The sequence below is a fragment of the Diadema setosum genome, chromosome 1, assembly GCF_964275005.1.
Source record: "Diadema setosum chromosome 1, eeDiaSeto1, whole genome shotgun sequence".
Classification (NCBI taxonomy): domain Eukaryota; kingdom Metazoa; phylum Echinodermata; class Echinoidea; order Diadematoida; family Diadematidae; genus Diadema; species Diadema setosum.
In genome coordinates, this window is record NC_092685.1 from 2,069,231 (window position 1) to 2,141,319 (window position 72,089).

General features: G+C 37.8%; 1 protein-coding gene across 1 annotated transcript; it reads right to left on the minus strand.

Annotated features, from left to right (window-relative positions):
• Positions 1-1,589: 1,589 nt before the first annotated feature.
• On the minus strand, positions 1,590-60,296 carry LOC140246258 (protein dispatched homolog 1-like). Its single transcript, XM_072325721.1, has 4 exons — positions 60,070-60,296; positions 38,219-38,342; positions 8,974-9,286; positions 1,590-4,982 (listed from the first exon to the last, which is right to left on the minus strand). The coding sequence occupies exons 1-4, from the start codon at positions 60,180-60,182 to the stop codon at positions 1,813-1,815; spliced, it is 3,720 nt and encodes a 1,239-aa protein (XP_072181822.1). The 5' UTR covers positions 60,183-60,296; the 3' UTR covers positions 1,590-1,812.
• Between the last annotated feature and the right edge of the window lie 11,793 nt (positions 60,297-72,089).

Sequence of the window (72,089 nt, forward strand, 5' to 3'; positions counted from 1 at the left end):
TTACTGTTCAAATTACCCGAAATGCAAGGTAACAAGGCAAGCACATAAATACCGTATGTGTGTGTGAATATTAATGAATTTAGTAAACAATGCTATCCGTTAAAAAATGGCACTTCATAAAACCCAAGTCCACATCTACACAAATTACACATACGCTTATTGCATGTTTTCTATTGGCACAAGATACAATATAAGAGCTTGCAATCTAGCGATCACACAAATAAATACCTTTTGCTTACAAGATGTACACTTAAGAATTATGAGTGTAACGAGCTGCATCTATGTGATAAATTATGTCTTCATTCGCTGACAGTATGTTTCCTCTATATACACGCGCAAATTGGAATGTCTTGTTTTACCACAATAGTTGAACATGTATTCAATGCACATGCAATAGATTTTGATCAATCCCTGGGTCATAGCAGAGATGAAGGAAGTTGGAGGAAAGACAGAGAACGTTCCAGAGCTGATCCTGCAACAGTACAGGATGATCCTAGACTGATGACCCACCTCACAGTATCTTGTAAAATATCTGAATCCGTTCTAAGAAAACATCAGAAATATGACACTTTCTTCTTCAGCCCACAGCAGCCAGAACATGAAGTGCTCAAGGTAAAACAGTCAAGAGTAGAGACTAAATGAATTTGTGTACACTTGGCTGTGTTCAGCTTTCCACACAAAATGATGCCAGGGCATGGCATTGTTTGGATTCACATTTCTCTGATATTTAAGACAAATTGACCACAAATAACATCAGTGTGCACACTTAAAAAGCATATTTAAACATTTGCTTGTCATGAACCCAAACCTATCTTGTCACAAAGACAAAGCCAATAAGAGCCAAAAGGACTTTAACCCCAGACATCAATGGAGTTTAGTTTATGCACATCTAGTCAAAGTACAACATTTTTTTTTTCTCCTAATTGTCATTCCACACATCTGGAGGACGTTTTGGTATTTGATGTACAAAGAGTATGGATTACATTCGATGAGCCAACACTAACAATCCAAACACGATTAATGAAACTTCCACTTAGCGAAAAGTACATTGCAACTTTTGACATTACCTACCTACAGAGTGCATTATACATTGTAGTTAATAATCAATACTGACTTTCATGCAAGCCTGGTCGGAATTGTAAGCATTACTTCAACATCAGCATCTTACAGTTTGGAAGCTCTGTAACATGTAGTACTTGTATCTTAAAGCTGCAGTACTTTCATATTTCATTTTTTTAATATGTCAAAGGATAAAACAGCTTTTGTGATAAAGAAATGCAATAGTCTAATGGGAAACAATTTTTTTTTTCCCATAGCAGAAATGCAAATAAAACACCAGACAACACCCCTGCGTCACGATGTGAAAATCATAGCATTTGATTTACTTCTTTTTGCATAAGAGCTGCTTTTCATCACGTATGACTAGCTGACTTAAACAAAAATAAACTTAACTTTTTTGTTTTTTGTTTCTAAGGTTGATACATCATGGCACAATGCACTACCTCTTATAAATTGGCATTCACTCTTGTCATGTTTGGGATATGAACCAAGAAAAAAATCCACAAGATATATAGGAAAAAACACTCACAAAAAGCATACCCATCCGCTTTCCAGCCTAGAAGGGGAACTAGCATAACGTTAGATCAGTCATACAACTAATGGGAATGAGGTTACCATGAAAGTAAAAACAAATCATTGGCATACATGATGGTTTCTATGTCTGGTTATAAACACAATTTTTTGTTTCATTTGAGGCTGGCAATTGGATAAGAGCTGCAAACAAAAAGTGCAGAGGGATTACTAAGACTGTCATCACCTTGGCAACCACACATCTTCCACCTGTGAACTCCTGTTGGGAATGATGGCATCCTCTGGTTCCAGGATCTCATCACTGGGGGAGGGGAAGACTCTGGTGACAACCTGTGAACCTTCAAACACCACTTGGGTGGGCATTGGAGGTGGGGCAGACTTGGAGGGAGAGAGGGGAGGTTTCCTGGCTTGGCTTGGGGTTTTTACTACCTGAGAGAATCCGTTGCTCGCTCTCTGCGGTGTGGGGTGCGTTTTGTGAAAGGTACAGGTACCAGTCCTGACTGGACTGTAGGGAGAACGTCCACCAAGGTTAGCGTGTGGTTCCCGTCTGGGACTAAAGTCTGGTCTGACAAATGATGAGCCACGGTTTGTACTCATGTGTGAACAGTATCCTGACTCAATGCCTGTGGAGCTGTTCTCTGAGATGACCCCATTCAGGGGCTCCAGTTCATGCGACTCGCCGCTCTGTAGAGTCGAGGAGTGAAACGACATGCTGACCTCCGACTCCTCCCCAGTGTGGTGACAGGAGCTGGAGTATCTGAAGTGTGTCCTGAAGCAGCAGCAACAGCTACAGCAGCAGCAACAACACACACGCTCCAAGCAGTGGCACAGGCAAGAAGGCACAGGCAGCTGACCAACGTTTCCCTCCGGGCCGATGACACGACACATGGACTGGAAAAAGAGGGTGGAGTAGAGCCAGCTGATGGTCATGATGAGCATCAAGAAGGTACCCATCTGGGTGTAGGAGAGGATGCTAGCTGGCATCATCAGCGCTCCTGCTACAAAGGTGGTTAGTGCTGCCATGGTGATCGCTGACCCCATGTGGGCCAGCGAGTAGACCACCCGGGACTCACGGTCTGGTTCTGGTGCAAGACGGTATGCCACTCCGTAGTGAACTGTGAAGTCTATTGAAAGCCCAACAGAGACTGAGAGGATGACCGACTCTAGGATGTTGAGTTGCCAGCCAAGGAGGACGAGAGCTCCAATAGTGACACAGATGGTGCCCGATATGGACAGGATGGCAAAGAGACTGATGACAAAGTTTCGTGTGGTCAAGAACATGACTACCATAGCAATGATGATGGATAGACCAAGTGATAGAGGGGTGCCTCGAGCAAGGTTGTCCTGAAGATTGTAGAAGTCAAGGTAGCTGATGAACCAGCCCTCCCCTAACGTCTGGGGTGCTGTCTTTAGAACAGGCTTCAGCCAGCTCTCAAGTTTGGTCCAGAACTGCTTCATTTCTTCATAGGAGTGGGAGAAAGCGTACGAACTGTCAAATTCAATGATGACAGCTTTAACGGCACTATTGTTGCCACCAAACCTTGGTCCCGGTTTCCACTTGTCGAAATACGATGGAGAGTACTGATATAATTCTGCTACTGCTTGTGTTAGGCACTGATTGAATGTTCCTCTGGAGTATGGAAAGCGAGATCCTCTGCAGCATGGAGTATTACTCAACCCTGTGTTCACATCGCTACAACTTCTGCTTTCCATCCATCCCTTGAATGTCTCTATAAAGCAATTTTCAATTCTCAAACTTGGTGTTTGGGAGAAAAATGTTTGGTTTCTCAAAAGCTGGCAGAATCTCAAAAGCCAGCGCTGTGATTTTGGAGATGCCATATCAAAGTCTGGATTCAAGACCAATTCTCCAACATCATTTGGATCCAGAGGATTTCCACTATCAACAGCTTCTACTCCCCACACAACAGTGATTGGTAAATGGGCATAGAGGGAGCCGTGGTTCACCTTCTCAAACCAAAATAGGTCTTTGTATACAAAGTCATAGCGTTCAAATGGATGCATGGATCTGAAGAGCTGAAATTCTGGAAGCGTTGGCAGCTGAAGGCGGGGATCCAAGAAAATAAGGCAGAACCCACCAAGCATCACAATACCTAGCAACAGTAGCCATAGCAACCGTGGTTTGATAACAATACATGGAAGGATCTTTTGGAAAAATATACGTGACCAATCACTAATCCATTCTGTGCATCTGTTCCAAATATCTGCTAAATGGCTGCAAAAGCCTTTCTGCGATTTGTATTTCTTGTCATGCTTCTGAGAACTGCAGTCCTTTAAATCTTTAAAGTATTTGTCCTCTATTATGACCGCTGCTGGCAGCCACGTTATTGTCAGCACAAAGTTCAACAAGATGGCGGTCCCAGCAAAGAGTCCGAAGCACTTAATGGCCGTGATGTTGCTGATGGTGTTGGCATAGAATGCCGAGGCCGTGGTCAGACTGGTGACAAACATGGACATAGCAGCGTGCCGGAGTGTCTCCATGACGATAATGACGCGGGGAGCATTGGGGCGATCCTGTCTCGATTGCTTCCAGATATCGCAGAAGACAAATGCATCGTCTGCTCCAATTCCCACAAGCAGGATGACGCTGGTGAGGTTCATGAAAGGGAAGAAGGGGATTCTAAAAACAGCCATGTAGACAAAGTAGGCAGAGATGAGAGACATCGCCATACTGAGCACAGTCATGATGGTGACGAAGAGCGAGCCGATGTACATCCACATCAAGAGGATCACAAACACTACTCCAAGGCAGGGATAGATAGCATCCGTTGTCAGGTACTCGCTGAATAAATCTTGCTTAATCCCAAAGTACAATCCTGAAATTTTTGTCGTTTCATCGTGAATGTCACCTGCCTTGAATTCATCATCGTAAATAGCTCTGATGTCATTGCCTGCATAGATAGGGAGGACTGTGAGGGCGTAGGTGACACGTTCATTGTTCGGCCTCTCCACACACATGAAGTCGACGTCCACAAGGTAGTGGAGTATGTGGTATACCGCGTCAAATTTCGTACAGCGCTTGGGCACATTGGCACAGCTGCTACTGAGGGACAGGCCAGGGTTTGAGCAGTCGTGCCTCAACTCACGAGTCCGGTAGAAGTGTGAACAATCCCTCAACAAGTGCAGCGTTGCCTCTACGTCTTTCCTGGTGATGTTCAGACAGCTGCTTCTGTTGTTGAGGAGGGCCACATAATTGGGCAGCGACCAGCTGGGGCAGCAGGCATGGGTCACGTTGCTGGTGTAGCACGCCCTGAGGAACTGAATATGTGATCGGACTGTCTGCTGCTCCAAACGACACATGGAGTGCAGGGCCTCGGTGGACAGGAGGTTGTTGTCGTGGGTTGAGGCAAACACCATGCGGGCATAGATTTTATCTGGAAAGACAATTGGAATAAAGAATATCACTTATATCATGCAATTTAAATCAAAGTCCTGTTTGATACACAAAATCACTCTGTAAATAGAGAGCAAAATCCAAGCTAACACAAGGTTCAATATGAATAACAACCATCAAGAATTGTTGAAATGCTCTGATAATTATTCCATATCAACATCTATCAGTAATACCTGAACTAAAATTGTTGTAAGTGTATGAATGTTTGAAATGTGTGTAGTTAATTCTTGGAGTGATAACTTTGTGTAACTAAAGAAGAGAGAGAGAGAGAGAGAGAGGAAAGAAAATCTGGAATTTTCTGGCTCTCCTACAATAAATTTTTCCCTGTATGCATCAATTAAGATTATAATTTTATAAAAATAAAATTTGCTTATGAAAAAAAATTCCCAACAAAGAGTATCACTGAAGTAGCTACCCCAATGCCCAACAAAATGAAATACACCGTAACAGCAGTTTATAGTTGGGCCTACACAGCAGATGCACATCATCCATAGAGAATGATGTTCTCATTTAATAAATTGAGATCAGCCCTTAACTGGATTAGGCATGCCTCGGAGCTTATCAGGTCAAACAGTTGACTAGCTGCTCAGAACTTGTGATAAACACGGCTTTAATGAGATTATCAATTGCAAGGGTTATCATGAATGTGGATGCCGTTGCCTTTGGCATTGGCATATCTTTATTTTTGTGCTCCCTACTCTCTCTTTCTGTGCAAACCACAAATTAAGAAGATACCCAAAGAGGGAGGTGTGCCACTATCTGTTGTCATGGCAACATGCTTGCTGCCAGGGAATTTGACCTAGTTTCAGGTGATTCTGACCTACATCAACATCACATGGAAAGAATGGCATAGATGCTTTTTATCATATACAGTATGAAGATAAATCCCAGGACGAAATGCTTTTTGTCAATCTCCATGCTTATATCAAATTCTGTCAAATTAGCAAAACGAGTACAAATTATATGTGTACTACACATACATATAAAACATGTCAATTTACAAAAAAACAACAACTACACTACATACAATAAAAAACAAATGCATGCTCTTCTAAAGAAAATAACACTGTAACTGATTTTATCCTGGTATATTAAAGGTATTAATCATGCAATTAATCATCTCAAACAACTGAGGCAGCACAATGTACAAGGGTATTCAGACTTCATAAAATAATTACCTATGAAGGGAGCTAGGACTCATTCTAATGATGAATTATATTTCCTAGCATACATAGTGTACACATCACTGCAATTTTCTTGTAACCCTGACCTTTCAGTGCAAACATAATCATAGGAGACAAAAAATTCTGCAATTTAAAAAGGTCTTCTGGGCTCATGTATCCTTTTATACAGCATTAGATTGTGTAAAGGATTCCGCCAATATGACCATCGAGGTACCCAATGAACCTAATTATCTTGCCTTAAAGTTGCACACAATACAAAACAAATGTGCCATTTTTCATTTGTTTTCTTTTTGTCTTGGCCAATGTGAATCATTTCATTTTTCACAAATAAAAAAAGATGGCTGCATCAAGAAGAAAACAAAATGAATCCTCCACTGCTGGAAATTCTCATTTTCTGGAAAACAAACCCAAACAGCTGCATTCATACTGGCACAAAAATGTTTGCTACAAGGTTTGATAACAATAAAATTCACATATTTCCTGTAAAATAACATAAAATGTGACCAACAATTTCATCTTTACTTCAGTAGGATCAGTACTGTTTGCAAAGCATGTGTCCTTATTCAGGAAGGAATCTCTTGAGAATGATCCCACTTATCAGCTTTTTGTACAGAATATCAGACATTCCAATTCCAGTTCTATGTCATCAATAATTTAAGCAAAAGCCTCTAATGAAGATTACACAACTGAATTTTGCCAGAACCCAAGGTGAAAAGAGTTTGTGTGCATATGTGGGTGAACAGTGACATATGATGGAATAATGACCTCGATTTGAAGATGTGCCAAGCAAAAGGTGGCAAATCTGCCTCCAAATTTAAAGACATATCCAGGAGCAACAATACGTTGAGAAGTCTCATCTCTCAGTAAGCCTTTGGGTGAATTTGGTCAAAATGAACATGAAAAATAGTGCCCACCTGTCGACATAGCAGTCATTAATATACACCACAGGATAACATCAGCTTAATTTGCTATAAGCATTGCACATGATTCTCGATCCCTCTATATTTTCTGCCATTTTTTTTTTTTAATTGCATGCCTAGTCACTGTACTAATGGGGAAACGGTCACTGCACTCAAATGTGTGATTAAAAAGCAAATGCTAATGTGCTCATTATCCTGCAAATTACGGTAAATTACTGTAAAACGAGGAATGTGTGCATTTTAATTTTGCAAGAGCCAAGAAATGCAAAATTAAAATGCACACAAAAGTTCTTGTCTACACTATATGCATTGAATGTTAGAGGCAAACTCGCGAAGATTTCATGCCAGGAAAATATTGTGTTTTGTAAGTTCATTCCTTTGTCTGAATGTAAATGAACGTTTGAATTGATCTGCTGAAAAACATTCTATAGAATGGAGTCCATATTATGTTAATTTCCACCAGTTTACATACAAATATTTTTCTGTTTACCCCACATGATGACAAATGAGTCTGGAGCAATTACCTCAGTGCTTTCTCCAGTTCTCCAAAATAAATACTTTTGACATTTCCAACTATGAAAACAAAGGAAGATTGTTTCAATGTGCCAGAGTTCCACAAGTCCATGAGAAGAGGACTAAACTATCCAGAACCCAGAGACGGGAAGACAAATAATGAGCAGGGGGGAAAGGTGAAGAAAAAGTAGAATAAAAAGAAGGAAAATAAGGGAGATGTTGAGGGGAAAAGAAAGAAGATAGCAGATGCTGAAGGAAAAGAAAAAGAAAAAACAAAAAGAAGAAGAAAAGTGTTAGACTGTATTTGGTAATGAGAAGGAGACCTCACAAGTGTAATGGATCCATGTCACTCCCTGTGGGAATAGAACTTGAGCCCTTTCTGTATTCATCTCCTTTGGCAACTTTCTTTGGGTGAGAGAAGTTGTGTTGGTAAATATGCCAGAGAAAATTGGCCGCAAATATCGGGTGCTGAGGCTCACAGGAGAAGACTTGTGATGCAACCTGTCCTAGCCAGAGAGCAATAGCACTCACGTTGCCAGATAATCAGAATTTCAATTTCATTGTGCCCACTACAGCAAGACACCGGATACTTGTTGCCCAGTCCGTGGTGTAGACTCTTGTGACACTCTATCAGGATTTTACCCCTTTGCCCTGAATACGCCTTTAAGTTTACTATGTTCATTCTTATCTGGGAGTGCTCTCTCTCCTGCTCTCAATAAAGTCTATAAGTTTGATGGGGGCAGGTGATGTCTCCATGGCAACCAAAGGTAGTAGAATTAGACACCCCCACACACTCCCACTCCCACCAGGGGAGCCCACAGCACCAGGAGGCAAGCTTGAGATAGACCAAACAACCAGGGGTGTATCGATTCAAAGCCCTCCACTGAGAATGAGGCCTCCTCGCCTGTCTGTCTCTAGTCTTCTCGCTGTGCAGCCATCAAATATCCAGCAATAGCTTTGCTTCTAACAATACAGTAATTCATTTCTTATTTGTGCCTATCACCTTCTGTATTTCTTACTCATGATTATCATTAAAGAATGTTACCTCTCATACATTTTCACTGACATTAGTATTAAGAAAATTACATTTAGTCTGTGAACATATTACCAGACCATAACTGTGTGTTAAAATGTAAGATTTTTACCACTGCACAATGCATTCTACAACAAATGTTAATCCAACTTTTGGGAAGGTAATAGCACATCTCATGTTTATCAGTGTTTGTACACTGTGCATCATAATAACCACAATAAATCATGTGATACATTTTGAAGTTACGTAGGAAGGTGAGTGAGGAATCACCAGCAGTCAGAGTACAACTAGGCAGCATGTTGCCATGACAACAAAACTTACCAGGAGGTCCACAGAGTGGTCCAAGAGTTGCCGTGGATGATGGTCTGATGCTTTCATCATATCTTGGCACTTCTTGCTCTTCATCCTCCTCCTCATCCTCCACCTCAGAAGAAGACTTGTTCTGTTCACTGGTGTGAAATAAGATAGGTGAGGCTGTCTGGGATACTATTGGTTGTTGACTGCCAACCCGAAGGGCGCCCCCATCTTCCCGCACCGGGTGGGTGGAAAGGGGAAGACCTGCTCCCGTTGCATTCATCATGTTACTCCAAGATATTGACCTTTGGCTGATGGTAGTACCTCGAGGTTCAAAGCCCTGCAGAGATAAGGCAAACAAGCACCTTGCTAGCAATGTTTCTCCAACTTACAAACAGTGCAGTTTGGGGAGAATCTTATTTGCACATGATAATCAAATTTGGATCTGAGCAACATGCAAATCCTCTTGTTTCCTGAACGCTGTTTGGGCAATGAGATAGGCAAATTCTATTTCATTGACTTTTCAGGACAGAAATCTCTTTCTACCCACTTTGTTGTCTGTCAAAATAAGATTTAAAAAAGACATCTAATAGATGTTGCTCTAATCAACATTTTTTTTATGTTTTAAATGAATATCATTCCTTGAAAACATTTTTAAAATGTTTTAAATGAATAGCATTCCTTGACCATCCTACATCAATGAAATTGGCATGGCATTACAAATTGATATCACTGTGATCAACATCATCCATTAAAAAATATAAAATGAACAGTTGCTGTTTAAGTTTGAACTACGATGAGTATGCTCCTGCAGAACACGAAAACATGCAGTAAGAAACTAATACCATGTACCACCATTATCTTGTGGCTTAGAAGTGATTATTTTGAGCACAGCTCTCTAGCCAAATGAAATGCCAGGAGAAAATCATCTTTATAGAATTTGCCACAACACTAGGGGAATTAAGAATGAGATGACGACTGAGGAGGCTGGGTTAGACATGATCAAAACAACATCCTATGAAGCCCAGGAGTTACCCATCTACTGTTATGGATTGCGAAAGAAGGCCAGCAAGTCAGAATCCCCTGACCTGTTTGTGCTAACTAAAGGAAAAAAATGTAATTGACTCTTCTTCTTATGTGCGTGGGTGGAGTCAGAGTTGGGATGTTTTCACGTTTGTTACAACAGGCGAGGCATCAGAGTACTTCACTTCTTGGACAATACATTTACTTCGTTTCCCGTTGCTGTATCCTCTTACAGGAGTCTGATCACACCAAATGATGTAAGTGTTGGCAGAACTAGAGAGAAATGGGGGGGGGGGAGGGAGGGAGGGAGACAGGGAATGAGGGATGTCCACAGCTCCTGAGTTGATGGCTGTATACTTCACAAAAATGGCTGGAACGTGGAGATGTAATTTTTCTTGACGAGCTGTGGGTTGATGTTTTTGTTTTAATTATTTCACCCGAGTGTCCACATTTGCCCTGAATATTGAATAATCTGACACGCATAAAGAATCAGTCTTGGTGTAAACAAGCACTTGCTGCAGCGTCATTTCTGTACAATCACAAGCTCAGGAGTTCACAAACAAAAAGCTACATGTGAAAAACAGACCAAGGAGAGGTTTCATAAGCAGCAGTTTCCCTGAATGTGCTATGAACTGTTCTCTCCCAGGTATGAGCATCCTACCTCAAAACACGGGATGACAATAAATGCAGACTTCCTGGCATACTAACGAGCATGATAATGAGGACAGGATAAAAGCAGATATTCAATATATTTGCCGTGAAAGCAAACATAAGTGTGGAAACATATCGACAGGTAACTAGGAGAACAACCTTGGTTCAGAGAAACTGTCTCAGATGTCCTTTCATTGGACAGGTAGAAGGGCGTTCCCATGGGAACCTAGATCTGACTGTTAGCTGTTAGCCATCCAAAGCAAATATTTCACATTTCTAATTCTTGAATCACCAGTAAGGGACATTTCTAATGACAAACAGGTATACCCTGATATAATGGACGTGACTCAAGATGTAATGATCGTATCGATTCTCCATTGTCCAGTGGCAGGCACCGCCAATGTACGCATGAGATGAGTGTGAAGTGTGGTATCCAAGGTTTCCTCACAGATATCTCACTTATACCCGCTGGCCAGATAACTGACCAGTGCTGGCCGGGAAGGAAATCTAACAAAATATCAGCACAAGATAAGAACACACAAATATCCTCTGATGTTTACATATTTCAACCAGAGCTAGTGCATGTGTGCGAGTCTGTGTGTCTGCAGGCCCTATTTGCTTGCTGTGAGATTGAAATAACTAGTCTGAAATCTGCTTCATACAAAATCTTGTATATTTATTTAAAAAAAAAGAAATACAGAAATATTTCTCACAAGCTCACAAAGTCCATCAAAAATTTTGTTAAACTGACTTCACTTTCTACCATTCACAAAGCAGAGCTAGTCATGTTACTGATATGAGATGGGGCGTGATAACTTTTTGTGATGCTTGACACATTCACCATTTCTCATAAGGAGCAAAACAATAGAAAGTTCCTTACATCATTGTGCTAGATAAATGCTTCAGATTTGTATCATATCACAAAGATATAAAACACACGATCATTTCCTAAATATATTTCATGTATTGGATGGGTATGAGGCGACTGATCTTCTTAGATTATAAGGCTGCCAAAACATCACAACTGAGAAAGTTGTGTAGGTTCATATATGAACCTACTATTATTCTCTATACAGTGGACTCCCATTAAAACGAAGTCCTCGCGACTGGCAGTTTTCTTTCCTTATATCGAAATGTCATTACAACCAAACAAATAAACAATAAAAAACATAGAAGGGGTAATGTTGTGGTCATAATTTTCACTTCGTTGTAACTGGAATTTCGTTATAACCATGTTCGTTATAACAAGAGTGCACTGTAGTGTTGTTTAAAGGATTTCTGATTTGTGATAAATGTTTGCAATACAAATGACAATTTTAAATGGAACTAACACTGAAAGTTCTGTGGTAGTTTTGCTACAATGTACCTAAGACCTAAATAAATCTGGAACTTGAGAGAGGGAGAGAGAGTGAGAGAAGGAGAGAGAGAGAGAGAAAAAAAAATGAATGCAATTAACCAATTTGATCTTTACCTCTTTACATTACTTCTGGAACACATAGCACCCAATTAGCTCCGTCATTTGATCTGGTCCTCTAATTCATCAGGATTTCATCAAAGATTAATGACTCATTTCCCCCACTTTCCTTCTAACACCAATGGCCAGCTCCACTTGGGTGATAGGGAAGCTAAAGAGGTGCTTTGGGTCACAACTAATTAGGAGTTTTCTTTCCATGAATATAGCAGGCTCATCATCACACCATACTAACACTACACATCTTATCGCTACATCATGTTCTTTGTTTTTGTTTTTGTTTTTTTCTGAGCAACATCACTTGAGTTATCTGGTGTAGTGTGGGTCTAATCTATCCCTTTATCTTTGAATTATGAAGAATTCACCTCAAATAGCAATTTGTTAAAAAATAGTAGCAGTGACATAAAACAACAAATTTGAAATATTGTAAAAGTGGAAATTTTCGCGGTGTTGAAATTTTCACACATTTCGCACAACCAGAAATTACCGCAAAAATAAAAGCATGCAAATATTTTTACTTGCCATATATCCCAGTGGTTGATGTCTGAATCTGCAGAATTAAAAACACGCGAAACTCATCTTACGCGGTTGAGCGTGAAAAATTAGTCACGCGAAAATATCCACTTTTACAGTACAAGAGCAATGTGATGGTTATTTGAATTACATTTCAAAAACAGCCCGTCGATTCATCATTGGCAGAGTACGATAAGCAAAGTACAACTTCTGCTCTTTCTTTTGGTAAGCACTGTTTTGATGTCAATTCTCAGCAAAACTAAGCAATACAAAACTGATAAAATTAGGCAATATCTGTGATTACAAACCATTATAGGCCTACCCCTTGATGTCAATGTTCCTCTTATGCTCATTTATATTTTCATTGTAACACAAACACTCACTGAGGTTGCAAAACATGCAAAATAGAATGCTTCTTACATAAAAGTGTGTGAATGATAAAAGTCAGTGTATTTTTGTCGTTTTTACTTGTTTCATAGGAAAAGTGCAAAGCAATATCGTATTCCATGTTGTGTATAATGCTTGCCAACTAGATGAAAAAGACAAGAGTTGTTATGGCCTACAATGGGAAACATCAACTATCAAGACATGATGTGTGAAAAATGACATGAAATGACAATAGATATATACATCCACAATAGACAGAGGCTATTTGTGTGAGGGAATTCTGTGACGTCTGCAGTAAGCTGACCTGTACATGACCCTAGCCGGATCAGTGAAGGTTCATATGTCAGAATACTCTGTCTATCTCTATTTGCATTGACAGCTGTCAAGTTTATATCCAACATTGAAATAGGTTTACCGGTACAAATTAGGAAGCAAACAGTTCAATGTCTGGAGGCAATACTTCAAATGACTAGCATATATTTTTTTTTTTTTAGCCCAGAGTTTTCGCGCCTGTGTGTGTGTCATGTGAATAACAATATATTCACGCAGCAACTGCAGTTTTTTGTTTCATTTCACATGTACATCTGTAGATTATAAATTTTGATCGATTGTTCATTTGTGTTCTTTTTTTTTTTATATATTACCTGGTTACCATCTGTGATACTCAGGAAAAGGAAAACAATGAATTGATGTGAATTCAACCTCTGTACAAAAGTTCAATATGTTTCCTAATGGACAAGATATATGAGGCACCAGAAATTTAGGAGAGGAACAAATACCATATAAAAATAATAGGAATTAGAAGCATGCTTAAGTGAGAGTGCAATAAAGTGAGGGGTATCGTTTGAATAGACAATTGTATTCAGCCTACCAGCAGACTTTCCTTATTTCCATTACGCTGAGCAGCTACAATGCAACAGAAACAAAAAAAGACAATACAGTTTGCAAGGACTTTAGAGGTTTTAAACTGCATAAATACCATTCGCCTGAAATCAGCAGCCACAGTATATGAAAATCAACCATTCATCTTCATCAATTGCTGGCTGGATAAAGCAACACAAAACTTATTTGAATTGTAAAGAATGTCCATTAAAATGCCACAATGGTCATTGGAGTCCTTCAATGGACAGCTAAATTAAAATTGCACGGCTAAGAGAGGGCTTTGAGCCGATATGAATTATGGATGTAATTTTCCTCAGACTGGTATTCACAAAGGGAGATAAACTACATGAAAACTCTGTCACGGGATTAAATTTCACAGCTGGGAGAGGATGCATTGTGGCGAGAAATGATGCTTGAATTACTTCTGCCGCCATCATTGAGGAAAAGGCTAATGGAAATTTTGCAAGACTTTTATACTGCTTCAAAAAAGTTTATTGAATATAGTCAGGCCATTTTCTTCCGTACAATTGTAGGTGGATGAGATGATGGTAATGTTGTGATCATTTAAATGATTAAATTGGATACATAGTGTCATGACATTATTTTGATGAGCTTACATTAATCTCATTCAGTCATCAAACTTGAGTAGCTTAGGTGATGGCAGTCAAAAGATATGTGAATGTAACAATGACAATCACCTAATCTTTTATTTTGTGATCAAACGTTTCCACTCTATGCTGAAATTGTCTCCAACTATAACTTTTGGCAAAGACAGCCTTTTGAAATTGGTCTTTCCATTTGATTTATTGCTTGACATGTTGTCCACTTGTAACTTTTGGCAAAGACAGCCTTTTGTATCAATGCATGTTATTTTCTGTCACTGTACTGCAAGCAAAATTAAAAAACATTAGCATCAAGACAGAGCTGAAACCCTCAACTTGCAAGCAAGTATACTTTGTACTTTCAATCCAAAGATTTTATCAAGCTGCATTATCAAGGGGCAAAGATTTTGCATAAAAATCTCTATCACACCAAAACAATATATCACATACTAAATATTCAAAGGGCAATCTACATCATGTTCAATTTGGTTTCAATAAACAGAAAAACTCTGACAAACAAAATGTTGAGGGTCTCATCAAAACGGGACCTGCAGTAAGGGAGTCATGGAATTTTGATGTTTCCCATGTTATCAAAATTCAGTGATCAGTTGCTACCACAAATTCAACTTGGCAAAAGTGATGACATCATCTCTTCTAAAGTCTCCCATTTCAGTGCACGCAAATCTGGACCAAATTTTCTCTATTTTTTTTTTTTTTAATGTATCAACAGCATCAAACTATTGTGACTGACCAAAGATGACTCGGAGGGAAAGAAGAACAACAAAAAGGAAAATATGACATTAAAAATACTATAGTGCACACACCAAAGGGAGAGTTGTAAGGTGGTGACATCAGCACTTCTTCCAATATGGTCTTTTCATTGGGTGGAAATTTCTGCACATTTTGAATGGCAAAAGCTGGTGTGAAAAAAAAAAAGTATGTGAATTTTTTGCTTGATATATGTAATATCATTTCCACATCCTTGATTTCAAGGTAGGGTATAACTGCCAGGTTATTTGTAGGTTTTCCATGCCTGCTAGTTCTGTATCAAGAGTAAATTTGCTGTTGCAATGCCAACCAGTTACCTTTTACCCCTTAGCCGTTGTAGCAGCGGTGAAGGGTTTGAAGTGCTTGCTTAATTGTTGTGGCTGTTCATGAAATTAAAAAGACATACAATTCATCTTTCTTGGCAGATGACTAAAAATGATTGAAAAAAAAAATGCACTTTTATAGTATGCATGTATTCAGTGAAAACATATAAACCTTTAAAATTCCACTGACAGTTTTCTTGTTTCAAGAGAGATTTTGATACCACTTCTATCATTTTGTGTGATGGAGGTTACTCTATTTATCAAGGTCAACATCAACATGGTGGGTGATTGCACTTTAAGTACTATGAAATTATTAGTTGCTATGGAAACATCTCTTGAAACTTTCTATGTGATGTCACTCTAGCAGGAAAACTAAACCATCACGGACCTGGATGAGGAATGGTTTGGACACAATATGGCAGGTAAAACGATCCTCAAGGACCTAATGTGTGTCACATCTCCCAGATGTCTCGCCAGCTAATGTTAATTGACGGCCAAAGGCACCATATCCAGCGAGGGCGGTCTCCACACCACTGATAATTACATTTCCCTCCATCACTTATACTTAATTATTCATTATGCCTCTGAGCGTGAGATAATGACTGAAAAGTGCAAATTGAACTTTCCATTTGATTTATTGCTTGACGTGTCGTCCACGCTTGCTTTGCAGTCGGTTATTTATCAAGTAGGACAGAGGTATGGTCTTTGGGGAGAAATGCGAAACAAAAAGGGATTGGTGGCATGATGAAATAAACCATGACAGAATGGCCGGATGACACCTTGCTCATCTGGTACCCATCAAAAAATGAGACAAATTATGTAATGGTATTGACTCATTCATTTAATGCCTCGCAGCCTGGAAAACTTCTCATCATTCAAAACGGCAGGGATGCTATGTGCTCAGCAGCAAATAAAATTACAGGCATACATCATCCGGTACCACACCTGTGTGGTGAGCAGCTGCAACGGCGTGGGAGACTAAAATTCTCAGAGCGTGTCGATCCAGGGCAATTCGTCTCCACTAGAATTTCATCAATACTCAACAATATTCTGCATTTTCACTCCAGAGTCATAACAACATCCCTACACTCATTTCATATCTACAGAAGTCATCACAGATCACTCATTCTCATTTCAAAGTTCACTTACCTGACAAGAAATGTCTTCAAATAAAATGACAGCATTCAGAAGATCAGAATTACACCTTGCTGACCAAGTGATAGATTAACAAATTTTCCAGAAGTACTCCAAATTTGCTCCAGAGTAACAACCAATGCCAAAATGGAGTCACACAGGTGGTACATCACAGTAACACTGTGACATCATATAGAGATCTCAGACATAAACACACACACACACAAATACACACAAAATGCTTCAACCAGTTTCTCCAGGTAACTGGGCATATTCCATTATTTGTTTCTCACAAAAAAAAATAATAATAATTAAAAATCATTTAAAAAAAAATGTTTACATTCAACTAAGTAAATGACCAGGCGTCATGGAGTGTATAGGTGTAAACACAACAATTGAGGATATTTGTACAAATTGTTCAATTTTCCCATTTGAAAAGTGTAAAACTAATCACCTACATTAAGGTTCTAAAGATGCAGAATGGGCAGGTGCATCATATACCCCTAAATTACCCCTAGGGCCCAAAGAAGGTGCTTTTTCACTTGTTTTAAATACTCTGTAATAGATGGGTATATGACCGGTGTGAAAAATATCCCAGGCTGCCAGGAGTGGAACACTACAACATCCCTGATTGAAGCCGTTTATGACCACACACAGACACATATACACACACACACACACACACACACACAAACACCACAGTGATGTAGGGACCAGAGTCTTGCATCTCAAAGTGCCGTTATTGGTCTTTCCTCCCACATCTTGTGATGTTGACATTTTGAGGCATCCATCAGGAACGAGATGCCCTTTCCTCTATATTTCATAACAAAGTGCCAAGAGCGTTTCACTAGCTTTTCAAAGCTTTTTCATCTTACGCTGAACTTCAGTCTTGTGGCATGACTTTCAGTGTACTTTGCTGTTTGTAGTCTAGGAGATTTGTCCCATGCTACATTGAATATCCTGTGGAAATCTTAGAAAATAAGCTTTAAAACCATGCTATGAGCACTGTTGAGAGTGAAGTGTAAGGTAGATAGAAAGGCAGACAGACAATGAAATGTAAGTGGATCATCCATGCTTTACTTCTTCCTGCAGGCAGCTGCTTAGACTTGCACAGGATTACCATATTTATGCAGGGGCAACCAAGGCTCTTGAGCACAGGGCTTGTGATAATGTACATAATATCAGAAAGATGGATGCAGTCACAGCTATGGCCTGGAAGTGAGTTACTCTCATTTGAATAACACTGCACAAGTCTCCAGAGCTAACTTCTTCTCTTTTTTTCCTTCTAAGCAGAAACCAAATATGCCAATAGAGATACAATACAAACATTGAGAAAAATCATAACTTCTGAGCAAAATATATGAACTACACACTAAACTAACATGGGCAGATAGGTATACTTAGACATTTTAATTGCTATCATCACAGAAACAGCCACATGGGGACAATTTTTCTTGGTTTGACAGATATATTCCTAGTCTGGGGACATCAAAATGGCACAACGTCCATAACAAAGTACAGGGGATACATCCATACCAAATTATCATCCAGTGTGACTGAAAGTAACTTCAGCACAACCAACACTTTACATTCTGGCTTTTTGGACACAAATACACTCGAATTCTGCAATGTATCCTATTAAAAACAAACAAACAAACAAAAAACATGAGTTTACTGATTCATGCCCTGCTGGGTGGACAGTGACCCACTAATAAATATGTCAACAATCCCCATCAAAAAACAACAAAGGATAACAATACAATCATGATATTAACTCTTAAATTGGATAGGGAAATATTGACCCCATCACTGTGGTGAGGGCATATATCCACACTTGTCTCACACTTATGCCATAAATCCATTCATATATTCTCTGAAACACACGATACAAGTGTTTGGTTTAACTGTGCTGATGTTTCAAAATTGAAACTATTTTCTTTTCTTTTTTTTTTAGAAGTCAATTTTGCTATCTATCTTGTTCAAAGATTTTATAACAGGCAACAGCCATGAATCATTTAGGTATTCCTGGAAACTGATACCATGAAGCTGAAGAGAGTAGAACTGATTGCTAATTTCAAGATAAACGAACTTTGAAGGCTCTTTTCCGGCCTAAGCGGCATCCTGAAAGCCAGTCTTGGGGTTTCGTTTTCAGCAGTACACTCGCCTCACCAACCATCAAATCCTCCATGAAAATTGCCCCCGCATCAAGTATGCCAAATATGCATGATGAGGGTATATTTGGCTGCTACAGTCCTGTTGTGATGATAAACGTGTGTTCAGCGAGTGGCAACTGATGAGTCAATGCAGTGAGAAATGAGTGCATCAAACATTTGTGGACAGGAAACATCACTTTCCACTGTAACTTGCCTAATAAATGAAGAACTTTATGCTGCTACAAGGGTAAAAGGGAACCACAAACCTTTACATCCAGCTATGTCATGACACTGTAAAGTTAGGGCTATTCCGATAAATCTTGGACTTTGAGCAGAAGCCTCCGCCCTGTGACAGATGTTTGTGCTGCTCCATGAGTGAGTTCTGGATCTGAATATGTGTGATTTATTTTCACATGAGATTGAGACCAATTTTGACCACAAGCATGTAGAACCAGCTTCTTTTTTTTCTCTCTCTCTCTCTCTCTCTCTCTCTTTCTGTATCTTTCTCTCTCATGTATCAATAACATGTCCTATCAGTTCTGATACTCAACTCTCTAAATTTCTTGGAGCTGTGTTAACAATCCAATTTGTCTGAAATCACATCAAGGCATAAAGTTATGGATTGCACAAATTTTCTGGGGCCCTTTGGCTTTCCTTGGAGCCAATCCCATCACATGGAATTTATTTCATGTTCAAAATGGCCCTGTCCACTAACAAAAAACAAAAACAACGGCATGGCACAGAGAGAAAAGCAAACAAATGCACAAAATGTAGAAATGTAGAAAAACATTTTTCCAGCACATCTAAAAGCATAAATTTCAGATGCCTTAACAGAGTTTAAATTTGGTTATCAAACAACATCCCATCCCCAGGCCATAACAAGAAAAGCAAAAATACATTTGTGTCCCCATTCCTGTCACACCTATTTGTACAGACTTTGCAAAACCACCTATATGGAAGCATAGTTTTCGATGCACATGTCTTACTCATTGTTTACACTACAATTGCTGATATGGCCTTGTTTTTGTAACATTACAGGTCCTTCAATTTATGTGCATGATGATCAAAGAAGAATACATGAGGCAACAACATTCCTCATCTTGGCTATCTAATAAGCAGATAACTGGCCATGCCATGTTGTCGTCTTGGGGTATGAAGGAAAAAAAAACCCACAAAAAACCCTCTTCGAGATGAAGCTATCGTGAATGCATCTAAAGTAAAGATGTGAACACTCCTAAGGTGATAGAACTTAAGAAGTAACACTGTGATAATACTGGGCCAAAGTTTGCATCACTTGATATCTTTAAAAAAAAACCAAAATCCCAAAGCAAAATAGAACACTTTTTGGATACATTCCTTTTCCTTTGTTTTTTTTTTTTCCTTCTCACAAAAGATGATTCATTGAGCTGTCCTAAGATGAGAGACTGTGTTAATAAACACAAACACACAAGCTGGAAGACACAAGTTTGTACTGGTAACATTTGATTGGAAGAAAACAAACCATTGGCCACCACAGCCATCTCTCCTCGTCTGACACTTTCGCTCCTCCGAGAGAGGTGGCTAAAGATAACACCGGACAGTGCCAAACAAACAAATCATTTTCTTGCCATCCAAAAACTGACATGGCATGCAAGACTTTCCATCCTTGGACCCACTGGTGAGAGATGATGCAAACTGACGACAAAACTCCCGGGGAAACATCCTCCGTAGAGCCTCCTCGTCTCTTTACTTCCGGTTCTAGCCTGCATACCCACCTGGCTCGGTGAGAAAGGTTAGTGATACATCAATCCACTTCCAACCCACATCACCAAATACCCTGCCATCAATCCCGAGGGGCTTGGGTGCTGTCTAACCCAAGCATGCAAACACAAACTGGGACCGGTCTTACTGCTTGTTTAGAGAGAAAAAAGCCAAGGGGTACACAATTATGAGTCACTTTTGGGAGTTTCTCCCACATTTATTCAGACTTCCATGTTTCATTAAGAGGGGACAGAGAAAAGGATACATTCTACATGATATGTATGTCTGTAAACATTGTTATGATGTACTTTTGGAAATAATGTTTGCTGTCTGATCTAGGGATTAACATAACTGTATAATATGAGTTTGCACTCTATAACCCTTCAAGTTTGCACTCTGTTTAGAATGACGAATTGATGCCACCAATAAGGATGAAAAAAAAAAAAACTACCTTAGTCTTGAGAGATTTCTCTGCAATTTTGCTTTGATGATAACAGAAATGATGTGAGACTATCACGTCATGTGTAAATGCAGTTGTGGTTTCCTTCTTGCTGGAGAGACAATGTTCATCACAGTTTGTTAAAGGATGATAAGAATCTTTTTGAGGATCTTAAAACTCCATGGTATGCCCATATCAAGGCTAGCTCTAGCCCATAACACATCCGGCCTTGCAGGGTGAAGCCAATCCTACATCATAAGCAATGAAACAATGTTTAGCAATGATTCCTGGGAGCTAGGTGTCACTGTACATGCCAAGAAGGACAATCATTAAATCACTGACCAGACTGTGGGCAGCAATGATTACCTTTTCCTCCTTCTAACATAACTAAGAAAGAATTAATGGTCAGCAAGCTGGCCATGCAGCAGGTGAAGTGTCATAAATCAAAAGATGACCATCACTTTATCTGTGTGCTCTCGGTATAATAAGGGAGGGGTACTGCTGGATGTATCAAACAGGAGACCTTTATTCACATACCAGTAACGTATCCTATTCGTAAGATGCTTTCAACTTCACATCCAGAGAACTTTTTTTTTTTTGTCTTTTCATCATCAACCCATAAAAATTACATGTTAACTGACACTGATAGACATGTTGAAAGACTAAAGTTCAAATCTGACATATGAAAACTTGCACAATTTGAGCACTGAAGAAAATGCCAACATGTTTTCATTCAACTTTGTCTGGTTTATTTTTTTTCTTCCCAATTAAGATATAGTCTTGTTGAATTCTTCGGTATGTTAGAAGATGGAATGGTTGGTGGAAGTTAATCTGCAAATATCCTCACTGACAAGAACTTACTAATGTTATTGAAGAAATGGTTTAAAACCTTTTCTGTGCCAGGGACCTTCCGTAATGTGTAAAGCGCTACAAGGTTTTCTGTGTCAATCTGTACTCAAAGCACACAGAGGATTGGAATAAATTGATTCAAGTGCAATTCCTCAACATGTTTATGTTGAATTTGATATAAATAGAAAAATAAGATGAACAGCATGACACTATTTTCATCAAAATCAGATATAACACAAGAAGGGTATGGAATTCCACAGTTTTACATTTTAACCACATATGAACAAATTGGAAACCTCACAACATTTACTCTCTAATTCATTTGAACACAGAATATTCTTGCATTCATACTTTTGGTTAATGATTCAGCAGCTACAGCCGCTTTCTCCCTAAAAGTCATTGTTGCCAGCTTATCACAAGATCATAAAAACTTGAAGGAAATATCTTATTCTTATAGATTTTATGTCAAACCTGAAATTCAGTGAAGATTTGTGTAGAGTTTAGTGGGAGACTGGTGAATTGCCGACATTGTTATCTCTGCTTGTTCAAGTATGATGTGACAAATATCACAATTAGTGAAAACATGGGAAACATTCAAGCTTCACATTGTTAGTCTATCTGATTACAAAATGTTTACCGCTTTCGTCTATATTTACTCATTAAAGCTAACTTGAAACATGATGTGGAAATGAACCATAAGTGTAATCGATACACATCTAATCAAGATATGAAGGTAGTGCACCAAGCAATACTTCTCCACACACTGTGAATATGTGGGTGAAACCCTGTGTTTTCAAATTCATTGATTTCTGCTGCTTGTCCTGGAAACTAGATATCCTGAGTTTGACAGGAAATGAAGAAGGCTACATCCCTATAAATGTCACGTTTCATGAAAGCCGAAAAATCTCGCAATCACCCTACCGTCAACAGGGTGGCATGTCAGATAGAACGGTCGCTGAGGTTGTCATGACAACACACAGGATTTGCAAGGAAAATTACCCTCTACAATACAAAGTCCTACTCAGAGAGGTGTAATATCTCAGCCAGTGCGTGCATTCTGTGTGGCTCTCTGATTCCACTTTTTCTGTTTTCTTCCAACCTGACAGCGACAGGAGTAATGGCAGATTGAGAATAACCTTAGGCATTCATTAGAAATGTGAATATAGATGAACTTATTACTAGAGTCAAGTCAGGCATCCCCTTTAGTTGTGTGCTAATGTAATCATGGCCAAACAGTGTTTATGACAACACCATCATGATTTATTGCAAAATAGACACAACAACCATGAATGAATATGCAGTCTTTCAGAATGGTAGAAAATATGATACTCTACTGAAGTCAAAGCCTGAATGGCATAGAAAAAGTTTTCAATACTCAAATTACATGCTCTGCCCACATCTCCGTGATAGGAAAAAAAGAATCAAACAGAGGTCAATGGAGAAAGGCTTTCACTGGACAAGAAGAGAGATTCTTCCTTTTAGATCCTATGGATTAAATTTCACTATACATTGATTCTCTCTGCTGCTAGAGAACTTAAATTCCAATGTCCTTGCTGCTCATAACCTTGCGGTTGTTTTGTAGCAAAGAGGATGATGTGATCAGAGGTGTAGAATTCATGTGACTGTGGTGGGCCTCTTGAGATAAATTCTGATGCTTTTCTGACATTGTGAGATTAATGCAACTTAATGTACCACAAACCAGTTGGGAATGGTATTACGTTCAACAGTAATGGATGTTACCTAGTCATTAACAATAGCACAGCAGCACTAGGTGCAGAGAAGCTACACTGTAACTACACCCACATCAAATTCAGACATGTGCAGATAACATCACTTTGTATGATTTCAAACCTACACAGTTGTGGCCTCTTTATTCACAAGTAGAAGTTGTTTTGAGCAAAGTCCATGTTATTTTTTTATTACATGTACATTTTTGTGTTATTTGTTTGTTTGTTGATGAAATTATTTTTATCTTGACAATCCCTAAACTGGCAATGCAGGGATGTGAAATGGGAATAGAATAATCATTCATTGATGACAGATGTCTTTAACTTTTTTTTCCCCCTCAGACACAAATGGGATAACGATTCTCAACGATTGAAAAATTTATGACAGAACGAATTTGCAGGAATTGGATATCAACTTTAATTATATTTGTCACAAACTATTACCTTCATCATATATATATATATATATGTATATATTATATATATATATTATACATATATATAAAACAACTTCTGGTGTATCAGTTGGCAAATTGAGATTGAAAAAGACAAAATGGCCGATGGTTAGTCATTCAGTTCCTTCTTCTTTACAAGGAACTTACATATTATCAATGAGGGCCTTGAAAAACAGATTTTATGTGAATAAAAACAAAACTACACTCTGACTAAATACTGTTCAACTGTGCACATAACAGGTTTAAAGTACAATGAAGATGACACATGTAAATATTTTGAAATGTATGATACTGATTTCTAGTTTGTCTCATGATTTCACATCTACTGTAGAAAGACAAACGGAACTTCAATGATACCTTGATTTTTCATCAAAATGAATTGAAAATAATTCTTTTAAAGAACATCCTTAAAATATATAATATTCACTGCAAGGACAAAGTCCTCAAAATGTTGTGATTGCTTCAGACATTTTTTTTTCTATACATTTTAATAAGAGCAAGAAATATTCATTACCAAAATAAAAAAATGCATCTCTCTTGGAGCCTCATCTCGCAAATTTCATTAGTAATAAATATCCTCGGGGAGATTTCTACTCCCTGCAGCAAGAGGCGACCAAGTTCAGGCGGCAAGCAGCGTCTCCATGCCAACAAACTTATCAGCCATCAGGAGGTACAGACATCCGGCCCACAGTGGTCTCATTTTTTGCATGATCCCTTTAAGGGCCCAATGGTATCTTGATGGTGATGCTCCCAAATCAGAGTCGGCGACATCACAGCTGGCCCTGCCCACACACGGCCAGACAATAGTCCGCGGAGTCCCATCACGCTCCTACTGGGTTCTGATTGACGTCAGCATACAGGCCTTGCGCCATAATCAGTTTAGGGCTTGGGCTAGATTGATCCTACATCTCATTAGGTGTAATAAGAAGAGATAATCTTGGCCTCTTTCAAAGACTACCTCCCAAAGTTATCCGGCTACATCCAGTGGGCGGGGGATTGATGGAGGAGGGAGAGGGAGGAGGGATGAGGTGCAAGGGTGTCTCACTATGGTAACACTAGATTCATCCTGGGAGTGGGAGGGATGTACGGATACAGAGAATGATGATGAGCAGCAGGGGAATGTTACCAACTCTCATGAGATAGAGGGCTTATATTATATTCATATTGGAAGATATTGTCTCCATCTTGCTATGAAGTGTCAATTACACCAAAGACTGTCTATTCTCGGGAGAATGGGCAAATAAAATACAGTTCAACACTAAAAGAACTTGTAGAAATCCACATGTCCTGTACCTCCACACTACTCAATCCACCCCAGTATTGTAAAGCATAAAACTGCATACTTTTGCAATCATGAAAGATATAATATTATATTCTTGTTACTGTTTGTGAAAAAAAGAAGACTTGTTTACCATTCTACTATATTTATAAAGTATTTATTACATGATATTTCAACTGAATACAGATCAAAGAGGAAACACTATGTTTTACAATGGATCAGGTAAGAGCAATTGAAAACTTCAGAGAATTAATAAACTACATGCATTGCATCCTACTACACTAGACATATTGTATGCCCATGTGAATTTGACCACTGATCAGGCCTATTCCTTCCATCCAACCCACCCATCAAACTTATCTAATGCTTTTTAATGACCCCCAGTCAAGTTTTGCTATAAATTGAAAAGAGCAAAAGAGAAATCTTTTTATGTGATTACGTTTTTTACATTAAATGCTGTGCCAAATTAAGAAAACTTTAAGATAATCCTTAATGACTTATGAGATGTTTGCAACATGCCTAATTATAAACTCTACAATAAGCCTCAAAGTAATATTACACAGGATCTTTACCTTATGCAAAGCCTGTACCAGTGGACAGAGATATTTGATTTTGGTTAAAGAGGTGACTGAAGTACTGAAGTACTATAGATCATTTTATTTTATTACAAAAATTATATTATTATGGTATACGTGGCCCCCCACTCAAATTTTTAAGTAGTTATCTTAAAGATCGTCAACAGTTAACTGTGATTAATGGAATTGAATCTGATATCAGAACAATTAATTGTGGTGTACCACAAGGATCGATTTTAGGCCCTCTTCTTTTTCTAATATATATAAATGATTTACCTTTGTCAACTCAGCATTTAAGTTATGTTTTATTTGCTGATGATACCAGTGTATTTTGTAAAGGCTCAGATCCAAGTAAACTGTTTGATATTGTTAATAGACAATTGCATAATATTAGTGATTGGATGAAAGCCAATAAGTTGATTTTAATATAGCTAAAACTCATTATATTTCATTTGGTATGCGAATTATAACAGACCACAATTTGCAATTGTATTTTAAGAATATGAAAATAGATAGAGTTGTAAGTATAAAGTTTTTAGGAGTAATTATAGATGAAAGATTATCTTGGAATTATCATATTGATCATATAGCTAGTATTATATCAAGAAACATAGGGGTTTTGTATAAATTACAGTATCTTCCTAGGAATGTTCTTAAAATGTTATATCATGCTTTGATTTCACCACATATTCAATACTGCAATATTGTATGGGGTTTCACTTTTAATAAGAATATTGATCGCATACATAAATTACAAAAACGGGGAATACGTTTAATAACCAATTCAACTTATGCTTTCCCCAGTTTACCTCTGTTTTTAGAAACACAGATATTACCTATTCGAGATTTGATTTCATTAGAGTCTGCAATATTCATGTATAAACTTAATAATAGTCTTCTTCCTGATGTATTCCATGATTATTTTACCCTGAATAGTTCAATTCATGATTATGATACCAGAAATGCTCAGAATATCCATCTCCCATTAAATCGCACATCGTGTACGCAGTCATCAATATTTTATAAAGGTACTATTTTATGGAATAATATGAATACACTTTTCAGGATCAGTAAGACCGTAAGACAATTTAAAAGATTATATAAACAACATCTTTTTGATGCAATCAAGCTACAAGTTGATGAATAGTTTAACATGGAGTTTTCTTCTTTTCTTTCATATCTACACGTACATGTATCCGTTTTTTTTTTAAATTGATTTCAAGTTGTGAAACTTATCGCATTATGTTTGTTTCAACTCAATTACAAATGATTATAAATGATTACACATATTTACATCATGATATTTCTTAAGGGATCATTTTCAATAAGCCTACTTTGTGCTTCTCATGATTCCGCCACTATCATTATTTGACACTATGTATTTTTGTTTGTTTGTTTGTTTGTCTGTCTGTTTGTTTTTAATGCAATGTTTGTAAACCAATGATGAAAGTGGAAATAAATGAAATGAAATGAAATGAAATGATAGCAACAGCAAAATACTTAATTGCCTATCTAGGGGTGATCTCATACAGACCATATTGTGTGTGTATGTATGTGTGTGTGTGTGTGTGTGTGCTTGTCTGTGAATGATTAATGGCAGGAAAAGACATGAAATTCAATATATTGAATATGCCATATATTTAACAATTCTAATATTTCACGAATCAGCACGGCACAACAATTTCGAGAGTGGTTAAATTTGCAATCATGAAGAACAGTCATGAATGGAGAAATGTACACATACATGTTGCATTCATGTCAGAACCAGAACCAATAATTTTGCATGCTGTTAAATTCATGAATAGCATCTGACTTACAAAATTTGTGAAAATAACAATCCCGCGAAATATATGCTCTATATAGTAAGAAAAGACAACAAATCAAAGAAAGGACAAGAGAGAAGTATGAGTGTCTCGGAGTGAGATCCTCAGAAATGATGTGGGCGTCGACTGATCAGTTAAGGGATAGAAGTGGTCAAACTGAAATACTCTCAAAGCTCTGAGAGGAATGTACAGGATTGAAAGATAATTCCAAAGGTAAAATCTTAGGGAAGAGAACCGATATCATTTGACTAGAAGTCTTGAAGCAAGCTTGAGTGTTCTTTTCCTAATAGATGCAGCCAAGGGCCATATTGAGTGACCTTCTTCATATCAGAGGAAAACATCTTGATGAAAACATCTTGATGCAAAAGTTTCAGCAGTAAGCAAATGGGTTAGATGACGGTCAATCTAGGATGCATGATAAAGAAAGGAAAGTCACAATTAAGCACATAGTGCAGTAGTAGTAATCTCTCCTCGTCTCTTCACTCTTTTTCACTCCATAAATCTATCTCTCTATCTATTTTTTTTTTTAATCTGCCTCTTTCTTCATGGACCTACTCTCTACTTCTCAACGCCTTCCACTTTCCACAAAATCAGAGAAATAATGTCTTCATTCACTTGTCATATTGATAATTGAATTTTCCTTTTAAATAATTTAATAATGCACCGTCTACCAATTCAAATGAAACGTCTGAAATATATCATGTCAACTGGTTGCCTGACATTGCCTTTACTAGCTACCTGGCTGTAGGGCTACCTGTAAGAGTAGACTTTCATAGGGCTACTTGCCCTACATATTGTCTTGGTTGATATTCATTGAGCAATACCTCAATTAATCTTTTCTTCTGCTTTGATACAGGATTAAAATGAAATAATGATACTTGTGTTATCTACACAATCACCTTTATATGAATTATCAAACATCATTGTTATACAACTGTTTATCTTAGATTTTTTGTGAGCGATACTTTTACTCCAGTAGATACCTATATTGATATGAGAACCTGTAACTGAGGAACCTGATTTCTTGAGAAATTTGTGCCATTCTTTGTTGGTTTGTATATTTAAAAACAACAACAACAACAACTAATATAACAATAAAAAAAAGAAGTCAGGATTATATGATGAGATCTCCATTCAAATTCACTTAAGGTGAATTATCAACATTTAAACTCTTGTAGCCTTCATGAAGCTTGTTTGATTTCCTCACTCACTTGTAAAATGAATATCAAAGTAACAAAAAGACATTCAAATTAACTAGTCAGACTTAATCAGTGCAATATTCCTTGTGATCAAAACATGGACACCACTTTCCCTGTGTGGAAAGAACATAAAATTAATCTGATTTAAGTTTAAGGACAAAATGTCTCTAATTGTAGTACTACATCATCAACACACACATACAAACAAACACAAACACATTCATGTCATACATCTAAGTGCATTTCCACACATTTCCAAGAGATAATCATAGACCATTAAGTAAGAATATCTTTTTCATGTAGGTGATGATCACAATAGAAGACAAAGCTCTCACGAGTTATATAGTAATAAGTCACAGATCCTATAAACTACATCCATATAATTATTCACTTTGTACTTGGCTAAACTCTAAATGCTCATGTAGCACCACACACGAGCAATATTACAAGAGTTCACAAGGAAAGTACAGTCTATTGCGAAAAAGTATATGAGAAATGTTTCACAAATGAATGATGACAATCAATAGTGATTCCTTCCAATTTTGTCTCTCTCCATTAAGATGCGACATCACATTGGATTTGGTTTGGCATGATTGAAGAATCTATGTCTACAAGGTAGAAACAAAGCAAACAAACAAACTGCAGTACAGCATGATCAGTGACATGTAGATACAGGGAATGCAACCTCATACATGTTAGGATCTGGTTCATAATTTTGCTCCAACTTGATTCAAGGATGAAACGATTTCTCCCCTACAAATACGTCTCTGATACCAGTCCCTCAGCTCAAGATGTAATCCTCTGCCATGGCGGCCCACCAAGTGATACCGAGCTTCCGGTGAGACTGGTGCATGGGCGGAGATGGTGTAGCCAACCTAGCAGGAGGCCAATTTGGAATCAGATGCCCCAAATACCTCCCTCCAAATCAGCTCCTTCTATCGTATTTCAGATTCAGTCGGGCAATTGAGTCCGTAATTCAAATCCATAGATTTATTGGTTCCACTCACAGATTAATTAGCACTGAAGGAACAACCTTCCATAGGTTTGCACACTCAGGGCTCACAGTAACAAGATACATGATATCTGGATACAGCTAGTTTCTTAGAAATACAGTATAGTCTCCACATAATGTAAGTTCTTGAAGCATAGTTTGCTTGGATTGAATGTGGTTTAATGAGATTTTGTTAATCAAAATGTCTCAAAATATTGTTGAACAAAAAGAGGTACAAAATAAGCCTAATGAATTAAATAACATTACTCACGCAAAGTGTTAAATGAGAGTTTGATCTGCTTCAAAATTTGTAGTTCATATCCAAACAGGCATCCTGATCATGTGTTGAATCCTTAGTGTGATGTTTCCAGAACTGTATCATATGTTTCTCTGAAACATTCACTTCAATTTCAAAGAAGTATAAAACCGAACTGAATTATTATGAATGTTACTGGAAAATTCATGAGACTCTTGATCAAGATTTTATTGTTATTTCAGTATTCCACCAAACAAGTGACAAATTCTTCTTATCCAACAACTCATGCTCTCAATCTTTTGCTAATATTTTCATGACAGCTGATACAAAAGAAGCACACAGGTCCAAGAAATTACTTGGAAGGAAGTTAGCCCTGTCTCTTTGGCATCAGAACTCACAAGCAAAGTAAAGCATCTGAATATATCAACCTGGATTCAGGCCACTATGTCGGATGTTCCAATGCATCAATCTACCATAGCTACTTCCTCTCCATCCCCCCCCCCCCCCCATCTCTCACCATTTCACTTTCTGTCTATATATAGTGGTGTTTTTTTTTTCTCCTTCCTCCCCTACTCTTCTAGCTGGATTTTTCTTCTTTCTTTTCTTTCTTTTCACTACCTATCTATGTCTCTCCTTACTGCACTACCAATGCAATGGTGCTACTGCATGGTGAAAATATGATAATCCATCTAACTTTGCTTTTAGCTTGATCTCATCCCAGGATTGTCAAAACCATTCAATCATAGTTTCCACTATGCAATGTAGCTTTGATGGTTCCTCTTGTTTTGTTTTGTTTTGTTTTTTGTCTTGATCTCAGACATAGGCCAATAAATTTCTTACAGATAGGCCTAGCTGCACTTTACCTGGTATATTACACACACTATGGATTGCTATTCTGTGTAAGTTGTAGCAAGGGAGGGATGAAATTAGATTAAATGAAAAAGGTCAATGTCAGATGTTGGGCAGACCTGCAAATGGGCAGTTCATTGGAGTGTATTTGATGTCTTGATTTAAGTGCAGCTAACAGATCTCGCAGCCAATCATCAGGCCTTCACATGAAATGGGAAAGAAAACAGCGAGTGTCCACTCCTCTGCATTCCTCTGACCTGGAACAAACAGGTCTATGGAGTGGCAATCGAGAGTGTAGTCCACTTAATGAGGAAGGGAGCGGAAATGAAGACAGACAGATTATGAAATGGAGAGGGAACCAATCAGATGGGTAGAGTGAGAAGGAAGGAAGGAAGGAAGGAAGAAGAGAAAGAAGGAGGGAAGGAAAGAAGGAAGGAAAGGAAGGAAGGAGAGAAAGAAGGAAGGAAAGAAGGAAGGAAAGAAGGAAGTAAAGAGGGAAGGAAGGAGAGAAGGAAAGAAAGAAGGAAGGAAGGAAGGAGAGAAAGAAGGAAGTAAAGAGGGAAGGAAGGAAGGAAAGAAGGGAGGAGAGAAGGAAAGAAGGAAGGAAAGAAGGAAGGAAGGAAGGAAAGAAGGAAGGAAAGAAGGAAGGAATGAAAGAAGGAAGGAAAGAAGGAAGGAAGGAAGGAAAGAAGGAAGGAAGGAAGGAAAGAAGGAGAGAAAGAAGGAAGGAAAGAAGTAAAGAGGGAAGGAAGAAGAGAAGGAAAGAAAGAAGGAAGGAGAGAAAGAAGGAAGGAAAGAAGGAAGTAAAGAGGGAAGGAAGGAAGGAAGTAAAGAGGGAAGGGAGAGCAGAAAAGAAAGAAAGAAGGAAAGAAGGAAAGAAAGAAGGAAGGAAGGAAAGAAGGAAGAAAATCTCAGCTGGTCATTTTCCCTTGGGAGGACAGCATCACTGTTTTGATTTCTTATTTGCTATAGACTTCATTCTTGCTTTATTAGTATTCATTGTTCTTCAAATTGGGGATATCTTGTGGGCATGGTGTACAAATATTCAGAGAGACATATACATGTAAAGATGTTAGTAATGTAATAGTATTGCAGGTGATGGGGCTGAACATATGATTTTTATGAATGTAAAATAAAATTACATGTGCACTTTTCAGTGAATTAATATTGAAAGCTAATCTGTGGCACATAAATCAGATGCATTGAAATAGTCACTGTCACCACATCAACTGATATATAGTGTAACCACTGCATAATGCATATTATGTCACATTTCACCAAGGTAATACATATTCATGCCAGACTGATCTTACTATTTTACATAATTGACAAGAGATTTCCCATGTGATAAACTGCACATGGATAACTTTGATGATCTAGTCTACTTAATGTATTTTATGCCATGGTCTAATGCATTGGCTTTAAAATGTCATCATTTGAACATATCATCTTATTATCAACATTAAGCACTCTATGCAAAAATCTAATAAGTTTGTTGTCCTGTCTCGTCCCATCATTGTATCACCATGTATTATGTTGTACAAACAATGCATAAACTTCATGCTTCATCTGAACAATGCAAGTTTGAAAGGTAATCTGACCTGTGACCCTGAATTGCAGTACTTTTCTCTCAGAATCTTGTAAGATACTATCCTTCCTCATTACATTGCAGCACAGAGTTTTGATGATCTAACAATTGTATGAAGTAATGACAGCATGAGCAAGTATGCACAGTGAAACATGGTGCTACTGTGAAAAATAAGCAACTCACACTTAAAACTGAATTACTGAGAAAATCTTAGAAAATATCACTTTTTAATGAAAAAGGGACCTTTTTTGGCCTTTCACGGTTGGATGTTCAGGTGAAGGAAAATTCATCATCAGAGGAAGGATATGAAAATCATACTGAATAGAAATAAAAAGTAAGAGAATTGGTTGAGTCTGGATGCGGAGATGGAAAATCCATCTGAGCATGGCCTGAAGTTAGGAAGAGATTGATTTCCATGCAGTGGCATCTAGGCTGTATACATACAATAAGCAGGTGATTTCTAGTGTTGACCTGACAGGTTAATCAACTGTGGAACTTCCAGGACACCTCCAGGCATTGCCTGGGCAGTGGTGCCTGGCTACTGACCTCTAAGGCAGTCAGCTGGTCAAGCAGTCACTCGGGAAAGATACTGCATGTCAAGTTTGCCACTGACTTTTACGCATCTGTGCAAATTGAGACTCCATCTTTGATTGTGCAGTGATAAACGTGAAGCCATGATTCAGCTTGGAGGGAGAGAAGACAACCGGTGTGCCCCTTCACTGTCACTAACACAGTTTGTGATAGCAATGATACCTTCCTGTGACACATCTCTACCCATATTCAATGAAATTCCTACCCAGAAACTGGTTAAATGCAGTGATGTTACTGTACAACATTTGGTTCTTTGATTTCTCTTTGATTTTCCATATTTGTTTCCTTTTATTTTTTTTCCTTCACACAATAAGCTCTCCCTGTAAGTAGATAACATTGCAAAAGTGCACGAAGTCGTAAGTCTGACAGTTTGGGTTTTTCATGTTGAGTGCAGGTGGGAGTGTGTGTGTGTGCATCTGTGTGTGTGTGTGTGTGTGTTTCACGGCCAATACACTTAAAAGATCACGCTAGGCTCTTTGCTGAAAGCAAGACAAAATCCCAGCAACAGTAAAAGATAACCACACACATTGAGGAAAACAGGTGAGAAATTTTAACTTCTTGAAATCCAGTCAAAACAGATGGCATGTGATTTCTACTGGTATCAACCAGGCTCTAAGTGAAGGAAAAAAAAAATAAAGAAATAGAGACAGCAAAAAAAAAAGCAACTGAAAGCTTCTATAGATTCCACCATATCTGTTTCCCTGTCTTTTTTTGAGATTGCACTATCCATTTCAATTTCCAACGGTGCAGAGCTCAGCGTATGTGCTAATATGTTTGCCTGAATGCAACATGCCATGTTTGTTGGGCAAACATCCTGCTAGTAGGAATGTGCCTCTCTGCTCATGTGTCGGCTCTGCATAAAAACATTCAGCAGCAAGCTGCTTAACAAGAACCGTGACACATTTTGTATGCCAATGAACCTGTTCTACATAGAATGCAGACTGGTGCACAATCACACTAACATATTGCCTTCCACACTTAGGGATGAGCTGAACAACTTCAAATCTTCACAAGATAGCAGAGAGTGGTGCCACAGTCTGTGACATCTCATGTCCAGTGCATCACTTGCTTTGGAGAATATACTTGAGCATTTCCAGGGCATTTTGTGAATATTGATAAAAAGTTAAACACATATATATGTAAAGACATTAAATTAACTGGCCTAATTGAATTAATATCACTTGACTCAGGGAGCTACGATCTTACATTACAACTCACCCGGGGCAACCTAAACTCATTCTTGGGTAAATAAAACAAATGGACACTTGTCAATTAAATGGTAAGGTACTCTTGACCCACTGCCCATTTGGGAAGTTAGAAAATATTTTCCTAACACCTCAGAACTGGTGTCTAGAGAATGAGTTATGGTGGTATGCTGCCTTCTTAGTTACATGACCCATCAAATGTCTGTTGAAACTTTACGGTTGGGTGGTGTCTCAATAAACATGATACAGGCAGTGAAATCTTTATCACCTAAAAATGTAGGACATGCGTTATTAACCACAGTGCTTGCGCAGACACATACTTCAATCTGTTACATTTTCACTGTAAACACGACATGATGTGTCCCATCATAACTGAATCCTCACCGACAATAAATCTTGTGAGAGGCCGTACAAGCGCCCTTTTTGCACTCCACTATCCTGCCCATGACGGGTGTGTACAGGAACCATCAGAATTCAAACTATGGTAAACACTGCCCCAGCTCTGGGGCCCCCAACACACTTACCAAGGTAAGAGAGATGAGAGAGGGGAAAAAAAAAAGGTTCTGACTCTAGCTTATCAACCCCAAATGTTAAGAAAATACCTGCAATTAGAAATGCAAACGGGAACCTTGGTATTTAATCAGAATAATTTCAGGCATGCCAGGATTAATAAACAGTGTCACACGCTAGCTGTGTACAAATTTAATTGCGCAATAGTGAGATCTCACCCTGAGTGACAAAGAATGACCAACAAGATGGCGAGAGAATCTAGGCCAATGTAAAGATACATGTACTAAGGGCTGTTCTCTTCAAACCTTATTCACTATTCCACTACAAACTGCAAATATGTAGAGCTCATAAAGAATTTAATCAAATACTAATAAAAGAAGTACACACAGATACAGACAGATTGACTTTCTCTTACTTCCTATCTATGGCAATCTTGGGCACTTTGATATCTGCAGATATTTTAACAGATAAACTTGGTGATTTGCCTGGGAAGTTTCTAAGAAAGCAGTATATTTTCACATCAATCAAGCTTCATGCAAAAAAAAAAAAGAAGGTACAAGTGGTGTATCTGTTTCTTCAAAGGTGAAACATAGTTTCCATATGCATGAAGAAAGTGTCAAATTTGCTCTAAGATGGACACATATAAGATGCATTAGACGTATGAAATAATGTGATAATTCAGATTCAGTTGGGTTATGATGAAAATGTGAAACATTAGCTAAAAAAGGTATACATGCCAACAGTATTGCAATCTGAGAGTATATCAGATCATAGTTGTTGGGTAATTTTTTATAATCGTTTACAAATTGGGCCACAACAGCAGCCACAGGTATCATGCAGTGAAAGTGAATTGCTTGCAGCTTACAGGGAAATACTACAGCTAGGGCATGATTGGTCATCACATAATGTTTTATCTACCCATTACCTGAACAGGGAGGGTGCTTCAGGAATAAGAGTTGTGTATTATGATCAAAATTATTTTACACTCTTGATCTCAAAATACTCCAAAACAACTCATTATCCCGACAAATCATGTCATCCAGACAAGTTTCTTGGTAGACTCTTCCAATATCTTGCAAGCAAACTCCAAATGGTAGAAGATGAATTTTAGCCCTTCTGAGAAATATGTTTTACTTTTTCACAATTGATATCAATGAAATAGTAGAGAAAGGCCTGTTATTAACAACTTGGTTTTTTAGAAATGTAAAGGTAAAATAATTGCACTTTGCTAAAAGCAAACTTTACCATGTCATCAAGACTGTATTTATCCAGTCAAAATATTCCAATTCTGTAGGATTACAGAATTGGAATATTTTGACTGGATAAATACATTTCCATTATTAGATAGTTTGGGAGGCTTCATTCGCATTCTGATGAACTTTATCTGGTTATTTCAATGCAGGAGGTAATAAGTGCAGATGGAATCATGTGTATCTATTTCACACACATAGAAACACAATGAATTCACATGCAGACAGCTCTTACTTGCAAAGTGCACATCCTAAGGATCTATATTTCTAATGCACTCAGATAACTTGATAGCACAAACCTGTAAATACTGCTTTTCACTATCTGAGGAATACTGCTCCCATATTTGTAAGATTTTACACCAGTGAAGCACAACATGACATCATTGCACTTTACATGCATCTATTTTAGTTGACAGGTTCATTCTATCTCACCCATTTCCCTAAAGTGAGCATTGAACGTGCCTCGAACTCGGCGAGAAAACTTCTAATGAATAACCTTACGACATTAACCCTGACTGACACGCCTCACCCTACACACACGCCCCCTTCGACAGGCATCTCACAGAAGCTCTGATGGAGGTGGACTTACTGTTGACATCTTTTAGAGCACTTTAGTTCGCAGACTCTAAAGATGGAGGGTCACGCCTGGAGGGCATCCCCACTTGTTTTCCATCATGATGCAGAGAGAGAGACAGAGGAGTATTACTCCGGTATTAAATTCCTGGCAGAGAGAGAGGGTCCTAGTGATCAATGACCATCTCCTCCATACCCTACCCACCTCCTAATGCGACATTCTCTCTTTCCGACAGCCGATGCCGCTACATTTACTGGGCTCTTGATGGATTTTCATTTCCTGACAAGGATTTCTTTTCCCTGACGCAAAGCTGACATTTGATAGCATTTTTTTTTTCTGGCTAATTTTTTCTCTCTATAGGTAGAAATGAAGCTCTCAAGGCTAGGTATTTGTAATGCATTTTTGGCTACCAACCAGGTGTACCTGCTGTGACAAATAGATGTAGCAGGCATCCTACTGTAAAACAGCAGCTTCATCAACTCAGCATGTGATGTGAACAGAATATGAATCTAGTCGAGCTAAGATTTACGACAATCTGAAGCAGACCGAATCAAAGTGTCATGGTAACCAGGGATTGTATCTCAGACGTGTGGTCCATTTCTCTTGAAGTCAGATGCTGTCACATGTCCCCTCAAATAAAATGAATTGTGATTTTTTTTTTTCATGTCAAGAGCCAACAGACAGTTTATTTAAGTTTGAAATGTAAAATATTGATTAAACATGTTACATTATTCAGTCTAAATGCACAAAATAACATTTTTCATGATTTGCTTACAGTAGTTTAACATAATAGGATTTATCCAAGAAATCCTAATAGAAAAAAAAATGAAATCAGGGAGGAAGATACCTGAAATACAACAACAAAAAAGTCAAAAAGTCTTTCAAATCTCCTTTCAGATCTAATTCCCTAAACCCCAACACGTCATCATAATACCGGTGGATAGAGTAGGATTCAAACATTCAAAGGATAATGATTCAGCTCCATGATTCAGGCTTCCTTGGAAAAGAGGAATCACATCACCAGAAAGTCTTGAGTGACCTGTCTACATCTACAAAACTCTTCCAAGAACTCTCATTTGTTTTATCTAGCATGGTCTGGAGTACTGCTGTTATTAGTGGTCAATGCCATAAAAAATTCAGCCTGTCTAGCTCCACTGAGCCTCATCACTCATTTCCTGTGACGTCTTTCCAAATACCAACACACTTTTATCATGTCTGAAATTGAAGCCGGGCCAGTGAGTGGTAAGGCCAAGGTAGGGTGCCAGCTGGCGATCTTGTACACCAGCCGTCCCAGATCCATCCGTGCTGGACTCCCTCCAACTGCGTCAAAGCTACGATTCTGCGAAAAGGAGGGGGATGGGTATAAGGGGGAGGGAGCGCAATCCACCAAGGAGTAAAATGTATGAGAGAAGTTTAGACTACTCCTAGAATTCTGACATTTCCCTCCCAAAATTCCTCTACCTACCGCAATTGGGTCAGAGAAGTCTGGAGTCTCAAAGAAGAGAACCGCCACGACACCACATGCTGAAACCATGGCGATGATGAGGAGGATGATGATGACAGAATAGCGATTCAGGAGCATGGCATACCTGCATGGGTAGAGATGGAGAGAAGAGATAAGATGCTGAGAGACAATGTCAAAATTTAGACACTGACATATTGCTAACCATGTAGCTATGATAGAGTAAGAGCTCTATGGATCAATATACATACAAGGCATAATTTGATAAAAAGATCAAAGAAAAGATTGATAATTGAATAAATATTCATAAAGATTTGACAAGCTTTTGGCCCATACAATAAAAATTGATGGTCATTGCCCTACAGACAGATAGGGAGAGAAGTCTTCAGCACAGTGAGAAAAAGTGAAAGGAGAACAGATGAATTAAAAAATGGAGTAGAGTTGACAGATTAATAATGGATGTGGACAACAGATGAAGTTTGGGTCAATAATACATTCAGAGGTACATGCTGAAGAATAATTTCAAGCCTCACTTTGGGTGTGAATCTAATTTGTGTTGGAGATTGAATGAGTAGAATTGATGGTGATGGAGATGGCTGTAATGGTCTCACCTTCGCTGGGCAAGAACATGGACAGAATTCATTAGGTACAGACTCTAATTATACCCATCTCTATGCTGGTCATGATCAGTCACTAACTACGGTGAGTAACAATCACAGAGGAAGCCTAGCCAATGAATGACAAGTTTGACATCAGCAAGCTTTCAGCTTCAAGCATTTAAACAGATTAAGCATCATTGAGGAACTTGTCCACAAAATGTTTCCTTTTTTTTCACTTCTGAGGAGCAAACTCTTAAAGCACATTTTAGCAACTATAATTCAATAATGATCAACTGCCCATCTTCCTCCTGAAGAGTACAGTCAAAATTAGTCACTAAGATGCCAACTGCTTATTTAAATTCTCTTGTGAATATCAAAGAGGATTATATCAGAAGAACTTTATAATATGAAAAAAGAAGTCATAACTTTTTTTTTTAATCAAAATGCCTTGAAAATGTAAAACAATACAGTTAGTAGATTGGTTTCATTCTCTTCTATCTTGATTTAAACTGATCATATCATATTTTTTCTGGGTATGACAACAGTGTGCTCCTCCTATAGATCTAGCAGAGCATAAAATATACATAATGGAAGTCTTTCTGTTTTCTATCAACATTCACAGTTTGACAGTCCTTTCACACAAGGATGTGCTCTGATTTAAGAATGTGACATGTACAAACAAGACACATTTTTCTTTGTATCCACTTACAACTCCAAATACATGATTATACAAAGTGGAAAATCATCATTTATTGAATATTCCGCACCAATGCATGAGTACTTTTTTTTTCTATCATCACTTCAAGCATTTGCTTGTGGTAGACTCAACCTCTGTATTAATTAAAATCTTTTCTCTCTTGAATATCAAACAAGGTTTTGAATTGCATATATCTGTGTACACTGTATCATCCATCTATTGCCTGGTTACTTCCTCATATCTCATTTATTGTTTATCATCACTGATTATGAAACAAAAGCAGAAAAGTTTCTGCACACACACACACACACAAAAGTATGGGTGTATAGATGATGACCCATTCACAATAGTAACCAGGAAGATCGTCACAAACTTCTTGTGAACTCGGAAGAGAGAAGTCGGTAAGGCTGGACGTTAGACCATCAGGAATTTGAAAGAGCCAAAAATAGGTATCACCCTTCAATCCCTTCGAGTCTTTGCAACTGTCCCTTAACTCTCTCTCTCTCTCTTTCTTTTTCTTTCTCACTGTATGGGAACATGGGGTAGGGGCAGACAGCTTTGAGAAATATGAAGGGGGAATTAAAAACTGACGGACAACTACCGGCCAGGTCAAAAAAAAAAAAAAAAAAATGCCTGCTGCCATTTCATCCCAAGTCTGTCATTCTCAAAGAAGCATTCTAGGTCAGATTGATTTGTGCCACTCCTGCACAACCGTTTGTGCCATTTTTCTTCTGATGTAAATCCTCCTCTATGCATCCATTACACTTTTGTTCCCAATGTCTGATGTCATCTAAGGTAAGGTTAAGTTTGACTCTATTGAAATATGCACAGTATTTGTAGCATTCTGCATTTTCTTTGTATGGCACTCAGATTTCAAAAATTTGCATTTGTGCACAAATACAATATGCATGGAGGTTACAGTTATGACAATATTCACTGCTCTGATGAACAAATTGTCAAGAGAAAGAACTCAAAATGTTGTGTGTAGCAACTAAGCTGAAGATCATGGCATTCTCAATTTGCAGCAAAATTCATAACAGCAAATTGCCTAATATTATACAAAAGTATATGTCATAAAAACTTAATGTTGCCTAGAGCATGGATGAACAACATTTAGTGACAGCATTTACTGGGAAATTGGAGGATGTCTCTTTCCTCATCTTTTGCTTGCAATTGTTTCACATTCAAGAGCAAAAATAAAAACTTAAAAAAAAAAAGATATTTTAAGACAAGGACAATAACTTAATACAGCTCAATTCGAGCCTGGAACCTGAATGTGATGTGATGTATTTTCACACTTTAACTTCCTGTGGAGTATGGTATAAATTTGCCTTTGTGTCTCACATTTACCATCACATTTTCCCTTAAAGAGAACATTGCTTTACCATATGTTCACACAAACACCATGTGGCGCCATGCAAGTGGGAAGGGAACTACAGGCATCTGAGCGTTCACAATAAATTGAATTTCAATTACCCCAGGCGGAAGTTTTAATCACCGTGATTTCATGGTTCACTACCTCTTGTGAGAAACATTCACCTCACTCCCATACTGGTATCATCAGAACATGCCCATATATGCCCTGTTTGTGGAAAGGAATGTAAAACAAGCCGTTGGCACACAGCACACATATGAAGATCAATTCCAAGTGGCAGTTTGTTTGTCTTTCAACATTCGATGAATAAAATTTAATTAGTTTGGTGTAACCCGAACCACTTCCAGAACACTTTATTGATGACATGGAGAAATGGGGGGGGGGGGGGAAGGGGTATCAAGAATGTTTGAAAGATATAGAAAGTGGGCGAGAGAGAGAGAGAGAGAAGGGAGTGACAATCGGTGACAGCCACTGGATAACTAATGGATGGAGGGAGGTTAGGAAGAAAAGCGGGACAGAAAGATAAGAGAAATAGATCTTTGGGAATAAGTCAGAGACTGAACAGGTGATGGAGGAAAGAAAACTCCACCCTCGTCAATCTAAGGAAACACACCACGGACCTCTCACAATCACAGTAGGATGGGGCAAACTAATAGATAATTCAGAAGCAGGATGGCACTTTCAAATCAAATTGCAACCAAACTTGACATGAAATCTTACGCACATCGGGTTTTGGAGGTTTCTTGATGTCTGTAACTTGTGTCTTCTTTATTTTCACTTTGCTACTAATTAAAATCTATCAACAGAAAATTTTGACCTTAAATATAACAAAATTATAACAGTAGTTTTGATATGTAAAAATATCCCTTGTAAATATTTATTGTTGAACGTTTTCCCCCTCCAAATTCAAATTCGTCGTTCGAGTACATACGGATCGTGCAGTGCATGCACGTGAATATGTGCTGCTGTACGGTTACAACTAATGTGCATGCGCATGCATATTGTACGTTGCGCTATAGCGGGACTATTTTCAATGCCAAACCAGTAGCAATCGCAACCGCACAGCACTGCCATACGAAATACATGTACTTTCAAAGATAGCAATCGTGAATAGGTAGGCCTACATGTACATTCATTTTCAATTGGCTTTGAAAAACTGATGTTTCTTTGAAGTGTATTATTGCATTTGTCAAATATTTGAACTGCAATAGTATTTACATACTGGTTGTTTTGAAGAGTTCTCGTTCACATGCATTCACTGATTCTACATTCATGTACATGCGTTGATCGACGCGTCCACGGTATACGGTACCGGTCCTATGCGTACGTGCGTATATACAACGCACGTTCGGTGCTGAAAGTAGTGCCATCAGTGGACTAAATTGGACGCACATCGGGACCCACCCAGTAAAGAGACTGACATTGCCCCACCATAACATCTCTGGCGCGACTCACCAAAGGTGTCCTTGACGGTGCCCTGAGTCCATAATTTTGGCACAAGTACTACTCACCCATGACGCACTTCTCCCGGGGGTCACATAGTGGGTCTTACAATTGACAGGCCTGTGCATAACTACATTCCAATTAACCTTCCAACAGATTATTTTCCCTTTGTACAAATATCTGCAACGATGCCCTTGATAGAATTTTCTGTTTGTTTGTTTGTTTGTTTGTTTGTTTGTGTATGTGTGATACAGCACGTATTGCTATAACATCATAGGTATATGATCACAATACTGTAAAACCAGAAACATTTGTGGCATGAAACTTTTGCCATTTGGAGCCGACTGCCTTTTTCGAAGCATGAAACTTTTGCAAATTACTTTCACACTTTACCTTGCTCCTTGCGAAATTTGTGAAAGCTTCATGCATGCCAAAATTTCCAGTTTTACAGTAGTCACCTGAGGTGAGAACAGGAAACCTTCAGATCATCTATACACCAGCATACAAATAATCACTCCAAGACAAATTTTACCCAAGAAATGAAATTGCCTAAGAGCACCACTTTCATTACAAACAACATTGTTGTTAGGCGACTTGCCCTTTAAGACTGATTATGATGCAAGCCTAGAGATAAAGCAATCTGGATGGAGTGATGTAAGATCCAGGGTAGCCCAAAATTCACAGGGTAATAAAAAGGTGTCACAGTAAGTGGAGATTAGAGGGTAAGAATATTGCAGAGTGCAGAATATAAAAGGCAGTAGGGAGATAAAAGCTACGTGGGCACAGAAGCCAGGAGAATTAACTATCCCCCTGAGGAATGGTGTGAGAAAAAGTTGAGAACTTGTCTTGACAGACGAAGTGATGGTTATCACACAAAAATATGAGTAATGTTGAATTCATCATGACTCAAAATGTAAAAAATATGCAAGGAAAGAATGCAGATTCCTTCTACCCATTCCCGTGAACTCTATAATGACTTGGCATAATTCAGAGATTTCCCAACATATGTATCACCTCCTTGTTTTTAAACCATTCATTAGTTCACAGAAATTGATGCGGAACCTACTAAAAAACAAACAAACATGTTTTGAGGAATGAATTGATCACTTTCTTTCTCTGCATGCTGCATGAGAGGCATGATCATCTACCTTTGTGGTTTGCAAAGCATGATAGTTTCAGGACATTGTATCACAGCCTTCATAACATTTAGCATGTTCATTACCAGCTGATCTATGCATCAATGACTCGCAAAGTCTGCTGATTGTGGGAAGTGAACTCTACAGTTTTATTGACAATTCCATGAGATGCTTAGACTGGAATTCTTTTGAGATATTCTGAAATTTAAAGATATAATTGCACAAAAACTTGACTCATCATCTGTCTCCTCTCGTTAATACAATACTCTTACTGCAGTGTCCCTCCTTTGATCCATACAATAACAAACACATGTGTTAACAACTGGTGACATGCATTAAAGAAGACAGGAAGATAGCTTACATGTCGCTGGCTTTGATGGGGAAGACGTGTCTCTTCCTACATCCATGCGTTCCCAGAAACGAAGATTAGATTGGGCAAGGTTTCTTGTAACTGACATATCACATTCTGACATCAATACCATCCAAGTAATGGCACATCAAGGTCTGTGTGTCTGATAAGTGGGATTAATATTCTAAAAATAAATGCTCCTCTCAATTACATGTATCATATTTTCTCTTCGATGTGATGGCAGAGTAGTACAAATGTTACGAGACTGATGCAGCGAGGAGAGAGGAATAGACTGGACGTTATGTACCTGGACAGACATTATCATCTTTTGCTGCCATGAAAAGACTGACAAGATTATCAAACAAGGTCATAATCTTTTTTTTTTTCAGTTCTCCTCTTTTTTTTTTTTTCTTGAGGAGGGAGAACGACAACATCCGATGTTTCCATGAGATGAATGAAGAGATGAAATGACTTAGGATCCAAACTCAATGAAGATGCAATGGCTGCATGCTTCTTTCCCAACTCACTCTCAGTAATTCTGTGAACTGTAATGTTGCTTTCTCTCTCTCTCTCTCTCTCTCTTTCTCTTCCATTTTATCTTTGTATCATCCCAACAGAGTTCTTTGCTGCAGTCACTTGCCCCTCACAGGATTCTACATTAAAGAAGATGCTAAACTCAAATGAAATCAAGAACATTTGGTCCTTTAAAGGAACTGTACAGTACTGGTTGAGGTGAGGATTCAGCTTGTAATATTTTTGAAAGATATTTAGAAACCACCCCATGAAATGTTAAAGAGCATACAATTCTAAGGGGAATCAAAAGTTAATTTGAAGAAAATTGGTTTTGAAATGACTGAGATATCTAAAAACAAGGTAAAACAAAGAGATCCTAATAAAAGTTGTGGCCTGTCAATTTTATTAGGATCACTTTTTTGGATATCTCAGCCATTTCAAGGCCAATTTTCATCATATAAATCTTGAATCCTTCTTAAAATTGCGTGCTCTTTCATATTTCATAAGAAGTTTCTCATTATCTCACCAAAAGATGTTATAAACCTGAATCCTCACCTCAACCAGTACTGTACAGTCCCTTTAGGCAGGGCTTGACATTATCAGTGGCCTAGTGCCACTGAAAATTGATGTTGAGGAATCAAACTCCAAAAAACAAAATGTTATATTTTGGTGGCATGATTGGGTAATTCAGATTAAAAATGGATTGCTTCATTTCCTTTTATTTGGGGCTACTACATTTCATTTTTAGGCTACCAAAATTTCAGATTTTAAGATTTCAGTGTTAGACTGAATCCGCCACCAAAGAAAACAGTTAGCATGGAGCCCTGCTTTAGGCAACTTTCTTTGCAAGGAAACACTATGTTGTGAATTCTGATGTATTAAAAAAAAAAAGAGTTAACAACATTTCTGTAGTGAAAGCACAATAATGCATATCAGGCCTGAGAAGCACGTATGCTTATTAATCATCACTGCTAATAATATTGTAAACATTTAGCAAAAATTGTGAATAAAAATATACATAATAAGCAAACAAAAATAAATCATGGTACACATACACGTTGTGCACCTACATGTTGTACTTAGTTGGAATTTAAAGACTGTTTCCACAAGAAAAAAAAAAAGCTGTGAATACCCATTTTAATTTCCTACATGTGAATTCCTGAATAATACACAAAGACCCCGTTTACAGTGCGAGGCTCGGCCGCGGCTCGGCCGCGGCCGAGTCCACCTTCATTTCAGTGTACGCACAAAAGGCCAAATGCGAGGCCAAAATTGGCCTCGCATTTGGCCTCGCTCTGGAGGTGGTCTCGGCCCCGGCCGAGCCGCGGCCGAGCCGGCCTTTATTCAGTGTAAACGCAAACTGGGCCAAATGCGCGGCCAATTTTAGTCTGGCTTCCAAACCCTCTGCCTGTATATTTCGCTATTCAGGATGTTAACCCCCTCAATGTCGAAAACTAGTATAGTTTAAGGTGGTTTTGTCCTGCAAAGGATTTTTGTCCTTCGGCAAAGGCCTTTGCCCGAACGGCGACTTCGTCGCTACGGAATTCAGTTGGCAAAGGGTCTGAAAACCAGACAATACCAAATTGCGTTTGTTTACAAGCAGAGCGCCACTACGACAAAATATTAAAAGGTTTGAATTAAAAGCGCGGCCGAGCCCAGCAGTGTAAACGGACAAAATTGCGAGGCTCGGCTGCGCAATTGAGGTCGGGCTCGGCCGCGGCCGAGCCGCGGCCGATCCCGGCCCCGCACTGCAAACGGGGTCTTAGAAGTAGTCTGGTTGAATACACAAAATCCACAACAATTTCTATACAACTAAAATCTTGAATTGAACATCTTTGATGAGTCATAAATCAAGCCCTTGGGTAACTTTTCAAAGCTCTTTCACATAAAATAGACAAACTCCTCCCAGCACTGATTCAAACAAAAGTTTGTTCTGCCCATCTCTATAAACTGGAGCAAAGATAGAAAACAGTCTGCCGCGTCATCTCCACATTGCAGGCATACTCTCACAGGATGTCCTTTCAACAAAGCTGTGGATATGGATCAAAAAGTCCCAATCCTTCACCAAGACAGCTATCTGAAACAACTATCGCTTCATCAGAACTGCTTTGTTTGGCCGCCCTTATCTCCATTCAGTGAAGATATGACGTAGATGAGTTGTGAATGGATGCAGTTAGCCTTCGCTGTCCTACATCTCATGGTATACATTGTTTCTGATACTTCAGTTCCTTGCATGTAGCTGAGTGAGATTGCAGCTTTTTCTCTCCCTTTTCAAATCTAAATGAAGACTTGATTTGACATTTATCTTACGCACACATACAAAGTTATGGAGAATGCTTGGGATATGATAGATTCCACAGCAAATGTGTCCACAGTTCTTCTATGCTAAGTCATATATATCTTTAAAAAATATATACATATATCTAAAAAAAAAAAAAAACATATCTAAAAAATTGAATTTTTGAAAACATATAGCCTTAGCATCATTTTGCTTACATAAATGAAAACAAATTTCAAGAGGAAGTTGCTACCTGATTTTGCCAAAAATTTGTTCTGAATAATTGATAATATTTGACTAAAATCTTTGTCTACTTTATGATTAGGTTACAAGATGGAAGTAGGATTGCCATGTATGCAATATACAGTAATCATCTGCGTGGAAAATTCTATGTGAAGCACAAATCAGATTGTTCTTGGTTCACACGTTTTCAAGCCCTGAGTTTAATTTCAGTGGTGTTTTGGGTCTGTTAACTATCATAAGAAACCTAACATAAGAATGCACTAAATGTCTAGTATTCTTACTTACAAAGTTTCAAAACTAAAAGTTTCTCATCTTCTTCATATCGTAAATTGGCCAAAAAAATTAAGATTGTCATTGATGAAGGAATCCTATGATTCTGATATGATGATAGATCATGGTAGACTGTCAAATTCAGCTGTATCATAAAAACCTAGTTTTCATCCTTCTGGTAAGTGCTGAATTATCTGAGGAGTGGCCAATGCCCTTTGTGGTATACATAGGAGGCTTGCAGAAAGCAAATCCTTTCCTCAAGAGATGGGTATCACAAAGATACCCTATCGTTCCGAGTGCAGAACAAGCCTCACTCTTTAATCAGTGCTGATGAGACAAACTGGCATTAAATGTCACTGCCCTGCTGCCCTCTTCCCCTAATGACGCAGACAGACCCCTCTTGGAAAAAAACTCCGTCCATGACCTATAGTGGGTTTTACTTTTCTGTCTGTCTGTCTGTCTATCTCTCTCTCTCTCTCTTTCTCTCTTTGAATCATCATCAGATTTACCATCCATGCTCAAATCGAAGAATTTCAGTGGCAGAAAGAAAAAAATCTACATCAAGAAATAACCTTTGGAACTGTGATACAAACACAGACAAATGCCTGATAATTTGCATTCTAGCACAGGGTTTCATACCTGTGTAAATACGGAGGGTATGGTCTCACAAACATTATCAATCACACTGACAAATTACCGACAGAAAGAGTGACAACATACTTCAATCTTCCACCGACATAAAGACATTAACTACACTACATGTTAAACAGGCTTGACTGTTAAAAAACACATATCCTTTTGCCAGAAAGGAAGAAAAAAAAAAACTGGAAAGAAATTAGAGCTAACCTAGTAACCTGATGCATAGCTGCTCCACAAAATTAATGCAGTATTCTCCTTTTTTGAGCATTTACCCTGAGTTGGAAACAGAGAAAAAAAAAACACCAAGAAAGCTGATACTGACAGAAAAGAAGTAAACACACACACACCTGCTCCAGTTTCTGCTATTGATTGTCACAGAATATGTTAATTGAGGGGAGGGAAAGGCAATATGTTTTCTTCCTATGTACCAAGTGAAACAGAAGTCGTTTTCTATCCACCTGCAATAGAAATCCAATGAGAACAGACATGTTGCTATGTAAGGACTACAATGATAATTCAAGGGACTGAAATACTCCAAGATTTTGTACAATGTTTCACAATCATATATCTCTCAAAATTTGATCACACATCGTGGAATTCGATGGTACAAAACCAATTCTTTATGTGGATTGAATGCATACAGCAACATTAGTAGAACACACCAGTGAAAATTTGAGAAAATCAGAGAATCTGTTCAAAAGTTATGGATTTTGGTGCAGCCATCACTGAATGAGAAGACTACTACAGTTTGTGATGACACATATAAGGGATGATATAAGGAAAATATAGAGAAAATTCATCAATCCACCATTCCCCTTTAACAAAGAAATTGAAATGTATGAGGAATTACAACATTTCTTCTCCATGCTTCTGGTATTTTCCATGTCAAACTATTCACTGTGTCCCTAATCGAGTAAAAGTGAAGTATGGCTGTAAGTCAATTGTTGTTAACTTCCTAACAAGAAGTAATTGTGGTTAACTTCCTAACAAGAAGTAACTTTTGTTTTGCAAACAACGGTGAATTTTGAGACATCTACAAATACTGGACAGTACTAAAAGATTATCCATACTTGTTAAAATGATCCTTCCATCCAATTTGCATATAAAACTGAGAAGCATAAAATCATAGCAATTCAATGATTACGAAGGGGTAGATCACTGGAATGATATAAGAGAAATGCCAGTTTTGAGATCTATTAATGACATAATACTGGCACAAATCAGCTTTGAAATGTAATACTGAAATATTAATTTCCATATATCAGACTATGAAAAATAATCTTCTTTCCATTAGCATAAAAAGATCCTGATCAATTTTGTTCACGGTCTCGAAAAGGGCATGAGACCTTTTTCCACCCACTTTAACTGTTCATGACTTGCCATAGAGGGAAGGGTTTAATCCAAGCTCATCTGGTTAGGAGTAAGTAATATGGGATAAGAATCTAACCCATAAAGTGTGAGTTAATGCACTCGTGGAATATTCCTTTCATCATATCCTTCCCAGGTACTGCTTTCTTTACTCCCTACCCCACTTCCATCATATTGCTTCAGTTTCTGGAGTTGCATTTCATCGCCAGAGGCATTTACTTAACTTATTTTTCATGAGCGCAAATATGAGTTGCAGTCCTCTCCTGTCAAAGTCACTGGTGGCCACTAAAGTTGTTCTATGAAATACAAAGAAAAAATTCTCCCCAAATAGGAAAACCTATTTAATTGAAAAAAGGGGAAATTGAATGCAAATTTAGCTGGCATGTTGTCAAGTTACCTTCATCATAAAAAAGACTCAGTCTGTGTCAGATCAAATAGGACCCACTAATGGGAGAGAAAATTGATACTGCAGTATTTAAAGACTTAAAGAGAAGGAAAGAGGGCAACAACCTTCTCTTCCTCCATTGAACATCTGAATTCAGGACAGACCTATCTATCACAGCCATTACTATCACTAGTCTCGGCACAGTCTCTCAAATTGCCTCTAAAATCTTCCCACAAATGCAAATGATACACAGAAAAAAAAAGTCTGATGCACAAACATCATACATGAGAACTAGTAACATATTTGACACAGAAACCATGAATCTTACATGAAAGCAACATCTGACTCTTGGCCAGAATGAAATATCATTCACAGTAGCATGTTTGAAGAGAAAATGGGTTGACTGAGCAAGGCTAAAAACATGAGTAGAAGGGAAAACACTTGCAGATATTCAGAGAGGAGACTTTCCCTGGGAAGAAAAATTGATCACAGATTGCCTGGAAGGATTTCCTGTTTCTGGAAGATGTTTACAGCCCGATGTGAAGCAATCATTGCCAGCTAGGAATGACCGGTATGAGGGAAGAGACAACACTAATGGGGCTAAAGTTAGCCAAGCAGCCCTTGTTAGAAAGCACTGCTCTAGATGAAGAATTGACTCTTGATGAAAACATTCCACTTGCTCACTGGAGTATACCATAAAATCAATTTTATTCATTCATTATCATTGAATGCTTCACATAGGTGACAAGTGCAGCATTCAGTAAAACAAAGATGTTCTGATCATTCCTGTGAACAACTGTGAGACTTTGAAGTATTTTTACAATGATCTGAACATTAAGGGATGATACAGTATTGGTCAGGGTGAGGATTTAGCTCTTAACTTTTTGTGAGATAATTAGAAACCACTCCATAAAATGTTAAAGAGCACACAATTCTTAAAGGAATTGAAAGTTTATTTGATGAAAATTGATTTTGAAATGGCTGAAATATCCAGAAACAAAGTAAAAAGAGCAATCCTAATAAAAAGTGGGTCCCACCTTTTACAACGATTGCCTTGTTTCTGATATCTCAGCCATTTCAAAATAAATTTTCATCAAATAAATTTTCAATTCGTCCTAGAATTACATGCTCTTTCATATTTCGTAAGAGGTTTCTCATTATCTCACAATAAAAGTTGGAAACCTGAAGCCCCATCTAAACCAAACCCAGGGCCTAAACCTAAACCTAAGCCTGCAATGTCCTGTGACTGTTTTCCCTCAAAGACAAGGAAATAGAATAATGAAACTGACCGCTGTTTCACACAAAGTCTGGCTACTCTCCAACAAGCCCATCACAATGAACAGAAATTAATAACATACAGAAAGTAATACTTCAGGCAGAATGGTCACAGAAAGTATTTGTTTTTTAAGAACATGGACACTACAATGACAAAGATTCATTGAAAGGAGAAAAATGGTACCCTGATTTCATGATATGAAATGGTTAATTTGTAAGGTGGCCTCCACAACTGATTTAAAGTTCACTTCCTCATCCACATGCTGATTAGCTCCACATATTATGCAAAGTTATGAATATACTACTCACTGGATGGAGATGTGTAGAATGAAAACAGGAAAACAAAGCCCACAAATTGCTAAATACCTGAGCTTAACGGGGCAAATGACACTATTCAAGCCATTTGAATATCTACTAGTAATTCCACAAATCTGGTATTCCATTGGTAGCTTATGGAAATAGGAAGTGGGGTGTTTCAAATATCATTAGTCTTCATGCCAGGCTGATAAGAAAGTTCATCAAAACTTACAAGTGTTAACTGACATCACGTTTTTAGATTGATTATATTGTAAATGGCAAGGAAAAATATAAAATTCAGTACAAATAAGATAAGAACTATACCCTAGACATCATATGTATCAAAGTACCAAGACAGATCAACTAAAAAGAACTATATCCTAGACATCACTTACAAAGACTTAAAAGATTGAGGTGTGAACTTTCTTTAATTTGTCTCACTCTACAAATTAAATTTGTAAGATCGCAACTGCTGATCTGTAATATTCTCTTGCTTACTTAAAAGGTTGTATTAATGTATCAGAGAGCAAGTAGGATGCTGTGTAACAGATAATGTACTAGAATTTAGGAAATCATAGTTTTCTTCATATTCATCCAACCGAGCTCAAATTTCATTGATATTTGGTGTAATTCTCCTGCTTTTGCTGATTTTAAATCATTTACCCCAATCTTCAGATGTCAGCAACTGAATGTAGGTTGCTACAAAGCCACTTGCACATTTGCCTTGTGCAAATAAATCAAATCTGCCAGGCATGTTTTATGTGTATTTGCAAATTCAGATCATGGAGCCCTTACTTTGCACAAGTTGGAAAAAAAAATACATGTAGTGTAATGCTCTGGATGGGGTGACTAATAATTCTAATATTGACTGTGAGTCTGTGCATGATGATGTGACTTAAAAATTCAAGCTTATTGGCTCATCATAAAATGAATATTTTACCACAATTACTGTATTAATTCCATCACCTTAGCCTTGAAATAATGTAATCACAATGATATCGGGGGAGAAAGGACTTGTAGTTGATAAATCATTGACTGAAAAATATGATTTCTAGCATATTTTTGTGTACAAAACAATGGGAGGTATGTGAAATTATTATATTTCACCTTTTGTAATTTGTATGTGGGAGTGATCAACATGTCACATTCATTGAAACATGAAAGGACATGGCATTCCATAGCTTTTTGTCTTATGTTCCATTCATTCCAAATCATTTGAGAAATTTAACTTGAATACAGAGGAAGACTACAAGGTTTCCACATGGTTGGACAGAAATCAGTTGAAAAAAAAAATAACAGTGTCTGGGATAAAGGCTATGATTACTATCAGAGAAGTTTCTTTACTGTCTGATGTAGTAGAGAATTTTATTAATGTGACTAAGAAGTGCAAAATCTTCTTGGATCAGAAAGCTATCAGATATCAGTAAGAGGTTTATGAAGAAATCCTGCTGAGCTTATTTTCCTCTTACCTTTCTCCCCTCTCATAGTGTTTTCTTTTTTGCTTTCATTCCACGTGCTCAATACACCAAAAACCTTGTTAAGTTTATACTGCTGACAGATGGAACAAAACCTCAACATTATATGTTGATACAGTGCTCTGATGCAGAGGAGAGAGAATGAAAGTCAAAGCATTGGAGATTACAGAGTTTGAGTTGACAATATTCATTTCATTCTGAAAAAAAAAAAAAAAATCTGCCTTGGGCTAGTATCTGAAGGAGATGATTTCTGGAGATTCTTCTACACGCAAGAACTCTTCAATGCATCCTATTCTCTTATCATGCACTTATCACCTACTTGTAGGCTATTGAGCTTGTGATGGGATTGTATTGTTCAGGTGTTTGCATGATTAGAACGCTTCGCTTAGGACCTTTTCCTCTCCAGTTTCTTTTAACCCATCAAATCCTGACAGGTTTTGCTGCAAAACTTATTATTTCATCATTAGCTGCATTCAAACACACACACACACTTGCACAGCAAGTTTTGCAAAATGATGCGGACACTGTTCATTCTTTTGTGTAGACACACAAATTTTAAAAAAAAAAAGTTACCTCTTGCGATGTGTGCATCATGATGGGAAAAAAAAAAATCAGTTCTGCATGATTTTCTTTTTAAAACCCTGACAATAATTTGTCGTGTGTGGTGGGTGAAACCGAGAAAACAATGATTTCTTTGGTGTGAAGCACAGGAAGAAACCATTCCCAATTGTTTTTTTTTAATCCCATAATGCAACTTGCCACACACAGGTCTGAACACTTGGTGCCCAGGGTCATGTTTTAGTCATTGTTCCAGCATGAAGAGTCTGGATCAAAACATTCATTTGCAGCCTTATTTTTTTTTCAATGTATGTGAATGGTAGCAAATAAAAATGAATTTTGCATCCAAAGCATATCCAAAAATATCTAAAACAAAGCAATCCTAATAAAGGTTAGACCCATCTTTTCTTAGGATCACTTTGTTTTGCTATGTTTTTGGATATCTCAGCCATTTCCAATTTTCATCAACTGAACTTTGAATTGCTTTTTAGAATCATATGCTTGTTAAACTTTCATATAGTGGTTTCTAAGTATCTTGCAAAAACTCTGAATCCTCACCTCAACCAATACTATACCATCCCTTTAATACATAGACTCTTCTCGGTCACTGCTGGCCAAACCTGATTAGAAAAATATGTTTGGGAAAAGATTATTCATGTTTGCTTTAAGATGTATAAACTTAACATGAATAACCTGAAGCATGTTTCTAAACATGTCTACAAACATGCTCTTTTGCAAGTCTGAAACCCATTGGGAGGAAAAGGAGTAAGAGAGCCCAGAGGACGGACAGTCGAGTGATGAGTTGTGTTGTTACAAGAATCACTATTTGACAAGATGATGGAAATGCTAAGCCTAGGTGTGGCCAAGTTTATAAAGGATGTTTTCAATCTACTGTTATACAAGGATATGTTCCTTTCATGTGAGCAACTGCTCAAGTATCAGGGCTCAGGGAGTCAACCCTTACACCATGCATGACTCATGGGCCCCCGTTCCAAAACTGGAGTGAATCTGGGATACGTTGATGACCAGATTTCTTCAAGATTGGAGTCAGGTTGGGAAAATGATTATCAAAAATGAAAACAAAGGAAATCCTCCCTTGTAGCTTCCTGTGAGTTTCTGGCCTGAATCATATTGATCAGCATCTCAGACTGTTTAAGGTGTAGTCTTCCTACTCTATGCAAGCTTTTACTATTTCCACCTTAATGTAAAGGGTTGTGGTAGAAGTGAATGCTTTTCCCATTTTTTTTTTTAACCAAAAATTTTAATATATGACACCAGAGTATAATCTTTGGAAATCATTAAACAGACAACTTCAAGCAAAACTCTTGTTTTCCTGCATGTATGACAAAAGAAACAGCATGGGTATATCGCACTATAGAAACATGTAGATGACAAATCAGTCTGAAAAAGAAAAAAAAGAAAAAAAAGGTTCTGCAGTGAAGACTAACTGTCCTTGTTTCACATTAACCCATTGAGGATGAGTCCCGAGTATACTCGAGCAAGTGTCTATGGGAAATGCGTGTTGTAGCAAAATCGGCCTGTCCTCAATGGGTTAATATCCATGTCAATGCTGGTTCATGGTTCTCAGAGAGTTATGATAGGTCAGCTTAAATTTTGCACATTTGCAAATTTTAATGGGATGTAAAGATTTAACCATTTGCACAAAAATATGGTAAGTTGCTAAATCTCAGTGTCTAATAGGGTGGAAATACCTAGGTATATTCAGCGTACATTGTCAGAAACTAACATTTCATATAAAAAAAAATGAAAGAGTTGTACTATGTTACTTATTATGTAATAACATGACCATTATGAAAATAAAAATCACATGTGCATAACTTTTGCAGTATATTTTTTTCTTAATCTAACAGTTACTGTAGAACATAGTCACTTCCAACATTGTTGGTTTGAGGTTCATATTTTGTTATTCACGCATACATCAAATAGAAATACATAGGGACTGCTGATGATAACACAATTCTACTTCCAAACTTCATTATTTTGTCACCATGTAATGATATCATTTATCTCTGATATAACGATTGCTTGCATTACATCTATCCAACACATATTGTCTTCTTTATTGACTTCTCTTTGTTTTAACATTCAAGGCATGTTTCCCAGAAGCATTGACAAAGTGAAACATTATGTCCCAACTACTTACTAAAAGGGGTACATAATATGAAATATAATGAAGCCTGTGGGAGGTATAAGGAATAAGACTAAAATTGCACTAAAATAACACGTTTTTAACAGAAAGTGTTCTCTACGGACCTTCTAATCCAATGAGCAACATCAAACCACTACACAGTTCCACATGATTACTGTCTAAAGATTTACTTGATTTTGATGGCAGTTCTCACCACTTTGTGTTTGACATTTAAAACAAATTTTGTGTAAAATAGAGAAATGACAAAATCCTTCCAATACTGAACCACAAATGTGTGCTGTAAAAGCACCTGTAATGGAGGGGGGGGGGGGAATGAGTCCAGAAAGATCTCTTGCCTAGATACACAGTGAATTGATTGTGACAAGACTGGCAAAATAAAGTCATTGGACCTTGACATTTTGACACCGAGCCATTTGCTAGACATCTTAAACTTTAACTTGGCATCAATCATGCAGTGATGAATCAATTCATGGCAGGAATCTAATTTTGACGCCATGACTACAGCATCTACAGTGGAACATGCCCCCCCCCCCAAAAAAAAAAAAAAAAAAAAAACAGGTTCGCATGACAGGTGTGGAATTAATGTATAGGAAGCGATGATATCTTTGCCTTTGTTGCAATTCTACATCAGTGCAAATTTCTCTTTCCTTTTTGACACAACTGATACATATGCATAGAAATGATGCCTCTTTCTTCAACCACATTATTTGATTTTTTTCCCCTTCTTTGATGGATGTTTTTTTTTTTCTGTAATCAGTGCACGTAACAATTAAGCTGAACTGTAAATAAGGTTGATTACTGCTGCAAGCTTCCTTTACTTTCTCATAAAGATATGTATATGCTAAATGGGTTATGGATGTAGGCTAGCAGTGCATATAGTAAGATATCCCTGTGGCATTTAGATAAGTGATCAGCCAGACCTGAGAGAATCAATTAGATTATCTTAGAGCAAAAGTTTGTCATTGTCTATGAATCCATGCTCTGAAATTCTGACGGTGGTTTGCAGAAAGGTACAGAAATATGATTACTAGCGAGTCTCAGGAGAATCCTACCAGCTATTATTGCTCCATATATTACAAACTAATCTCATTTCAGGAATCTGTCTTGTCTTTTCTAAAATGGTTCCAAATCATTCATTGCCCTCTGTCTCAAAACCAACAGAAACAGGATCTGGGAAAGTAGTCTCCTGATTATGCTAAAGAAGAGATCACGTCAAATTATGACAGCTACAAGCATGTGAAGATGAATAGATCAGGATGTAAGAAAGGATATCATCGCTGATGATGAAAGCATCCCCTGTGCTTTAAACTAGATATCTGATTTGCTGCATTCAGAGTAGTGCAGGTTATTGCAAGTGTCTGGAAAGGAAAAAATAAAGCTGCCCACAGCTATGACAACACAATAGCATGCCACGCTTCCCCCCAGCTAGTGGAAAGCTCTAGCTATCAAGTCCTATTGTGCATTCTCTCGCCTCGATGAAACTGGGCAAAGTTATTTTGACATAGAGTAGGACCTCTTTGCTGTGCCGACGTTGTCAGAGGCAATATCACCATCTTGATTTTTAGAAAGATGTCTCCTTGAGACATTGAATAACACTTCCCGTCTCCCAATCAATAGGACTCTACCTTCCTCACCCTCCTTCCTCGCTTTGTGCTCGCCTTTCCTCATTTCCCGCGGCGTGCCCCCAGCAGAATAAATATCAATTGGTCTGACAGTATTCCAAGGACAATTAATCAGGAATGATATGTTTGCTGCCACCTAATTAGTTCCTTTCGGTGAGTTTCTTTACATTTTGCTGTTTCAATCGCACACTCTCTAGAGTATGTCAAGGAAAGGCTTGTACACAAATAAAGCAATGTCTATTTTTACAGTACTTGATAAACAAATTGACCAGCTTATTTTTATGATATACTTTAGAATGAGTCTTAATTCAAGTTAGTGTGTTGCTAGTTTACATGCATTGAGAAACAGAGGACCACCTCAGAATTAATTTCCTGTAAGTCACTCAGGAATGATATAGCTGTGAATCTTTATCAGTTCAGCCAAAGATACCACTGCAGTCCATTGTTACACTTGGATGGGCAGTCTAATATGATTTTCTAAACAACAAAAACTTTGCTGAAATGATTTTCCTGGGCTATAAAAGATTAGGTTTGTAATGGGTTCATTATCAATTAGATTAAACTTGTTAATACTAGGTGATAAATCTCTGTTTTCTTACATTTCTATGATTCAAATTCAATCATGTAACAAGGTGTGACACAGCTGAGATTGGAATCCTATTTTCTTTGCTCAATTTTTCACTAATATATATCTATATATATTGTCACCATTATAAATCTGCTTAACTAATAAAGTCTCGAATCCGAACAAGTACATGGAATGTTTGGACAACTGATGGTAAGTCTAAATATATACTGGGCAAAATATTGATAAATTGTCATCTAAGAAGTACACTCTTTACTTTGTCTTCATTATCACAGTGGTATTAAAAAAATAAGCACAACAAAAAAGAAAAGAACAAAAATTACATTTGTGAATGCAAGTGTTTGAGGAGAAACCTTCTATTTATATGACTAATCTTTTGGCACTCAAAGTAATTGCAATTTGTAAGAAAAACATACATACAACAACCTTTAAAACTTCTGGTTTGGTATTTGCTGAACATGTTGTACATAGTCTCCAGAATATGTTTTGTGTATGTTTGTATGTACTGTCAGATCTTTATAATGTAATGTAGACTGTCCAGATTTAAGTGGAATCAACCACATAGGACAAAGCTGAGCCAGTTTCATTCCATGAGCTGTACCACCAGCACACTCTAAAAGGACTTCCATTATTGTTTGCACTTGGATCTTCCCTGACCTTCTGGCAAGCTGACCTACTTTTCTTCCCATTATGACACAGTACTTTACAGACTAGACTCGACGTCAGCTAGATGGCTGCATTCTCTACATGTGCACACATACCATAAGTCCAATATTGTCCCGTATTGTAATTCTATTTCATCTTAAATGCATCTTGCTTTAGTAACTTCAACTTAGGAAGAGAATTCACTTTGTGAATGCATATGTCATGCTCAATATTGTTATCTAGTGACATTAAAAACAATTTATTGGGTCTTTTTGCACACAAGTGAGGTAAAATCATCATAACACTAAAAAATGAATTCCCTCTAGAAAAATGCAGAAGAATGCAACTCTTCAATATATACAAAATGTTCTAATACAGTTATTTACCCCCTTTGGCACCCAAGGGGCGTGTTTCAAATGTCAAATGAGGATGGTTCTTCCATTTTAGCAGGGGGGATTCAGCTTCATCAGCAGCTACATGAGGGACATATTTTATAATGCCACTGCACTCTCATCATCTCTCAGGGCAAAAAGAAAACAGTACAAAGAGGAAAACCCATTAGAAATCATATAAAAAGAATAACAACTATTCATATAATGCTAAATGAAGCAGCATGAAGTTGTTTATTCTTTAATAACAAAGAAGATACTTTGGAAAGTGAAATGACAGGAATGCATAATTCTCGACATCTCAAATATGGAAATAAGACACAAATCCATTGAGTTGTCATGACAGACACCTGCAAAATCTTGCAAATGATAGATAGCTTTGAATCAAGTGTTGATAATCACGCTGCAAGACCCCAACAAACACTTCGGTCGGCACAGCATTCCAGAAAACTTGAACTCGCCAGATCTTTTCCCTTGGAAAGAGAAAGCAAACAGTCACTATGAATTCATTTACTTCAGCAATTTCTAAATTTAGAGCACTTGTGCACTAGTTTGAAAGCAGAAATGAATTAAGTCCAACGAAATGGGACAACAATAACACCGTTCTGGCACTCAGGTGAAGATATTGGCTTATTGCCAGAAGGTAAACATCATTAGCAAACTTTTGGAAACCTCATTATATCAAACTGTCTCCGATTCCCTTAGCTTAGCTCTCCTTAAATTCTTCCACATACAACTGCCTGACCAAAACAGAGAGCAAGAGAAAGATAGAGAGAGAGTGAGAGAGGAAGAGGAGGAGAAGGAGGAAGAGGAGAGAGAGGGAGGGAGGGACAGAGGAGGGATGTTGATTTGTCACATGATGGTAAACATACAGTCCGTCATGTGCAAACTTTGGAAGTGGTAAAATTAATATGAACCTTCCTGGACCACAAGAACCATTAAGAAATACCTTCTCCTTTGAAGTCCCTAATTCCGATCATGACACTCTCCTTTATGTGACACTCACACCTTCTTGTGTCATCACGACTGATCAGGGAGGAAAGATGGTTTGTGGCTGCAATTTGAAGCAGTTGGAATGTTTGCCTTCACTATGATGGTTCCATGACATTTGCTCCTGCAACAATTGCTGCCATGAAATTTCTGCATGCTAAGCAAAACATATAGAAAACATAACCCTAACCCTAGTGCTCACATCAAACTAAACCTAATACCCTATCACAACCCTTACCCTATCACAACAGTTACCATAATCCTGAGCCCTTGAAGAAACAAAGACTGGAGCAACTGTTGCAGGAAGCAATGTCATGTCACCCACTATGACAGATCTTACAAATTTAGGAGAGAATACAGAATCTATTGCTGAACACTGGTAGTAAATATGACTGTTGATGTTTTACTCCTATTCAGCAGATATGAATGAAATATAAACAAGGAAAATGACTTTATTTCCTCCATGAACAGTAATGGATCCATAGATATGACTTTAGGAGAGAAAGAGAGGATGGCAAGAAGGAAGAAAAGATGATTATATGACATACATACCCAAAACAGAACCTGTGCTTGAAGCTGGTACCCCATCCCCTGGAGGGGGAGGATGGAGCGGACTGCTGGTGCCCTGGGCTGTAGTGAACGCGAGGCGAGTCCGTGGGTTTCATTTCCTGGCCTGGGTTACCGGGGCCGTCCAACAAGAAAAAGGATGGATGTATACAAGGAGACCCGTGGAAGGTGGTGCAGCTCTCTTTGGCACCAGAGTCGACCCAAGAGGGTTGCAGCCCTGCCCAGCTGGTGCTAGGGGGACCCCAGTCCTTCACCTCCTGCTGGTAGTCTAGACAAATTTGGGAGGATGACGCACTGGTGTGTCACTTCTCTGCTGCTGACGAGTCGTGCCGGCGGGACAGAAAGTGCAGTCGATGGTGGCGGATGCTGCGACACATCTTGGTGATCAACATGACACTTCCCACGCTGAGCCACTGACTACCCTCGTCAATTTGCCAGTCATGGAGCGCTCCCTCGCTTGACACCTGGATGAGTGGGTCGAAGAGTGTCGCAAGAGAGAGAAAAAGAAAATACATGTGAAAATCTATGTGTGACACAGAAGACTGGGTGCAATCCAATTGAGAGCTGCTTCATACATGTGCTAAACACAAAATACAGTTACATTGCACATTCTATGAGACATCATGGGTCGTGGTTCATTCACTCGGGCATAACTCATCACACTTCATATATCACTGAGTCTTTGACTGGTTAAAGGCATAATTTACCATTTGCAGACGAATAAAAAACCCAGCATTAGTGCTTTAAAATGGTTTTAGAATGTGAGTTAGGGACAGAAACAACCACTGTAAAAATTTAAATTGGTAAATTTGATGTTTAGTATTGCTAAATATACAAAATGTGAACAATAGTTATAATAAAAATGCTTCCAGATTAAACCGTCTACAGTTACGGTTTATTGAGGAAAATATAGATATCTTCTTATATTTTAGGCTTTACCTCGAAAATCTTATATGATAGGATGTTTTGTAGTACAACAGACCTACACATATGCATTAAATGTCATATCTTGAAATTTTTTTTAAATCACTGTTCCCAAAGGTAAACAAGACCTTTAAGACTTGGGAAGTTCTGTCAAATTAAAAGAGATATGACAGACAGGTACTGAAAACAAACTGACATGAAATCTTGCGTCCTGTTTTTAGTTGAGGTCTTAATTGATTGGACAGGTAGAGAAGGATATACTACACAATGTACACTTGTATGGTGCACATTGATGATTTACCTGTCTATACATGTATGTCTCCACATAGTGTTGATGACCAATTTAATTCCCATGTTTCATAATCTCATTTGCATCACATACACTTTAGTTCTGATAAGACCATTGGGTAATATTGACACTTAGTCATTCAAACCCAATTGTCCGATGGAACAATACAGAAAGATGATCAAATGGCTTACTTTTTTTTTTGAAAGTCAAGTACAGGTACTTTTGAAAAGTGTATTCTTTAAATTCAAGAAAGAAAAAAAAAGAATCTTTTGATTTCCTTGTTCACAGATGATGGGGAACACAATGTAACTTACATCCATACAATCATCTCTACTTCTCTTATCAGATGTACAACTGTATTTCAGGAACATTTCACAATTGCAATTAAGTGCTGTTAAACCACTTGTGATAATAGGGCCCCCATATCACAGTTTGCAATAAATGGTAGGCAATAAACAGAAACATCACATGATGCCTTGTGGGGAAAGTCATTCTCACAAAATGCAGACATAGAACTCAAAACAGGTTGAAAAACCTTTTTCTTCTCAGGATTTTTTATGAAAGCAAACCTCATTTTACACAGCTAATGATCAATAAAGAGAATATTGCACCTGTAGCATGAGGTTATTTCCTTTGTAATGTTTCCACAATGCAGTCATAAATGAATTCCCCACATTCCTTCTCAGCAGTAAAGCAACGAGGCTCTCTCCTGCTTTAACTCAATTCAGTATGAAACAATGACATAGACTCCATTACATTACTTTATAGCAATCATGAAGTATCCATGCTGTGAGCCTACTTTAGTTTTGAAGCAGACTTTGAGAGATCAACAGTGTGGCTGCCAAGTGGTCTCAGGAGAATAAATTTATTCCATTATGTTGAGAATGTAATGGATGCAATTATAACTGCACAAACTTGTAGACATATGACAGATTCATAAACTAGATTTTTAAAACTCTTGAACTGTGGGTGTCAGTGTATATTCGATGTCCAACATAATCACTAGGGTTCATACTGCTCAGTTTATGAACCTTACTTCATAATCATAAATGTAATGAGGTTATTTTTTTTTTTTTGAAGAGATTTCTTATCAGGAAGTGCTGATCAACAGATAACCATTGCTGCTGATGGAACATTTTCTCTTATAAGGTGTCAATATATGTCTTGACATTAACCTCGATACCTCACAGGGATTAATTACTAGCAATATATTCCACCAATAATGATCTTTCAGGGGAAATTCTTCAAATCTATCATTGATAGGCCTATACTATCGGGGTGAAAATGCTTGCAAAACACTCCTTAGGGTAGGATCATGCGGCCTAGGTATTCATCACTCACGTAGGACTGCTTCATTTGTCCAATATCAGTTTCAGAAATTGAGAAGAATCACAAGAGCCTGATATGAAATTCTGTCAGGAGAAGCTTTGACTTTGCCAGCAGCTAAAACACCTCACACAGTTACTCCTACGCACACGTCAAGGTGCCTGGAGAAAATTCCTCTCCAATTTCAGTGAAGTTAACACACAACTGCCAAAGTGGAAATGACTAATAAGCTCTCTGTTGCTAATTTAGATAATCTTCAGTAGCATTGAACCACTGTCGTGATTATCAGCTCATCATGATTTTAACTTGCCTCCCATCCCCATCGGCCCATGCTTACTGGAAAGAGTCATGACAGTAAACTTTGCAATACGTGACCTTTACCTTTCACACCACAACAAAAAACTCAAAATGCTGCCCGAGGAAATTTATGAGTTACAAAATGAGAAGTGCAAAATGATCACTGAATACTCCAATCTTTTTGCAAACCACACTAGATGTCAGATTGATTTATCCCTCATAGGAATTGACCCCCTAAAAATGAAGGATTATGGGGGAAAAAATGGCTCTGTAGGGCTTTCGGATGAATCCCATTTACCACAAGAGGAGCAGTCCGAGAGAGTAGACCTCCGCCAAGCAGCCATGATTAAAATATCGCATTTTGTGGGCAGTGTCTGCAACACATAGGGACATCTACGCATCAATACATCCAGTGAAAATGTGATCGATTGTTGAGTTATCGGGAGATAAAGCATATTTTTATGTCCTTTATGACTCCTACGACCTTTGACCTATTATGTCATTACTCCAAATTTTATTATTTCCTTCTTTCTTCATGATGAACACTTCCTGCAAATTTGGTGACGTATAACCTTTGACCTCATGATCCCAAATTAAAATATTTCTTTCTTACTTCATTATGAGCACAGTCTGCTTGTTTAGTGAAAATCTGATCATCTGTTGTTGAGTTATTGGGAAACTTTAGAGTTTTTATGTACTTTATGACCCCTATGACCTTTGACCTTTGACTTCATGACCCCTACATTGAATAGTATTTTTTTTATTTCATTATGAACACACCTTACAAGTTCAGTAAATATCTGATTATTTGTTCTGGAGTTATTGGGAGATTAAGCTTATATGTCCTTAGGGACCCTATGACCTTTGACCTCATGACCTCCTAATTATTTTTTTTCCTTTTGTACATCATCATAAACACACCCTGCAAATTGGGTGAAAATCTGATCATTCCGTTCTTGAGTTATTGGGAGATTAATAATATCATGTCCTTAAATGACCCTTTGACCTTGGACCTCATGACCCCAAAATGTAATTATTTCTTTCTTACTTCATTATGAACACACAGCGTAAGTTTAGTGAAAATTTGTTTACCCATTCTCAAGTTATCTTGTACACTAACAAACATAACGACATACAGACAAACATATATGGAACTGAAAAACATAACCTCTATTGGCTGTAGGTTTTTCCTAGCAGAGGTAAATATTCAACAGCGGAGACAAAATATGTACTGGGGAGGGGTGGATACTGCAAAGACAATAGGCAGACAAACAGACAGACAGACAGACAGACAGATAATCAGGTAGATAGGCAGGCAGATAGATACTAGTAGATAGATAGATGAATAGATAGATAGATAGGTAAGTAGTTAGATAGATAGATAGATAGATAGATAGATAGATAGATAGATAGATAGATAGATAGATAAATTAACCTCATTTCTTTGAAACACAATTTATTTTGTTACCTCATGATAAAATTGCTGAAAGAAATTTTGTAGCACAAGCTTACCCATCACATGCACAGTTTTACTTGAACATAGATGATGGGTGATCCATAAATAAAACACGAGCAATATGATAAAAGGAGGCATATAAGACAGGTTACCATGACCCTGGCCTGTCCGATCGCTAACACTTGTTATGTGTAGTTCCACAGCAGCTAATTGCCATCATGTTCCTAAATGTTTAATGGAAGGATACATTACTTACAATGGCTGCTTTCATACTACAGTGTGGGTGATTCTAATCACTCTCTCCTGTTCTGTACATCAAAGTTTACTAATGAGGTACTCCAATGATAAAATAAAACAACCCCCCCCCCAAAAAAAAAAAAAAAAAACAGTGAAAGACAGCAATAGGCAATGGAAGAAATAAGTAGATTGGACAAAACTTACACTAATGGTATTTCTAAGTGAATTAATAAATAACTTTTTATATTGCCTTCAAAGTGACTTTAGTGTTACTTATTGTATAACCAGAAACTTTTGCGGCACAAACTTTTGCAAAGTGGAGTCGACGGCCCCTTTCACAGCATGACACTTTCGCAAACCCCCATGTGCATTTAATGCATTGTGTAGACAAAGACTTTTTGCATGCATTCTGCTTTTGCAGATCTTGGATTCTCACAAAATTTGTGAAAGTTTCATACACACAAACATTTCTGGCTTTACAATATCTATGGCTGGACTATCATTGCCAACAAATATTAGATTATCACTCTTCTTGTATTTGAGTGAATGAATCAATTTCTTATGTCTTTGAAGATTAGTAAAAACATAAGGTCTTTTGCATGGTATACAGTATTGCTCTATAAGTTTGAGACAAACAAGAACTTTAGAATCACTACTCCTGGAATTGCAAATCAATGTTTAGATCAACCAAAACACTAACAGGGGATGTGAATTTCTTTTTTCTAAATTTGCCAAAGCCATCTCTGGCAATCCAAAATTGCTGACATTGCTGCTGATGATACTGCATAAACATAGATTAACTGTTTAACATTATTTTTCCCCAAAAAGTACTTCTTCTGTCCATAAATATAGTTCTATTGATAAGTCTCATAATGTGACTGCTTCTTATGAGAGAGCTATATCCTGTCACTTGGCAACTGGAAACCAAAAGTTACCATCACTATAAAATCATTATAGTGCCCCTAGTGGTAATGTATGGCAGCCACAGACAAAATCTGTATATAATATGCACTCCACTGATTTTGCTATTAAAACAAACAAACAAACAAACAAACAAAAACAACAACAAAAAACATGATCATAACCAACAAGTTACAAAGTTTCAAATTTGATTCAAAGTAATTTGTGTCTTTTCACAGTGGAAACATGCAACAACCATACTGATTATATCCACTAACTATCTGGTGGATGACAAAAGAACTGAAAGAAAGAAACAATAAAGTCATAACTGACAGGGAAAGACTTAAGTTCAACTTTTGTAATGTGTTGATACTGTACATTGGCAGCTTTCAATTTAAGATGAAAGGTGGTAATTTGAGATGTTTAACAGTTATTGATGACACGCATAGAGTCATATTGTGTGGTATTCATTTGGTTCATTTTTCATGAAACTGAAACTAGCCCCTCATTGTTCATCCGGACAATGGTCAACTCAAACCTGACCCTCTCAAAGCAAAGTCAACAAATCATGCTCTTCAGCAAGAGGCTAATGGAAAAACAAAACGAAAAGGAAACTCTCCACCTAAGTTTTCTGCCAAAAGGATTGTTTGGATGTATAACACTTGAGATTACAATAAGAAATCTTACGCTAGTTTGTGTGCAGAGTACGCTCTGTGTAATCAAAACCCACTACAAATAATAGGAAATCAGCAATTTAAGATGACATACAGCATGCCCCAGGCACTGCAATGGCAGAGACATGAAACAATCCAAATTCAGGCATTTTATCTGGTAATCACATTTGATATTCTCTCGGTTGAATGAGCAGTTTGGAGTGATAAAACCATTAGCAGCAGCTAAATTTCTGACATAATCAGCTACATAGATGTACTTCTCGCTAACTCATAATTATCATTATCATTTATTTATTTGGCATTTCAAAATAAAATACAAACAGAAAATCATATTACATAATATACAAATTATGAGTGGTGTTGTAGGTGCATGCTGCTGGTTGCCAGGGAAGGAAAAGGCAAACTTAATCACTGAGGCTCGAGGCCTTCCTCCCCGACCAGACTCATAAACTATATGGTGCCGAAAATGAATTTCTGTAAAATATTTCTATGTTTCTGCTGGAAATGGAAAAATAAATGAAGAAAGGAAAATATACAGAACATATATAGGGAATTCCACAAAAATTCATTTTTCATGAAAATTACACATTCCATTAACTTGATACTGACATATGTTAAGGGTAGTAATTATTCCCCCTGCTTTCTGAAAGCGATTCGTCAAGCGCTCTTTCATTATACTAGAAAAGTGAAATCATGTTGAATTTTCTCTATATTTTCTTTATAATTGTTGTGTGATGTCATGAACTCAAGTAGTCTCCTTATCCAGTGGTGCCAACACCAAAACTTTAAAAATTCATAATTTAGATTGTTCAATTTTCCTCAAACTTTCACTGATGTCTTGCTGCTTTCACTAAATCCACATTTCTCTTTGAGTTTTGGTTTCCTTTAAAGATTAGTTCAAAGTTTAAAACTCTGATGATTACAGTGCAGTAGTGCCTCCTTTAATTTTGTAAAGGTGCCACTCCCCCCCCCCCCCCTCCATTACAAAATTCCTAGATCTGCTCCTGCAGTGGTAGCTTGTAGTTTAGCCCCATGTAGATGCTGTCAATTTGTAGAACCATAAGATTTCTTAGGGTTTATGCACCAGCCACAAACTGTGTGTGTGTGTGTGTGGGGGGGGGGGGGGGGGTGGTCCCTACTTGCAGTTTAGCATTGTGGGGACACAATAATCAACAAACATGAAAGATAGTATAATCTCTACCTGAATCCCATTCCCCCTCAGTTTCCAGGGCAATCTGCAGTACATATTGTACACAACACAACTACATCATCACACATTATTGCTATAGTGTCCTGCGTGTATGTACATGTATTTCTTCCAGTTCTTTGGTTTAATCATGGACCCTACCGTGGGACTCTCTATAGGTCAAAAATTCAATCTCTATGATTAGGTGTTGTGTGGCTGGGCAGTCTTAAAACTACAAGCTAATCATTGAAGTTTAAGGCTTAGAAGATTACAAACATGTGAACCTATGTGAACTTATTTCTTCACCATTATTCTATGGGAGTGTAAAAGGCAGATTTAGTCACTAATTCATCAAAGGAAAAAAAAAAAGACCCTACACACATGATGCCAGGGATGACATCTAAACTTCCTCAGACAGCATTGCACCTCAATGTCATTATGGTTTAATTTGCAGTCTGCAGTCCTTGGATGTTCCATAATGAAGCTGGCTCTTTTGGCCTCCCCTGGAGTCATAACTTCCCTGCTGTTCCTCCAAGCCAAAAATAAATCACTAGGTATGCATAGCTGCATCCCAACAGAATTTTTTTTTCTGCTGATCTTCCAAATGCCATCTCTTTTCCAAAGCCATCTTTCACCATTCCCAGAGTCCTCTGACCCTATTGTGATTTCTGCAAGCAAAATACTTCATCATTTAAAATGATAAATGGCTGAGATATTTCATTAAATGCGATTAAATCTGCCGGGGAGAGTCTCGACTGAATCATGCATGACAGAAGCATGAATACCATTATTTTCTTGTCTCATGCATTTACTGCATACAAGTGTGTTCAATGACCTCATTTAAAACATTAAGAAACATTTACAAGTTCCAAGAATGTTGGAACTAAACAGAATCAAAAAACAAAAGTGAATCAGCATAATAAAAACTTCCTGTTGAAATGCAAGCTTTCTTGACAACCCTCATAAAGAGCATACAGTGAGTGCATAATCTCCTTTTCTTCCTCAACAACACCCTGATTTTCGTTGCATACATTTACATAATACACTGTGGTAATAATTCATCTGACATGTCGGTCTTGCTATACCATACTTAAATTGAACATGTCTGATAACTGTAAAATTCATTGCGATTATTTTTTCAGCACACTAACACAGATATCTGGACGTATCAGAAATGAAAGAGACAACTATTCTCAAGGCCACACTAAAATTTTTACACAATATCAAAGTGCATTGGCATTGATGAGCAAGCAAAATTTATCAAACTTTCAAAGGAAATAAAAGGTATTCAAAATCAATTTAAGACAGAATGAAAAATTTAAGTTCATACAGTCCTGCACCTTGTCATACATGTATTCTTGTACAATTGATTAAAATAGTCACCTTCAACTGCTTTTGTTATTCATACCAAAAAGGTTCAAATGCACTCTGCTTGATGTCAAGCATGAAACACAGCAGCACAAAGCTGCAAATTTTTCATCGCTGCAATAATTGTTCCTTCTCTCGGAACTCAATTGGCGAGTGAAATTCACACCTCAAATTGCATCTGTCACTTCATCTTCATGTAGCAATTAAGAGTCCTCACAGTACTTGATTAACCCAAGTGGCAGACTGGAAGTGGGGTGGCAAGATTTTGATCAGCTGCACGGGTGAAATTTGCCTCCGATCAGCTTGAAAAATGATTCCATGAGCACGGTTGCCTGACAGGTTCACGCCTGTCACATCGGGCTATAATTGTTGTCAATACCAGCCATGGTTCATTTCACTTTCAGCGCTCCTCAGCTGTATCCACACACTCCTCTACACCCGTCTGTTAACGTCACCAAAATATTATACATACATGAGAAACATTACCAAATACCCATTGAGACTAGTCTGGTGTCACTAGAGAGCAACTGCACTCCTCGTAGAAAGGACACAAAATGACAAAAACACAAATTATATCTCTTCCTCTTTTGATAGTATCTCCCTCTTTTTCATTCTCTCTACTTCTCCACTATGACAAAGAAAATATAGCATAATTCAACTGCTAGTAACAGTTCCTACATGTTAAAAATGAATCTATCTAATGCATCATAACTGATTCCCATACACAATGCAACAGGAACCACCAATGCTATAAATACTGTGCTATCAAACATAGTCAGCGATGGAGTGCTAAAAGTGTGCTGAGATATTGCAAACCTGTGTCAAGAACAAAATCAATTAGATACTACTGTATGTAGAATCATAGCAATGTCATTATAACACAATCTAAATTCATTATTCTTGCATATCTACTACTAATTGAATCACAAAGTCTAACGGAGAGTAAAATGGCGCCTACAAAACATGTCACCGATCTAAGGAAGGAGGCGAGGGAGAAAATTGAGAGAATTGCTGTCCGTGGCGTGTGAACGTGGCTCGGCTGAGTGTTAGTGGCCAGTAACAGCTGAAGTGAGATGTCTTCGGACCCACGTCAAGAGGCCGAAGCTTGGAACTCACGGAATGCACTGTCCGGCAGAACCTTGTCGCCTCCAAAATAGATAATATCCAAAGTACACACCAGGGGTCCCTCCACTCTAAGAGACTCTAACTGCTCAATGGAATACGAATTTATATTCATAGTAACACCCACATTATCATTAACAATGACAGTCATAAATGTGTATTCACATAAAACAGATCAAAACAGTGTAATTAAGCATCTTTAAAGGAGGCTAATCAAACTACTTCATAGCATTCTAAGACTGTAGAGAGAGTCAAAGTATAAACAGACTGATGAAGGAAGAAAAAGAATTAATTTCACTCTTGGTTAAAGGAAAATAATGGGTAGGGGTGCCATAATCTGACTCATGCAAACAAAGCATAAAGAAGATTGTTATAAACATATCTTTATCAGTTTGTAACAACTTACAACTAATCACAAGTCTCTTGGACAGCTTTCCATCTCACATCTTAAAGGACTAGTTCACCTTCATATACATGTAGATTGAGATAATGCAGCAAGTGGAACACATCAGTGAAAATTTGAGGAAAATTGGACAATCCGTTCAAAGATATGAATTTTCAAAGTTTCTGTGCAGTCACTGCTGGATGAGAAGACTACTGCAGTTGATGATGTCACATGTGTACAACGATATAAGGAAAATATAACGAGAATTCCACAAAATTTCATTTTTTGAAAAAAGTACACATTCCCTCAACTTGTAACTGATATATGTTAAGGGTAATATGTGACCCGCTACAACAAAAGGATCCTAAAGTCGCTGACAGCCGAGCCGAGAAAATCGAGTTTGAAGTCACATCATCAAAATTGGTCAAAACAATCGGATTTCTGTTTTCAGCACAATTTTGTAGTCTAATGTTTTGTCCATCATCTGCCGAAATTTCGAAGCTAAATGATCAAAGGAAAGGCCAGAAATCAGCGTTTTTCTGGGCCATGATTTTCCGACTTTCAATGTAAGAGTAACGTGTCCGAAGATTTGGATTTAGCGCCGCAGCTAGACTCCGCCCCTAGCAACGAGGGAGTGATTTTATTGGTCAGTGCGTGGCATCCTGATTACATATTGGTCGTGCATAGACCGCTGGCACTTAGCTTGACTGAACATGGCACAGGTCGCTAGGAGCGTGCCTTCTTTTGTCAAGCGGTGAAAACTGTCTCGCCTCCCCATGATCATGACAACTTTGAAGGCGTTTTTTCTTGAAACTCTGATTCCCTCAACCACTTGACACGCGCTGATAAAATCATCGATATCTCTGCAACCAAGTACTTGTATGAGTTGTGCTGTATATGAAATTAAAGTAGAAGAGTACAAGAATAATATCATGCCATTTCCAGAAAATTGTCCTCCCCCGACTTTTGGATCCTTTTGTTGTAGCGGGTCACATATTACTCCCCGTCTCCTGAAAGAGGCAAGTCATGTGCTCTTCTATTATGCGAGAAAAATGAAAATATGTTGAATTTTCTTCATTGTATCTTTATATGGTTGTAGTCATATGACATCACAAGCTGTAGTAGTCTTCTCATCCAGCGATCGCAGAACTGAAACTTTCAAAATTCATAACTTTTGAACGGATTGTCCAATTTCCCTCAAACTTTCACCTATGTGTTCTACTAATATTGCTGCATTCTCTCAATCATCATGTTTATAAAGGTGGACTTGTCCTTTAATTCCTGTCATTCTTTCTTTGCATCAAATGTTGCTTCACTATCTACAATGGCTAACAGATGATTGCATTCCTATCAAAACAGAAGAGAGTCGAGCAATGAGAAAAACATAAAGCAGTAGGTGCATTATAACAATTTTTGTGATCTTTCAAATCCGTAGCATTCATGCCTGTTCATGAAGGGTGATTACAATATTACAGCTCTTTGACATTCACCAAATCATATGATTTAAAGGTACACAATACCTTGGGAGCAGTGATATAAAAAATGTTTGAGTTATTACAGTTGATGCACATGTGTAGGTCAGTTGTATCACAAAACATCCTACCATATAAAAATTTTGCAATAAAGCCTAAATCTAAGGAGATTTTTTTTTTTTTTTCAATAAAGCACTACTGTAGACGGTTTACTTTAGAAACAATTTTATTACAACTATTGTTCACATTTTGTTTAAAACAATACCTAACATCAATTATACTAATGAACATTTTTACATTGGCTGTGTCTAGCCCTAACTCACATTTTAGATTTATTTTGAAGCACTAAAGCTGGGTTTTTGCTTCATC

Coding starts and splice junctions, on each gene's coding strand:
- LOC140246258 (XM_072325721.1), bottom strand. CDS start 60,182: ATGAAACCCACGGACTCGCCTCGCGTTCACTACAGCCCAGGGCACCAG. Junction 9,287..38,218: donor ACTTCTCTGACCCAATTGCG/GTAGGTAGAGGA, acceptor TTATCTCTGCAG/GGCTTTGAACCTCGAGGTAC. Junction 4,983..8,973: donor ACCACTCTGTGGACCTCCTG/GTAAGTTTTGTT, acceptor TTGTCTTTCCAG/ATAAAATCTATGCCCGCATG.